This window comes from Podarcis erhardii, assembly GCF_964252035.2.
Source record: "Podarcis erhardii genome assembly, chromosome: 7".
Lineage (NCBI taxonomy): Eukaryota > Metazoa > Chordata > Lepidosauria > Squamata > Lacertidae > Podarcis > Podarcis erhardii.
In genome coordinates, this window is record NC_138511.1 from 34,752,088 (window position 1) to 34,813,035 (window position 60,948).

A 60,948-nucleotide genomic window follows, 5' to 3' on the forward strand; every position below is an offset into this window, starting at 1 on the left:
TACTGGTGTGGGAATTCACTTACCACCTAGAGGTAACACTAGTAAACAAAATGGAAATTATAAACGTATTGGTGTATAAATTTACAAAGTCCTGAGCAACTTAGGCTTAGGGTACCTCAGTCCGTCTCCCTAAACTCTTATATCCCAGCTCAGTCACAGAGATCATCTGCAGGAGTGGCGCTGGTGCCTCCCTAAGTTGGCGAGGCTCATTTGACAACAATGAGAAGTCCTTAGTGCCGTCGTCCTGTGACTGCCCTGCTGACAGAGTCTCAGCAGCCGCCTTCTGTGTTAACTTGTAAACACCTGCTGAAAACTTTTCTAATCCTTGGGTAGCTGCCCTCAGCCCCAGGACCCTGGCAGCAGACACCCCGACACCTACAGTTAAGTCATACATCAGGATGCGGAACATCTTTCGGCCAGAGGACCACATTCTCTTCTGGGCAACCTTTTGGAGGCCACATGGCAGTGAGCACCTTCTCTCAGTCCCACCAACATAGGAAGCACAGCTGGTGGCAAGAGAGAGACTTTTCTTCTCCCATATTGTTAGGGTTGCCATATTTCAAGAAGTAAAAATCCGGACGCAGTTGAGCTTTTTTTGGCCAACTCCCTCCCAGAAGAGGTCCCTCTTTGCTGTCCTTCCACTGGCAGGTTAAGACCTCCCTGTTAAGATGGATCCTTGACAACTGAGGTGCAGGTGTTGCCTATCACTGGGCTGCTGTCAGGGGAAACTGTATTAATTGCTGGTTCTAAATGTGTTGGGTTATGAGGTATTTTAACTATTGCTTTTCACTAGTTTGTTCTTATTAGTTTGTATTATATAATGTTTTTAAATTTCTTGGGAGAAAGGCAGTACAGATTAATATAATATAATATAATATAATATAATATAATATAATATAATATAATATAATATAATAAAATACAGTGGTACCAAGGGTTAAGTACTTAATTCATTCCAGAGGTCCGTTCTTCACCTGAAACTGTTCTTAACCTGAAGCACCACTTTAGCTAATGAGGCCTTCTGCTGCTGCCGCCATGCTGCCGGAGCCCGATTTCTGTTCTCATCCTGAAGCAAAGTTCTTAACCCGAGGTAATATTTCTGGGTTAGCGGAGTCTGTAACCTGAAGCATATGTAACCTGAAGCGTATGTAACCCGAGGTACCACTGTATAATATAATGAAACAAGCTTTTGCTTGTAGTACTGTGCAGAGAACAAAAGCATATGTTTGCAACAGCGGGCATGTGCCAACATGAAACTTGTCTGTTGAAAAGAAGAAATCGGTATGTGATAATTCCAAAACCTATAACTGCAAGAAAAATGAATGAACAAGTGACGTTACAGTGGATGGTATTCTTTACTGCATACTTCAATGACAAACTACAAGAGTGCTTCCTCCATTGGAGCCTGTGTATCTTTTTCTCTTCTCTTCTTGGAAAACAGATCACATGGTATATAGAGAAGTGCTGGGCACATTGCAGCCAAAGGTAAGTGTCTGGTGTTCCATTTTGTTTTTTGACAATTGATTCCAGTTGGTGAGATAAGCATATACTTACGTTGTTCTGGTTGAAATCTATTGGACCCTTCAGGTGCTCAACAGGCTGGTTTGCATGGGCTCCTTTTATCCAAACACGACAGTGCATTTTCCTTCCAAGCACCAGGTACAAGCTAAAGGCAGAAGCTGTACCCAGCTAGGCTGCTTAAATCCCACTGTAGTCAATGGAATTGAAGAAGCCCATCTGCTTATAGTATGACAGCCAAATAGATGAATTGTTCCTTTGAAAACCAGCCGGAATTTTTCAGCTGCCTAAGTGATACGTGGTGGTTCCGATCCAACAGAGACCGGTTGCCACAAGTTCCACTGAAATCCCTGGGACTTGAGTTAGTTGTAACTAACTTATTGCACTGATTTTGGTGGGGCTCAGTCACAACCTACCTTGGCTGAGTTGCAGCCATTGTGACTATGCAGTGATCAGGTCTACATCATTTGCCTTTAAAGGTTGTATGGAACATACAAGGTTTAACTGTTGTGGGATGCTAAGGGTGAATACCCTCTGGTGAGTCTGCCCTCTGAAAATGTACTGATCCAACACACCATGTTAACAGGTTTCCCTGCAGGTGGGCTATATTTTTGAATGAATTCCAAAATCAGCAGTCCAATGCCATGTGTATTTGCAAAGTCCTTCTTGCTCCCCTTATTTAGTTCTTAGTTTCAGCTGCCCCTGGTTCTATCAAGCTTCAGAGTTTGCCCTTAAATGTGGCCTTCAGTGAAGGTTAGCATATTTCTTTGTCGGCAAGATGTTAGATATCTATTCTGTTCTTCCTGTCCATATTAAGCCTTTTTTTCTGAAGTCCACAGAGAAAGCACCATTCAATATTTTCATGTCCTAGGATCCGACGTTGCTTGTAGCAGCTAGGAGTGATGCAAATGCGGAATTGGGTTTTTGAAGGAGCTCATCCGGTTTGCCAAACTCCACTATCTGAAAGTCATTGGGAAAGAAATTGAACAAATGTCAGGTGCGTTAGCAAATGTCAAGTATGAAGCAAGAATACAGTGCAGTTGGGGTCGTTTTTTTATGACTATCCTATCATGTGAAAATTGCCTTGGGGAAGGAGAATAGCAATGATGGGGGGAATACATAGTAATAGGGAAGAAAGGATTTTCTCAGTTCCGTTCCTTTATTGTGGGTTTGCTTTGCCCTGGTTTCCAGTTGTCTGTCGGAGGATTTCTAAAATTAATTGTGGAGTGTGCAGTTTGCCTACAGCTTTCAGTTCCTTTAGATCCTTTAGTTTAATGTGCCCCAGTCTACATTACTGATGAATACGTGGGTTGTTGTTGTTGTTTGTTTGTGTGTGTGTGTGTGTGTGTGTGTGTATACACACACACACACACACACACACACACACACACACATATTTACACTTAAAAAAAAAAATTGGTAGCATCATTTACCCCAAAGTAAGCACAAAGACTTACCATTCCTGAAAATAATCACATTGCCTTAGAAGGCTATTTCTTTGATGTGCTAAACTTGTATGTTTTTCTGCCATTAGACAATATGAAGCAACAGGCAGCAAGGTGTTAGAGCACAGAGCTATGCTGCCATGCCAGCCTCTGCCCTCAAGTTTGCTGGAGGAAAATATCCCATTGCCAGCATTGAAATGGGATGGGAGAGAAATTCCATTCAGCCTCTGCGAATGGAATGCTGTGAGTGGGGTGAGCACCATCTTACCCTTTGCCTCAAGAAGAAAAGTGTATTGGGCCATCCCAGCTCCCTCTGTGAGGTTTCAGGTGTCATGCTGATTTCCAAAGCTGAGCTAAAACCGTATTTGCTGCCACCAGGAGATTTACAATCTTCCTTGCATCATCTGCAATCGGTGCCTCCCATTTAAAATAACCCACTATATCAGTCCATGCTGCTTACGTGAAAGATTGTCCCTATTATATCCCACCAATAACATCAATTTTTTATATTAAAAAAATGTCCTTGCCCTCTTTGGACACTCAGGTTTTGCATAATTTGGGCCTGGTGCTTAGCAATAGACTTCCAGGGCAGGATGGCTGCTCCCCTGTGGCCACTGGAGAGGCAACAAGAGCAATGAAAGGGCAAGGGGGAGGACATGTTACGACACTGTTCCCCTGGGGCAGGGGTGCCTAATCTGTGCCCCCACCCCACCCGATATTGCTGGACTACAATTCCAGTCATCATCCCTGAACATTAGGAGGCCAGCAGTTAGCCACACCTCCCCTGGAGCACCCAACAGCCTTCTCCACCAAGAGATGCAAGAGCAAAGGTCCACTGATATCATCTGCCTTAGAAGAGCTATGAGACTCAAAGGCACTGAGACTCTTGCAAAAGCTTTAGAAACTATGTTTAGAAGATAGCTCAATCCAAAACCAATTTTATTGGTCCTCAGTAGGAGCTATGAAGCTTATTATCATTATCATTCTTGTCAGGTGTTGGTGTGGTTGCTCAAGAGCAAACAGGCAAGACTCTAACCTGTCTTTTCCGGGCTTTATAATTAGTACAAACTATTTACAGTGCAGAGCGTTGCAAGTCCATGTCTGCTCAGTCACCAGCAGAATCTGGGAGTGGGCGGTCTTTATACCTTTCCCAGCATAACAGTCCTGTGACCCCCATCCTTCTCCTCCCCTCTCTGCACCCAAACCTACTGCGCAGAGGGGGCACTGGCAAAGGAGGACTTGCCTCCCCTCCGCTTTGCTCAGGCTCAGTGTAGAGGCTCTCCCTAGCATCTTCTGGTCCCTGCACCCGCTCCCTACTGGAGGTGGGGCTTCCCTCCTCGCCAGAGGAACTGCTTTGCAAGATCTTCAGAGGCTCCCTGTAACACAACTGCCCTTCCACCTCTCGCCTCTGAGCTGATGGCAGTTCCCTGACAATTATCATTATCATTATTTACTTCTATGGCTACATACCTTCCCCTTATCCATCACCAACACACGGTCACACTCCTGGATGGTGTTCATACGATGAGCAATGGTCAAGACAGTGCAGTCAGCAAAAGCTTCCCGAATGGTCTGCTGAATCTGCACATCCGTCTCGGAATCGATGGATGCAGTTGCCTCGTCGAGAAGTATTATCTGCAGGAGTAATGATGTTTGCATTAACAATTTTAGAATATAGCCACACATACACCCCAGCAAGCATTGCAGAATGCTGGTAAGTGGGAACCATCACATTTTCCCAGGCAAAATGTCACAGGGCTAAATTTGCCATCGCTCTTCCCTAGGTGGGGCACACCTAGCCATGTGTAAATATTAGGCCATGTGCCAGATTTGGTCGAATCCCATTCAGATGTTCCAGAGGTCAGCCAGGGCTTCGAAAATCCCCCGATACATTTCATAGCAACAAAGAAAGAGTGACCATTGGGGGCGTGTTTCTAAGACAAATTTACATAAAACACCTCATAGAAAACCTGGAGTTGATAATAGTCATTCCAGGTTAGCGTTTCCCAAAGTGTGTTGTGCATTCTCCTGGGCATACACGAAAGGGTTTCAAAGGGCATAAGGCAGAATTTTTATTTTATTTTACTTGACCATAGTTGTTTTTAGCTACACATGGCAATTAAAAATAGTATTATTAGAAGCATCCCCAAATTACTTTTGCTTGAAAAGGGGCAGGGCAGTAAAACTGAACTCTTAAAAAGGGGATATGAGGTTATTGTAAGTCTGGGAAATGCTGCCCTAGGGCAGATAATCAGAAGTTGTTTCATATACGAGAAGAAATGGCAATATATGAAACAGGAACATATATTAGATAAAATGTGTAACGTAATGGAAAAATGTGTATTAGGTGAAAAGTATGGTGTTATGCCCTATATAAAAGGGATGGGTATAAAAACAACATGGAAGGGAATGTGGGAAGTCAAATTATAAGAGAAACGTATAAGAAATTTGAAGTTGAATAAAATAAAAGGAATTGTTTCATATACAATAAACATCCAAACACATTTCAGTCCAAAACAGCCTCTCTCAGTGGGTCTGCTAAGGTCTTCGTTCTCATATACCATTAAAAAGAAAATAAAAATTTGATGCCTTTCAGTTCAATTCTCCAGACATAAAATAATGATAGAAAGCCAGTGGTGTCTCTGCTTGGGAAACCAGATACTGCCCTTTAACAATGGTGGGAGTAACAAGCAATACACATCAACATTCCCAAATGGCAGAGAGACACTGCCATGGACACAGACTTCGCAATGACTCACAGACACCCGTTGGAAATGGGCAACCAATTACAGCTTCCCAGCACAGAACCACCCGGTGAAACTGATGTGGGGGTGTGGGAATTTCACACACCTTAAGGTGTGCGTCACTGAAATCTCAACAGGTGCACCTTTCCTCTCCCCTACATGACACACTTCACCTGCCAAAAGCAGACATTCTCCCTTCTGCATGTTTATTGTGTTATTATAGTTATTTAGGACTCAGCAGGCATAAAAGAGTCCTGACTCTCACGCTCCCTTTGCAATGTGTGTAAACAGGAGCTCAGTGCCAATGGCAGTTACGGCCTTCGTTGAGAAAGCAGAGACAGCTTTCATTTGGTTCTTCCTCTTCCAGAAGTGACTCTGCTGGCATCCCATTATACCTTGTTGCACCAGCGGGACAGATGAGACAAGAAGGCCCTCCCATTGGCCAGGGTGGAACCATGTGGCTCTCCCCCTCCCAGAATTTCTTCCCTGAACTCAGTCTGGCTGCAGTAGAGGAAGAATCCAGGTGCCATTTGGCTCTGCCCTGAACTGCCTACACCAACAGTCATCTTGCTTGGTCATTCTGCAACTTCATTCTGTAACAGAATGAAGTATGTGCCACCTGTGCTTGGGAAAGAGCCACACCTTGGTGGTAGAGCATTTGCCTTGCATGCAGAAGGTCCCAGGTTCAATCCCTGGCATCTCCAGGTAGATATGAAACCCTGGAGAGCTGCTGCCAGTCAGTGTAGACAACACTAGATAGACCAATGGACCAACTTGGTATACAGAAACTTCTGTTGTTCTGAACTGTGTTAGAGATATAAGGACTGGGACCCAGAAACAAGCCTAGAGGCAGTGCAGCTGGTGAACACTTAAACCAATACTGTCCATGGGTTCACGAAGAGTCAGACATGACTAAACGACTAAACAAGAACAACAAACCAATACTGGGATTCATTATTAACTAGGGCAGACAAATCCGAAATCTTTTCAAGAAGGGGGAAAGGGCAATGGGGTGTGCTAGTCATCTAAAGCAATAGCACCACCTTGCTTTTAGGGTAAGGATGTCTGCTCAGGTAGCAGCACCAATAGAGAAGGAAGCAGGACCCACCCACACCAGACCCTCTGAAACATTTGCAAATATTTGCAGTTGCTTTGACAAGTTCCGTGATGGTGGTGTGTCATCATGATGAACGTGAAATGTGCCCCAAATTTATTATTATAGCTCTTGAACTGTGCTATAATTTCAGCAGTTTGTCATATTAATGAGGCAACATAAATCAGCGCAGCAGCACAAATAAAGCGGGGTGGAAGTATCAACACAGCAGGGGAGGAATGAATGGGAAGAACATTTGAATGAGGTCCAATAACAGAAAGTTATTGAAATCGGCTCTGGGGGCTCTGGCAAGCTCAGGAACGGAATGTAAAAAAGAACCCTGGCTGGATCAGGTCGAAGGTCCGTCTAGGTTCAGCATCCTGTTTCTTGCAGATGCTTCTGGGAAGGCCACCAGCAGGATTTCAAAAGGAGCAGGTCTCTCTCACTCATCCCTGCAAGCAGCTCTGCTGTTAGAGGCAGTAAATGTCCCTGGGTACCATTTGTTGGTGGGACGCGGGTGGCGCTGTGGGTTCAACCACAGTGCCTAGGACTTGCTGATCAGAAGGTCAGTGGTTCGAATCCCCGCAACGGGGTGAGCTCCCGTTGCTCGGTCCCTGCTCCTGCCAACCTAGCAGTTCGAAAGCACGTCAAAGTGCAAGTAGATAAATAGGTTCCGCTCCGGCGGGAAGGTAAACGGTGTTTCTGTGCACTGCTCTGGTTCGCCAGAAGCGGCTTAGTCATGCTGGCCACATGACCCGGAAGCTGTACGCCGGCTCCCTCGGCCAATAAAGCGAGATAAGCACCGCAACCCCAGAGTCGGCCATGACTGGACCTAATGGTCAGGGGTCCCTTTACCTTTACCTTTACCATTTGTTGGGAATCACAAGAGTGCTGCTGTTCTCAGGTCCTGCTAGCAGGCTTCCCACTGAAAGCAAGAACTCAAGAAGAGCCCTGCTGGATCAGCCCAATGGCCCATCTAGTCCAACATCCTGTTCTCATGGTGGTCAGTGTCCCTGCGTTGCAGTATTGTCTACACTGACTTGGCAGGGGCTCTGCAGGGTTTCAGGTGGGAAGTCTCTCCCAGCCCTAACTGGAGATGCAATTGGGGATTGAACCTGCGACCTTCTGCATGCAAGGCAGATGCTCTACCATGGAGCTACAGCCCTTCCCTTTAGAAACGAAGGCAAAGAAGGAGAAATGCAGGAAGGAGGGCCGAGGGTGCCTTATGCATTCTGGAGCAGTTGATAAACAGCGACAGCTCTGGGAACTCACTTTTGAATTTCGGAGGAGCGCCCTCGCCATACAGAGCAGCTGCCGTTGCCCCACGGAGAAGTTCTCTCCATTTTCAACCACCCCTGCTTCTAACTTTCCCGGCAGTTTTGAAACCTAGGATACAAGAGAAACGCTGCCATGATTATACATTTTATTTTTTGTTGCACACACAACAACAACAGGGCGGGAAACCATCTTTGACACAACATCACTGATCCCTGTCAAGTATAAGGAGATGGATGTGCAAGAGGGAAGAGGCAAAAGCTGCTTGAACGTTTGATGGCGGCAGGCAAGGGTGAGAGAGAGGGGAAGCAACTGAAGGGCAGGCAGAACGACGGAGTGATGTGAATAAAAGATCTGGCATGGAGACATTTTGGGATGGCGACCAGATTCTGTCTTGAGCAAACAATCAGCGCACAATGGTGATTCTGGCCAGGTTCAAGGTTCTTGTGTTATTTTACAAGGCCCTTAACAACTTGGGTCCCGGGTGGCTCAGGGACCACCCGATCTCTTATATCCTTGCTCTATCATTGAGGTCTTTGGGGAAAATCACTGTTAGTGGTCCCCATGGCTCAGTTGCACGACTCGCACCCACAAGGAGCCATGTGTTCCGTCTGGTGGGACCAATTTTGCACAGCAGGCCCCTCTCTGTTGAACATCTGGCACTTACGGAATGAATACTTTATTATATTATTATTCCATCAGGCTTTTTAACTGAACTCTTGGATTCTGTAGTTTTAACTCATTTTAGCCCTGTTATGTTGGGTCTCTTGCACACAGCTTAGAAATGAATGTGGTATGCAAACTGTTGAAATAAATAAAGGAATTAATGAAAAAATGAGAAATCGTATTTCGCGCGTGCGCGCGTGTGTCTGTGTATCTGTAAAACTAACTACCAGCCAATAGATTGACTCTCTCCCTCCCTCCCCCCTACTCTAACCTCTCTTTCTGGTTTCAACATGATTTGCTTCCCAAAGGATGGAGAAAACCTGTGGTTCTCCAGATGCAGTTGAAGAACAACTTGGGGTGAAAATCTCTCTCTCTCTCTCTCTCTCTCTCTCTCTCTCTTGCACATTTACACATGAGTTTGCATTTTTTTTAAAAAGTGAAAGTCCTCATGGAAATCCATCAGCATTTAAGTGAGAATTTCTTCTAATATAGACAGTTTGTTTGCAATTTTGTCTAACACACAAATTTTTGTGTAGCACTTTCCTTTAATATAATGCATCTTTGTATGTATTTCCATGAATATATGTGCATTTATATACAACCTTTACCCCAGTGTTTTCATTTTTGTAAAATTTGCCTGGCTAGAAAATGGCCTTGCAAAATTCGGAGAAGTGTAGATTTTGAAGGACGGCTGTGTTCTGCTTCTTGTATTGTTTCAGAAAGTGCAAATTAAACCAGTTCATTTCTAAATGTAAACCAAATTGAACTCCTCCTCCATTCCTAACTACAGCTCCCATAATTGGTCAACATTGGCCATGCTGGCTGGGGCTGATGGGAACTGGAGTCCAACCACATCAGGTTTCCCCATCCCTGACCTGGACCCAGAAGATTATTGGCTGCTGAGTCAATATCCCAGCTTAACCTGTTTGGATTTCCCTCCTCTCACATGGAGCACTGGTGGCAAAGCAGAACAACAAATTGAAATCCTGTGGCACCTGGGCAAATGCTCAGAGCAGCTTGTGTAAACATTTATAGTTTTACAATTAAAATGAAGGTGGGGTGGCGGGGGAGCCGATTTTATTAGAGCTGCTCTAAGGCTTTGACAGGTGCTACTGCCTCCAAGCGGGGATGTGGGTGGAGCTGTGGGTTAAACCACAGAGCCTAGGATTTGCTGATCAGAAGGTCGGCAGTTCGAATCCCTGCGACGGGGAGAGCTCCCATTGCTCGGTCCCTGCTCCTGCCAACCTAGCAGTTCAAAAACACGTCAAAGTGCGAGTAGATAAATAGGTACCGCTCCGGCGGGAAGGTAAACGGTGTTTCCATGCGCTGCTCTGGTTCGCCAGAAGCAGCTTAATCATGCTGGCCACATGACCCGGAAGCTGTACGCCGGCTCCCTCGGCCAATAAAGCGAGATGAGCGCCACAACCCCAGCGTCGGTCACGACTGGACCTAATGGTCAGGGGTCTCTTTACCTTTACCTTACTGCCTCCAAGCAATTCTCTGCTCATCCCATGCTTCTGGTTGGAGGAGAAATTGCAGGTAACGTAAGCTGGGATACTTGGGCAAGTGCCCATAGTCCTGCTGACCCAGGAATTGATTGACTCTAGAGGATCTGTTCTATTCCACTTCTTTCTAAAGCTTCTAAATCTGCTAAATTCCCAATTTTTCTCCCTTTTCTGCTAAGATTCTGTTGGTCTTCTGCCTACTCGTTACCTGTCCGAGCTACTAGATCCCTGGCTTTTGAGCCTGACAGCCTTATGAACACTATGAGGTATACATCTCTTACTATGTACAAGGGAAAAAGTTGTCTTGCTGTAGTTTGTGTGGTCACCAGTAGGTGTAAATGGTGGGGGTGGGGCAGCCAGGGAGTTGGAAATAGGCAGAGTTGTCTCTTTGCAACATGGGGGCTGCATTTGTACAACTGAAGGCACAACCCCAACACACACACACACACATATTTGAGCTTTCTGAAACAATACAAGAACCAAAACACAGCCATGCTTCAAAATCTACACTTCTCCGAATTTTGCAATGCCATTCTCCAGCCATCAATTATTTCTGCCTTAAAAAAAAAATAAAAAGAGGAAAGGACAATTAAGAATGTAATTAGTGAACATTAATTGTTCAAATCTTAAATGGGACTGAATATTAGCCACATTATTCTCACTACTGTTTTGGTATCTTGTGATTAATGATGCATGGTTAACAGGGAATCAAAATTTTCCATATTGTCAGGGGCTCAGACGCTGAGGCACAGGGAAGATGGGAGATGGAGAGCGAGGGGGAGGAATCCGAAGGGAGCGTAGGAGGGGACAGTGGTCCGAGGGATTCCATGAGCCTCTCCAGCGAATCGGAAGATTCACAGAGGGGAGCGCCAGTGGCCAGGGGCAGGGGGTCCCAAGGGGAACGCCCCAGGAGCAAGGGGGCAGCAGGGACTCCCAGAGCAGTAGTTGGAAATCAGGACCAGCTTCCCCACCAGAGCAGAGTGGGGGGGAAGAGTCCCAGTCATCGGGGCCAGTGCTTTCCCCACCAGGGAGAGGAGACGAGGCAGAGCCTACCACGCCTCCCTCAGAGAGTCGGACAACGGAAGGGAGGTCAGATCCGGCCAGTGTCACGGAAGAGGGAAGCAGTGATAGAAGTAGTGTAACGGTTAGGAGAAAGGTCACTGGGTTGGCGCGAGAAGCAAGTTCAAATGTACAGGAGCGCGGGACAGCAGAGAGTGAGGATTGGGAACCGGGTCCTAAAGCACGCCGGAGGCAGGGGGAGGAGCTAAGCGACTCAGCGTTGGAAGAGTCCAGAAAGGGCAATGCCCCAGAGGGCAGGAGGACCCAGAGGAGAAGAGAGCAGCGCAGGAGGTGGAGCAGGGCTAGGATCTTAAACTGGTGTGGAAGGGGCGGAGACTCAGACGGGACTTCGCCGATCTAGAGTTTAGACGTAGTGCTGCACGCTCTGGCTTTGAAATGGAAATTAAACTTCAATAAAGACTTTTGTACATAACATCAGCCTGGCGTTGGTCCTCTGTGAGCTGGGACCTAGAGGCAGCTCTGACACATATGCTGTCATTTTACATCTGGCAATAATAGATTAGATTGGGAAAACAAAGAAATACAGATAGATAGATAGATAGATAGATAGATAGATAGATAGATAGATAGATATAACATACTGTGTTTTTCATAAATGTTCTGCTCAGAGCTTGCCAAATTTGATCGTCTGTGTGGTCTTGAAACGGATCTAAGTTGTACCTGTAAGGTAGGAATGAGAATGAAAGAAACACATTGACCCTGTGAAAGAAAACATTGCCTGCTGCTGCAGTTCTTGTGGACTAGACCCTTGGATTCATTCTTGTTGCACAGGTGAGACTGAGGACAAGAAAGATGGAGGGACATTGTTGCCATGTCCTGTTTGTCAGCTTCTGGAGATATCTGATTGTTTGGAACAGAATGCTGGACTAGATGTGCTTTGGTTTGTTTGAGAAAGACAACATCTATGCTCTTAAGAAGTTATCTGTGGGGTATATCAGCCTCATATAAACAGCATGCATAGCTCTAGTTAAGGCATGAAGGGATTAAGATCATAGAGTAAACTGTCCTGCCAGGCTTAGCTAGGTCACACACCCTCACCTTGGGAGGAAGGGTTACCTACCAAAACTTTGCTCTTTCTCTTTTCCACCATGAAAACAACCAGAATGGATGTCTGGGCTAATTACTCCAAGCCAGACCGTGTGGGTTTAGCAAGCCATCTTTGTGTTTTTATACAAATAATTTCGAAACATTTACCAATTTTGAAGCTAAGTTAAACTGCTGCTGCTGCTGTTTGTTGCTGCTGCTGTATGGAAAAGCACATGAATTTGACCTTTGAAGAGTTTGTAAGTAAACCATTTTTAACTTACCAAACAGTGTGGTTTCTTTTTATGCTAAAGGGAAGTGGGAGCTTTGGAATAAACTTAGAAAGGGATATTTTAAAGGTCTAACAGCCTATATTTCCACACTTTACTTTGCTGCATGTTTTGTGATTTTAAACCTTTGCTGGGACTTTCTCACCAACAAGTACTTGCCCCAAAACAGCATCTGGGCATCCAGGGAATTCTCATTCTACTATTTTAAACCAATTTATTAACCATAATACCAATATTATTGGTGTTAGCAAGGTCATTTAAATAACACCAATGGAGTCCAGAGAGAAAAGAAATCCTGATAACATTGTACTGCATGACCATTGTATAAGATCTCCTTATTTTCCTGGAAAAAATACTCTATTTCTCTCATCTTCCTCCATGTGTTTAACCCTTGACCGGCTCAATGAGACATTATACTTTTTACATGCAAATACATAGAGTTCTGAAACTGAAAAGGGGGTTTCCATTGCCTTACAGTGCAATCCTATGCATGTTGACTCAGAAGTAAGCTCCACCACGTCCAATGGCACTGCGATCTGAAAGCCATTTACTTGGGAATAAGTTGTACTTACTTCTGAATAAATGTATTTGGACTTGAACCCCTTTACATACAAACCATGGCATTGACTATTTTAATAATGACTGGCTTATGTGTCCTTATGTCTGAGGGGTTGGGTTTTTTGGGGGGGCTGGGTACTTCTTAGGATATTTGTTTGACTGTGTACAATGTTCTGTATGCATGCATTTTTCTTTCTGGTATACTATAGTTTAAAGGAAAGGAAACACAGCGATACCTTGGTTCTCAAATGCCTTGATAGTCAAACGCCTTGGTTCCCAAACGCAGAAAACCCAGAAGTGTTCCAGTTTTTGAATGTTTTTGGGAAGTCAAACATCCGGTGTGGCTTTCGGCTATTATTTCCAGGGTGCCTGCACCAATCAGAAGCTGCGCCTTGGTTTTCGAACATTTCCGAAGTCAAACAGACTTCAAGAACAGATTAAGTTTGGTGCTTTTGTTTTTGCTATTTATTTTGTGTTTTAGTTTTTGAGGCTTTTTTGGTTAATTTGTTTTTGTGACTGTGTGGAACCTGATTCAGCTACTGATTGATTGTGTGACTACGGAAATGGATTAAAGTCAAACATCCAAACAATGACTATCATCAGTGCAGGTAAGAATTTTTTAGATATTTTTTTATCATATTCAATACAGCCTTACTTATTTTATAGTACAGTACATTGATTATTGCTTTCATTTTATGGATCAATGGTCTTGTTACACAGTAAAACTCATGTTAAATTGCTGTTTTAGGGTTGTTTTTAAAAGTCTGGAATGGATTAATCCATTTTGCATTACTTTCTATGAGAAAGTGCACCTTGGTTTTGGAACGCTTTGGTTTTGGAACAGACTTCCGAAACGGATTAAGTTTGAGAACCAAGATACCACTGTAAAGAAAACATACATATATCTGCATGTTATCTGGGAAGCAGAGCTCACCCCATCAGGTCTCCTCTCCCTCAACAGACACCTGGAATCAGCCATTCCATCAGGATGCCTCACTGGGAGAGATCGGAAGCAGGAGGCTCATTCCATCAGCTTTACCAAAAGACCAGCTCCATCAGGAACCTTCTTCCCTTGAACTGTGCCAGCTGATCATTATACGAATTCATGCCTGAGTTTTGATTTTCCTCTTCCCTCCCTGTACATTTTCCTTTGTGTGTCTTTTTTTTTTTTTAAGATTGTAAGCCTGCAGGCAAGGATTGTCTTTTTTAAATTGCATATTAGCCACTCCAGGAGACTTTTTGGCTAAAAAGTGCGCTACAGATGCTCTAAATAAATAAATAAAATAATTCCATAAATTGGTTTTCCGTCCTAACTTCCAATGCAAAGTACATACACCGCAGAGATGCCACAGCAGCCACTTGGTGTTCGCAGGGTCTGCCTTTTGATTGTTTACCAGAAGTTCAGGTTCTGCATCACTGTACCTTCCCCCCCTTCCTCTACGACCCAAGCCAAGAACTTACTGGGTTACTTTATGTAAACTACTTTCTCTCAAACTCCGGTCTGCAGCAGAGGGCAAATCATGTTGATGCTCTTCCCCTTCCCTTACAGAGCGATTTTGAAACTACCACTAGTTGGTTAGCTTTCACTTTTGCAGCAAAGGTTAATTTGATAATCGTCACAACAGCTACCTTAGTGTACCTACAAACAGAACGGGATCTTGAGGAATGACAGACAACTTGGTCCTTAGAGACTCCAAACTAATAGTGAGGATATCAACATTGTCAATGAGGATGGTGCCAGCAGTTGGTTCCGCAAGTCTGAACAAGGCAACCCCTAAGGAAGATTTTCCTGAAAGAAGAATGCAGCAAAAAAAACCAAATACGTGGGTTTTCATCCTACTGAAAAAGTTCTAGATCAAGTGTGCAGGATGGTGATTTCTGAGGGTAAACCAGCATTTCCCTCCAGAAACCTGAAGATAAGCGAGGGGCTTGGTTGGAGAACCCTGGGATGAAGATTGCATTCCATCATGCAATGAGCTGAAATCACAATGGGATCCAAATGGAGTCTGATTGTCTCAGATTAAGCCAAGATATTTCCTGATTCTGGGTGGGAGGGAAATGATTTAATCCAAAGCAATCTGATGAGCCCAGAAGGGTTTACCCATCCTATCCATATTCTACAAACACACACACAAATCATTTTATACTTTCAATGCTTTTTTCCATTTCTTAAGCCCATTTGTAAGGAGTTATAGGATGATAGGCAGAATATTTATTTATCTGGTCCAGTTATTTGTCACTTTTCAGAACTAAGCCCCCGCAAAGCAACATAATGGAGAGAAATTTGGAGAAGTGCAAATTCCAAAAGGAGAGCTGTGTTTCTGCTTGCATATTGGTCTAGCGGAATGCAAATTGAGTAGGTTCACATTAAAATGTGAACCAAATTAATTTTCCCCCAGTCCATAACAGCACGCATAACCAACATACAGGAAATAGCTGGTTGTGTGGTTGATAGATTCCGTTTCATGCCACATCATATATAATGAGCAGTTTCAAAGAGTCTCTTACTCAAACTCTTAAAAGCCAAATATTCCACCACAGTACAACATCAGACCAAGAAATGGAACATGGGACTGAATTATGTAGATGAAGGGGTGGGACTATGCAGATAGGGACAATGACTTGGCTGGATGGTTGGTGGAGTTTCATGTTACATAATATATATTAAGCAGTTTTAAACAGTTTGTCTCTTGTTTGGGGTGCTACCTAATGAGAGTCCAACTCAAAGTAGACTCATTGAAGTCAGTGGACATGGCTCACTGAAATTTATAAATTTATAAATTTCAGTGGGTCTAATCTGAGTAAGACCCTTAGAATCTTAAGAAGCAAATATTCCATCGCAGTTGTTTCTCCAAAATCCCATCATAGAACACAGTATTGCACCAAGAAACAGAACTCAGAGTTTAGCTATGCAGATGAAGGGGTGGGACTATGCAAATAGGGACATGCTTCCTTCTCAGTGATTCCCACTGGATTTGATGGGATGGGATCAAGGGACTGCAGTCTGGGACATGGCTAAAAGGATGGGAAAACCCATCACAGATATTTGATCTGGTAGGGGATGGAAGCAAACAGATGGTGACTCTTAACATACCCATTTACTTGCATAATAAGCACTTATGGAAAACATTGCCACAGAGGCAATACTTTTGCCCTGTGCTGCTGATATGGTGGGTGGCCTGGCCTAGGTCGATCAGGACCCGATGCTCTATCTTGAGCATTTATGCAGAGTCAGGGAAATACAGAAGCCCTCCTTCCACCCACCCTCCCCAGCCACAAAATAAGCAAATAAATCAGCAGGACTGAACTAAAAGTAACGCACCAGAGCCCGTCCGGCCAACAATACCGACTTTTTCCTTGCCATGAATGTTCATGTTTAGGTCATGGAGCACCAAGGGGCTGTCTTCTCGATATTTCATCTGGTAGTTCTTGAAGGTAATTTCACCCTGATCAGGCCAGTTTGGGGGAGGGACAGCAACTGCCTTGCCCTCTGCTGCTTCAGGAACACATTTCTGGAAGAAAGCAGGGCAGGGGGCTGGTGGGATTCATCCGCTATCATGACAACTTGGGTCACGGACTGGGCTTTTTTTAAAGAGGTGCAATGAGTAACTGAGCTGTGATAATGAGGGGTTGCGTTTGTGTTTACGTGGAAGTCAATACACACTGGAAATAATGGTTCTCAAGGGCTGTGGTGATTGTTGAGAATGTCACTTCTGATCTGACTTCCCTCTCCGCATCCCTCATAACGCTGCGCTGCATTGGTAGGTCAAACTAACGTGGGCCTACCTACAATTTGCACTATACACTTAAAGCAGCACCATGCCACTTTAATAATAATAATAATAATAATAATATAATTTATTATTTATACCTCGCCCATCTGGCTGGGTTTCCCCAGCCACTCTGGGCAGCTTCCAACAAAAGATTAAAAATACATTAAAACATCAGTCATTAAAAACTTTATACAGTAGTGGCTCACCCCCACAATGATCCTGGGACCTAGAGTGCTGGCACCTCATTTTCCTCACAGAGCTACAATTCTGAGTAGTTTAACAGCCAAGCTTCTTCCCATGATACTCTGGGAACTGTAGCTCTGAGAGGGGAATACCTTTTACCTTTACCTAGGGGCCTCCTAACAACTCACAGCACCCTTAACAAACTACACTACCCAGGATTCTTTGGGGGCTGTTCCATGTGGTATCAGACTGCTTTAGTACAGATAGGGCCTAGCTAGAATTGCTTTAAATACTCTCGCCAGGGGCCCTTCTTACCGTGATATATTCCATAATTTGCTCGACATGTGTAAATCGAGCTTCTGTCTCCGATCCCGTTCTCACACACACTTGCAGAAGTCCACTCAACTATGAAGGAGGTGAAGAAAGGAAGGGGGAAGGTCAGGAAGCTGTGCTGGGGGGTATTTAGCTATCTGTGCGCCAAACAGAAAAGCAGAAACATTTCAGTTCTATTCATTGCAATCGCTGCAGGATATACCAGACTGTTATTCTCCCACACGGGAACCCGGGAAGCTGCTGGAGTCAGCGCCAGTTTTGAATGATCAGGTGAGCTCCACCGCCCCACCACACTGTTGCTGCTGCTTCCCGGGAAGCATTGGGTGTGAGGTTGGTGTGGTGCGAATGCACTTGTGGAGCCAATTTGGTGCTCCCACTGGTGTGTCTGCACCTCACCGCCTTTCCTGTACTGGCAGTAGCATGACCAACCAGCGGTTAGGTGAGTGCCACCACCACACTGCCTGCTATTGCCTCCATGGAAAGAGTTACCCCTGCCTCTTGACCTCCCTCGTCCCATTTTCCTACTTCAGCTTCTACCTCTGATGCCACAGACTCTCCCCCCCGACCACTCACTAAGCCCTGCTACCTCTTCAGCTTCCGACAACTCCTCCTTGTCTTCTCCTTCCCCTCCCTCTGACCACTCATCGTTGTCCCACCACCAATTCCCAGGCTCTGGGCCTTCTTCCCCTGTGGGGGTTCCCCAGTTGGCTCCTCCCACCATTCTTCTGTGTCCAACTGGTCTATGGCATATGGGATCAGTTTCCGTACACCCATGTACAGTCCACGTCTTCAGCGCCTGCATGGGCTGGGTGTCGAGAGCACCTTCTCCGACCTTCCAATCATAGGAATGTAGGAACAGCAACACAGCATTCCCAAGCAATAGGTCCTGGTGCAGTGGACTCACATTTGCTCATGTGAGCACCTCAAAACAGCAGAGTAACAGAAGCAAATCTGTGGAGGTTTTGTTGCATACCTAATTTATTTCTTCTAATTAAACAAATAAAAGAACATAACTGCTATGTACTGAGTTGAATAGGATCCAGAATGCAGCAGTCTGATTGGTCCTAGAACAATAGGATTAGTCCACAGGAACCACCCAATCCAGCTCAAGGTAGAAGTGAATACACAACCTGATTGGCCTACAGGAAAATCCTGGAATTAGCCAATCACGTGGGGCCCATTGTGTAAATAATGTATATAATAATGTATATAAAGCCGACATTCTGGGGGAAATTCTATTCCTCCTCACCACTATGAGCTGAATAAAGAGCATGAAATCCACTCTTGACTCCGAGTATATTTCAATAACAAACATGTACGAGAGAAACAGCTCTCTCATACTGCCATCTTGTCTCTAGACAGATCAAAGAAAAAGCCACACAGTACTAGGGGCGGAAGTCTGGAAGAGTAGCTTCTGCCCCCTAAAACAAACATGATCCGGTGATCCTTGCAATGGGAGGAATGATAATACTGACAATCAGCTCCTATCAGTTCATTCCCAAATAGGTGTGTTTACCCATCATCTCACAACCTGTTGCTTATCCAAATTTGGCTCTACAGCCAGTGGTGGAGCTAACCGCCCGGACACCCAGAGCGGTGAACATGCCATGCACCCAGGGGGCAGGGCAAGCTGCTGAGGGGGGCGACCAGCACAGCAATCGGCACACGGGGGGTGATTCGGCGGTTGGCATCCAGGGGAATGATTGGCACCCAGGGGGGCAGCATGGTGATCCGCCCAGGGGGGATTTTTTCACACACCGCTCAGGGATGACACCCGGGGTGTGTCGCCCCACCGCCCCCCTTCCTACGCCCCTGTCTACAGCTTCTGGGATGCCCCCTCTTCATTCATGGATGGCTACTGGGTGAAGCAAAGTTCAGGAAATATTCAAAGCGAAAAGCAGGCTAAGGAAAAGAGAGTGAGTCACAGGCCCGGCAGCAGCACTCTCGAACAATGAACCCCTGAGGCCATTTCAGAACTAGTTAACAACTGCCCATGGAGAATGACTAACTACAGGGCTAGAAATATATATATATATCGTTCACAATTTGACTTGAGGGGCCTATGCTCTGCTGGCAGGTCTGCTGACTCCCAGGAAAGAGCTGTCCTTTCGGAAAGTGAGTTGAATAAAGGGATTTGCAATTTAGCATGACCAAAATAAAAATAAAAATGCCTCACACTTTAGGGAAAACAGCACCAATTTAAGCTGCCTTTTCCCCCTATGTGCTAACGTGCATAAAGCATAGACATGAGCGACACATCATTAATCCTGCGATAATAACAGATGGCTCCTTGCATTCACTGTATAGAAGCTTAAATGTCAGGAACAGAGTTTCTGAGTCAGGATGAGGAAAGGTTAAGCCAACAAATACAGGCAACCATTTGTTGCGTCTGAGAGATCCATTACAACTGGAAATGTATTTCCATCACTAGTCTGAGAGTGTAAAGGTTAAGGATGCAGAAAAGGGGTGGGGGAGCATATGATGAGTGTTTCGCGATAAGGATGCTTAAGACGACTTAAGAAAATAACATATTGATCGCCATGTAAGATGAAAATCACAAAAGAAAGATCCTACTGCATTTCTTTGCCCCAAGGAAAGGTTTTGTAGCACCTGGAAAAAAAAGAAAATAAATGGAAGGTCACTGACTTCAGGCATTCCAAGGACCCTCCATTCCTGAGGGTCAGTTCACACAAATTTCTGGAGGGTTGTGGAAGATGGATCCCCACCTTGGCTGTTTTCCAGACTACTCAGATGATTCCGTAAGAATCAATCACTTGGGTCAGGCGATCACTTCTGACACCGATCTCACTTGCTCCAGGAATAACCACATCAGTCACTCAACTGTTGTGACTGCTTCTATGGATGCCACAAATTTTGGACCACTGACATCATGTGAGGAAGGGCGGCAGTTCGGTGACCGAACACATGCTTTGCACTTAGAAGGTCCCAGGTTCAGATCCTGGCATCTCCGGTTCAGAGAGGATCAGGTGGCAGGTGATGCAAAGGACCTCTGTTTGAGTCTCTGAAGAACTGCTGCCAGTGAGAGTAAAACAACACTGGACTAGATGAACCAATGGTGTGCCTTAGTAAGAAGGTTTTTTATCTACAGATAGTGGTGGCTGATTCCTCTTGGGACTGGTAGGGGGAGTGGAAGGGAGACCAACAGTAGGTGGAGCCAGAGAAGCCTATAACAGGCAAAGCCAACTATAGGCAACAACCAATTTACAGTACATGCGTCCACTTGTGTGGTGTAGTGGTTAAGAGCGGTCGACTCGTAATCTGGTGAACCGGGTTCGATTCCCCGCTCCTCTGCATGCAGCTGCTGGGTGACCTTGGGCCAGTCACACTTCTCTAAAGTCTCTCAGCCCCACTCACCTCACAGAGTGTTTGTTGTGGGGGAGGAAGGGAAAGGAGAATGTTAGCCGCTTTGAGACTCCTTAGGGTTGTGATAAAGCGGGATATCAAATCCAAACTTTTCTTCTCTTCTTATCGTGCTGAATCCGGAAGCTTTTCAAATGGCAGAAACGGCATTAAAAGAGCTAGACAGGGCAAAAAAAGGAGCAGAAACAGCCCCTAGAAATCCCACAAGCCTTTGCAAGTGCAATTCCAGGAGCTCTTACACTTACTGTTGAGGACTGTGGAGAGTTGGAGTTTGGTCAAGGAAATTCAGAAGGAGTCATTGTGGTGGAATTTGGCAGTTTGACAACTGGTAAATGCTGCTGGTTTTCCCAAGGGTTTTCCCAAGGGTTTCCAGAGTTTTAGAGGGTGTTTGCAGGCTTTTCTAATGGTGTTTCAAATATAAGAGATCTCATGTAAACGTGCGGTGCCTCGGAACGTAACCTCTGTGTAAATTGGGAGTTGCCTGTAATTCTGGTTTCATCCATGTCCTCCTCCAAGTTCTACAAAGGCAATGCAGAGATTGAGGAGAAGGAAGCTGCGGCCGTGGTGTGGCTGGAAGAAGGAGGCAGGCATGAGGGGGCTAGCCAAGAGGAGAGTGGTGGGGCAGTGTCCCATTTGCCCCAATGGGCCAATCTCCACCATCTTCAGATTTGCATCTTCCCATGCATGGACTCAGGTCCACTTCACCATTTTATTTGGCCGGGTGGACACCATAGAAAGTGAAACAGTGACACGTTTCAAAGTACTGGAGGGCAAACAGTAAGCAGGCATGTGGCAGGATCCTCAATTGTCTGCAGCTCCTTCAGCGTGGATCTCCTGTGTGTTTTTGCTAACACATGCCTCCTTTTCACACTTTTAACAGCTGCCGAAAACTCCAGAAAATGCACAGAGGCACAAACTGCCCCATGTACCATGGCAAAAGAATACCACAAATCTGTACATTTTGGAAGAGCAACAAACTAGCTCCCCCAAAACAATGTGTTTAGCATTTCAATCCGTGCTTGACATTAGCAAGAAGGGGTTAGATTGCAAAGCTAACTCAACCAGATGTATTTGAAGGATGCACTTTGCATATCGGGGACCCAACAGCTGGGCTTACAAATACAGCAAGAAAATATGTTCTGTGCCTATTAAAGCGGTACAGTTGGAGGGCAGGTTCTTTCATGGTTGTTTACCACTTGGGCCTCTGTTTGCATTTATTTAAAGGCAAAGCTTTCTAATGCACACTTTCCAGAGCAATGCATAAACCGAAACACAACTATCCCTTCTCCAAAAATTTTAGCACAGTTGTCCAGCCAAGGAACATGTGAGGAAATGTATACACTAGGGCATAGTGTGCAAAAAGTACACACTATCTGCACTTTCTGGAGACAATTGGTGACACTTTGTTCCAAAAGGCTTTCCCAGCTAGATAAATGGGTCTTTGCCACGAGTGTCTACTTGTTAGGGTTTCGGTCTTGTTTTAAATTTATTTGATGTTTTAAGATGCTTTTTTAATAATCTTGTGGGCAAATTGGCTCAAGACAGTTGTTTAGAAGCCAATTAAATCGATGATAATAAAACAAACAAATAAACTAGTGGAAAAATACATAAAACATGCTATGGTAGAGGGAAATTGGTTTGGAAAACTGTGTACATTAGGTGAAAAACACATACAGAAATGTTTATGTTAAGAGGAGAAATTTGAATTAAAATGTTGATGAATATTCACGAGGACTTTTTTTAAAAAAATAATAATTGCAAACTAATGGGGAAACATGGAGAACTGAACTCAAGGTTGGAAAAAGGAGAAACTGAAACAGACAGGATCCTTCCCACCCTACCCCAGTGGTGCATTGGGCCACTTCAGGTCTGATTTGGAGTGTGTCGGAATGAAGCTTGAGCTATCCGGGCGATTCACTTACCTGGATAGTGTAAGACAAGGCCAAGCCTTTTTCTGCAGCGCTGATGGAAGAAGGGCTGAGGACGACAAAGAGGGCGACGATCAAAGTCATGACAGTCATGAGCATGTCTGTCCTCAACGCAAACCACCGCAGCGCATAGTTGAACAGCATGAAGTGGCTGGAGCTCTCGTCGTTCAGCTTTCTAAAACTGGAACCAAAACCAAGGATAGTACTTAGCAAGTTGGCCCGAGTTTGGATCTGTTTTTAGTCTACTGCTTTTTGGCTTTTCGGAAGCCTGAAATCGTTGTCGTCGGTTCTTCTTTTCAGTAATTTTGTTATTTTAGCTTTTTTGTAAACTGCTTTGAGGTTCTTAAGAAAACAGTAATCAAGCAGTATATGAATTTTATGAAATAAAAGCTTTCTCTAGTCAGTTCATACAGAACATGAGCACAATAGCATACAACCATTGGGATTAGTAGCACTTGAGGGTCTTAACTTCTATTATTTTTTTCTTATCCTTTCCCCCTGTGTGTGTGTGTGTGTGTGTGAGAGGGAGAGAGAGAGAGAGAGAGAGAGAGAGAGAGAGCGCACACAAAGGGCAAACTGTGTTTTGCAAACCAACTTCAACGCCTGGCTTAAACATAGGAGGAGCCATGCTGGATCTGGAAACTAGGATGGTTAAGTGCCCTCCTTCTGCTGGTAGACTCCAGGTTACAAGGGAACTGGAAGAAGACTCATGGACAGGTTGAATAATTGCGATTTAAAAACCAGGTCTTGACAATAGCTTCATGCTTTGCGTGGGTGGGGAGGGTTATAAAGGGTGCAAATGAGGTTATCACTTGGCTGCACATGTAACAATTTTCTTCGAGACAATGCTAAGAATTTGTGACGTAATCTGGAAAGCTTCCCCACAGCTTGTCATTTCCCGCAAATGAAAAGCCACGGGACGCCAGTGCTTATGGAGCGGCTTCATCTATGGCCCGGCAGGTGGGAAAGATGCAGGATTGGTGGTCAAGAGAAGAAGAGTGACACAGCTTGATCTGCCCCATCTGAGGGACCGAGACAGAAAGAATGTGACTTTGGGGCCAGGCAACTTACCGAATGCTGTAGTTCTCCTTCTTATTGTATGCGTGGATTGTGCTAAGGCCTGGGACAGTGGACATGATCATGGAAAGCCATGGAGACTTGCTCATGTTTTCAAATCGCTTGAGCTCTCGGATGGTGCTCTGGAAAACCCTGCAGCAAAATGCAGGTAAGATTGCACAGAGTTAGATCCTGGCTTTGGAAGGGGACTTGGAATCCCTTCCTACTGAATATTCCTAATGAGTATTCTGGATTTGCAGACTTGAAGCAGTTGGCCACCACCCCACCCCCAAGAGAAGTCTTACAGTGCAACCTCAGACCTGTCTCAGAAGTATGTCCCACAGAGGGCTCATCCACACTTGGGCTTGACCCTGTGTTTTGAACATATTGTGTACCAACTGATTTCTCTGGGTTTGAGAACTTTTCTTCTTGTTCCATATCGGAGCCTTGCGGAAATCCAATCTTACCCACTAAATCAGATCCTGTCAGATATGCAGAAAGAGAGATTCTGCTTAACTGAGATTCAGTTCACCGGGATTTTCGCAAGGCATCGCCGCGGAACAACGAGAGAAGTTCTTGGAACCAGGGGAATTGAATTAGTAAACAATACAATCAAAATACAGGTCAAGCCAAAGTGTGGATGAGCCATGGGTTCCATGGGGATTTCTCCAGGAAAGTGGGTGTAGGACTGTAGACTTAGGCCAGACCTATTTTAATTATCTGTAAGATAATTATCTGTAGGATAATGAATTTATCCTGTACATAAGGTCTCTGGGCGGGTTAGGAAAGCATTGTGCATTTGTGAAAACAAGGGAAATGATTCCAAAGGGAAGCAGCACACAATGGGTTATAGAAAGCAGACTGAGGTGGGTCTTTGAAGCATACCTGAACTGCAAGAAGCTAAGCAAATAAAGTGGAAGCTACAGAATGGAGATCCTAGAGGCACCTTTGTGGGGAGGGACTTCTACAATTCAGAGGATGCATCTCTCAGGCTATCATTCCTCACTGTGGGTGGCAGGAATGCCAAGAGAGCTGACTGCTGACCTCAGCACTGAAAAAGTTCAATTACAGTGGTATCTTGGTTCTCAAACTTAATCCGTTATGGAAGCCCATTCCAAAACCAAAGCATTCCAAAACCAAGGCATGCTTTCCCATATTTTTTTTATATAATATTTTATTAAGTTTTACAAAGAAGAAAAATTAACACACCAACAAAAAATCCACAGATATCACAAAGAAAAACAAGAGAAAGAAAAAAAAGAAAAAAAAGCAAACACATAAAAAACAAATTTAGCATAAAAAACTCTCTTTCAGGTTTGTACCCTTCAAAACCTTATTTCCCTTACTTCCACCCGCCTCCCTTTCTTGTATTCCACTTAACAATTAATTCAGCAAGACCATTCGTTATTCATTTTCGTCCTTTATCCCTCCCTTTTACTCTTGTTTATCTTAATCACTAGAACCCCTTCGTTTCATTTTCAATGTCCTCAACATTCATATATTTTACAATGTTTTTGTAGGTAGACTTTAAACTTCTTCCAATCCTCTTCCACCTACTCTTCTCCTTGATCTCGGATTCTGCCGGTCATTTCTGCCAATTCCATGTAGTCTATTACTTGCATCTGCCAATCTTCCAGGGTGGGTAGATCTTGCGTCTTCCAGTGCTTTGTGATAAGTATTCTTGCTGCTGCTGTAGCATACATAAAAAAAGTTCTATCCTTCTTTGGCACCAGTTGGCTGACCATACCCAGGAGAAAGGCCTCTGGTTTCTTCAAGAAGGTATACTTGAATACCTTTTTCAGTTCATTATAGATCATTTCCCAGTACGCCTTAACCCTTGGGCACGTCCACCAAAGGTGAAAGAATGTTCCTTCAGTTTCTTTACATTTCCAACATTTGTTATCGGGCAAATGATAGATTTTTGCAAGCTTGACTGGGGTCATGTACCACCTATATATCATTTTCATAATATTCTCTCTTAAGGCCACTCTTTCCCATAGAAAGTAATGCAAAATGAATTAATCTGTTCCAGACTTTTAAACACAACCCCTAAAACAGCAATTTAACATCAGTTTTGCTACCTAACGAGACCACTGATCCATAAAATGAAAGCAATAATCAATGTACTGTGCTGTAAAATAAATAAGACAGTATTGTAGATGATAAAAAATAATATTTTTTTTCCTTACCTGCACTGATGATAGGCATTGTTTGGATGAGGGGCTTTTATCCATTTCCACAGTCACACAATCACCCAATCAGTAGCAGAACTGGGTTCCACACAGTCACAAAAACAAATTAACTGAAAAAGCCTCAAAAACAAAAACGCAAAATAAAAAACAAAAGTGCCAGACTTAATCCTTTCCGGAAGTCCATTTGACTTCCGAAATGTTTGAAAACCAAGGCACAGCTTCTGATTGGTGCAGTGCCCCAGAAACAATAGCCGACAGCTGCATTGGACGTTCAGCTACCGAAGAAAAGTTCACAAATGTGAACACTTACTTCAGGGTTTTCGGCGTTTGAGAACCAAGGTGTTTGAGAACCAAGGTACCACTGTAGTTGGGATAAAGGGGATATCTGGGGGATTAGAGCAGCCCAAAATGGAATCTGTCCCTTAGAGACTGTGTTCTGGAAAGTCTTCTGGGGGGACTACAAACTGACAGGAGGGGAGGGTAGAATTAGAGACCAGTGGGTCCCCTTAACTTGCAAGGGGCAGAATGAACACACCGATCAAATACACCCTGCAGGGTTGTTGTTATGTTCAAAAGAAATTCTGGGGTAGGAAAAACAACCACATACCGGGGGGGGGGGGACGTCCAACTTACTGGAAGAGTAGAATGAAAAGAATCATTAGGACAGCGATTCCAATTAGGAGGTAAGGAAACACAATGGCGACGATGACAATGATGGAGAGGACCATGAAAAGCTGCTGCAGAAACATTTCGGCATGAAACGGAAGCCGCACGTCCAGTTCGTCCATATCTTTAGAGAAGCGGTTCATTACTCTGCCAGTGGGCGTCGTATCAAAGAAACTCATTGGGCTCCATAAGATCTGCGGATAAAAGGGGAGGGTGCGGTAAAATGACAACAACAAATTGGGATGGCAGACATGTCTTTTGTGGCACTCGGTGTTTGGGATCACAGATCTGTGCCAGCTTAATGTGAGCTGTGGTGTGAATACAGCATTGGGCTGTTGTTTTCGTTTGGCGGCTGGGGTGGTGGTAGTGGTGGGGTCTTGTTTGTAAATCAAACTTGAAAGGACAAGCACCAGTCGTGGTTTCATTTCTCACCACAGCCCCCACAGCTGTTATGGAGAAAAAACAAAGCGTGCACATGAGAATCACAGCACTGCAATTGCAATAGTGGGGATGTAAAACAATTCTGTTCAGAACGGGAATGGTTTCAAAATGGGAGGAATCCCTGCCGTACTAAAATGTAAAATGGCAGAGCAACCCATGGTGGGAGCTCGTGCAGTCCAAGCATGACCAGGCGCTTCAGCAAACTGCACTAGGGTGCAGGGGAAACCAGGGGGCAGGTGAGGTCCTCTAAGATTCTCTACCTGGCCCTGAAACTCTCACCAAGTCTCTCCTCTCCCAGGCAACTCTCTCCACTGAACGTAGGAGCAGAAGAAGAGCCTGTTTGATCAGACCAAGGGCCCATCTAGTCCAGCATCCATTTCTTCTAGTGGCCAACTAGATGCCCTATTGGAAGAGTTTGGATTTGATATCCCGCTTTATCACTACCCGAAGGAGTCTCAAGGCGGCTAACATTCTCTTTTCCCTTCCTCCCCCACAACAAACACTCTGTGAGGTGAGTGGGGCCGAGAGACTTCAGAGAAGTGTGACTAGCCCAAGGTGACCCAGCAGCTGCATGTGGGAGAGCAGAGACGCAAACCCGGTTCCCCAGATTACGAATCTACCACTCTTAACCACTGCACCACACTGGCTCTCTGGAAACTTGCAAGCAGGACAGGAGCACAAGAGCACTCTCCCCTCCTGCGGTTTTCACCAACTGGTATTCAGAAGAAGGACTGCCTCTGTTCAAGTAGCTTTATTGGTTGTTTGCCCAGGCCCAGCATTAATGGTCATTATAGTCAAGTAACTGATGGGGTCCACGGATAGCTCAACAGAGTGCCTAGATGCCACCATTCTGTTTAGCTAAAACATGTGCCCAACACCTCTCTATTTATGGTACCCGCCTTCCTTCTCCCTCTTGGTTTCCCAGTGATCATCCCAAGGAGTTATCACAGATGTCTCTATCTTCCATTCTCAATACTTCCAAAATCCAGGCCTGCCATTTGCCACCTAGTTGTCGATTTTTCTCCGCTTTTGGGTTGCATGCTAAAATGCGGTGCTGTTCTGAAAGCACACCTTTCATAATTTCTAGGTAAAAAGAGTGACCCGTGACTTTCTGACAGCACATAATTGGACGATAAAAATCAAGCCAGCTTGTTAAATATGCAACAATCCTGTTTGCCAGCTGGAGATTTGCGATACCTTGTGAAACATGGTGTCGTGTAGTCTCGATGACGCCCGCAATGTTGTCTTAGTGAAAACAAAGCCTTTGATGAAGCTCAGGATAATCATGGAAACGATGCTCATTCCATAGATGAGTTGGTAGAAGCTGTAGTTTGCCTTTAAGGAATGGATTTTCAAAGAAAACTATAATTGAGATCAGATTACTTTTCTCTCTCTGAAATAATGACAAATTGAGACACAAGAACATGGGGCAATTATCAGGACTTTATAATGAGATAAAACTCCATCGGGAAAGTTAGTGATTTCGATGAACAGAACAAAACCCAACTGTTTTGCAGTAAACATTTAAAATATATGGCAGAGTAGGAACTCTGCTTACCGATATAACTCTCTTCGTATTCTTTGTGTGAACTTGGGCGGCACTTCCATTAAATATACATTCCTATTTCTATGTGTAGTTTGAGATCGGACCAGTTCAGACATAATGTCTATATAATAGTTTAGCACAACAAGAACAAACTTGGGCTCACCCACTTCCTCTGCAGCATAGCCACAGGGAGGACTTTGAAAACTTCCATTTTCATTTTAGATTAACCACAGGTTGTCCGAACCCAACAGGCCATGATGAATCATAGCTGTGATTTGCTTAAACAAAGCCACTCCAAGCCACAGTTTAAGAAGCTGACTTGTTTCAAGAAACTGTAGCTAAGATGAACCGCAGTTTCTGCTTTGGGTGTAACACTAGCCTGTAGATAATTTAAAGTGGGAGACAAGGGTTCAAATCCCTGCAAGCCATGAAGCCGACTGGATGACTTGGGGCCTATCACTGCCTCTTAGCCTAACCAACCTCACAGAGTTGTTGTGAGGACAAAACAGGGAGGAGAACTGTTTTTGCCACCTTGTGCTTTTTGAAGGAAAGATGGGCTTTATATGTAATAGATAAATGTATACAAATAAAACATATTATAACGATGAAAGGTGTGCTTACCCGTAAGCCCTGCCTTAACCAGTAACTCAACCACCAGTTGCTGAAGGCTGAACAACCGATCATCAGAACAAAGAGAAGCACAATGAAGAACCACAGGATGAATCCTAAGAAGGGACCATCGGGCCAGGTTAGTAAACAGGGAATGGGTGAACACAATGCACTGATGAGTGCCCATTTAGGGCTGAAATCAGATAGGCATTTTCCTTAGGTGCAAAGTCCCACGAACATCAGTGAAACTTGAAAAATGCATGGGAATTTGCTGCACATTTCCTTAAAAAAGGGACAGGAGGAGCTGGTGCCCATTGAGACTGGTGGAGGGGAAGGCAGGGCGACCCAGGGTTAAGTGGAGCCAGGGCCCACGACAGGCAGAACTAGTTTCATGCTAGCTCTGTCCCCCAGATGTGTAAAACCATTTAAAGCATCCATGTCTACTTAAAGGCCAGCACACACTCACGCACAAAAACACAACATAAACTCAGACATTCTAAAACCAGACCACAGCACCGCTTCTTAATCTCGGTTTATAATTAGTCACTGAAAGCCATAGCGAAAAAAGAATAATGGATCTTTAAGGCTCATTTGATGATACTGGGGGTACAGGGCTTGCCAGCTTTCACACCGAATTTCACAGCTGTGCAGCAACCATCAAGAGGGGGTTTATTCCATGTGTCTGCCAACCTAATTGTCTTCACGTGGTAATTCTGTCTTCCAGGGAACCTTGGGAACTGTAGTTCTCTAGGAGAGGAAGGGGTGGCTATGGATCATCAACAGATCATGTATTGCACTCTTATCAACTATAGTTCCCAGGATTCTTGGGGAGGGGGACATAGAAGTCTGTACCAATTTGTACAGGAGATATTCTCAATAGCCTCTGAGCATGTGCTGAGTACATTGCCCTCAATGCTTAGTAGTTAGGGTGCCAGTCCCAACATATACATAAAATCAAGAGTGGATTTTCTGGGCAGGGTTGATTCCTGAGTAGTTCCCCATTTACATATTTACATACTATAAGAGGTTCCATTTTAGCAGAAATCTACAATAACAAAATAAGGGTTTTCTTTGGGGGGAAAGAAGCTTGTTGCAGGATATACCTCCAGATGCCTTAATGTAAGCGTGGTAGGTTTTCCATCTAACAGAGCCTTCTTGCTTCTCCTCTTTCTGAACGAGTTGATTTGCAGGAGCTGGAGCGGAAACCATCGAGCATTTATTCACGCTGTAATGTTATCCAGCACTGACAAATCTCATGCATTTTAAGTAAAATTGGACGTCACTCGAGTCTATCAACTAAAATAAACATTTGAGGCTTCACAGGAGCCTCAGCGAAATGCTCTCTCACTGCCAGGTTCCCCCAGATGAAACCATATGGTAAATGCTACCTCTGTTTTCCTAATGGCTGTCGAATGAATTGGAATCCGTGACTGGAATTAAAAAGCAAAAGGGCATTGATTTGACGGGAAAGTGATCAATATTCCCCAGCCTTTGAATGCAAAACCTTATTGATGTGCTTGTTCTCCTTTCTGATCAAATATAAAGCTCCCCCCCCCCAAAAAAAGGAAAAATGAAAACATTCAGCAAAGGGACCAGTTTCTTTTGATCTTTTTATTTTTAGCAAATCATCTTTATTGGTTTCTTTTAATTTACATTCGTAGAATCACATTATAACATCTCAGTTCTCCTATGGCTAAGCATGTATTTCTAAATAATAATAAAGAAAACAACAAAAAATTGCACTTACCGGTAATTGCTTGATTCATTCATATTCCTTTTATATTTGACTTCCCTCCCCTTCTTATTTGGGTCCTCTGTTTCACTTATTTGAATGCCTCTCTTAACATGTCTATGAGTTTGTTTTCCTGTTTTTCCACTATATTTTAGTATTTTTTTTCTTACAGAAGTAATTCTAAACCAGCCAAAATTTCAATTGCCCCATAATAGTCTTTCAAATATTATTTGAATATGTTCCAATCTTTTTAAAATTTTCATTTTGTTGGATCTCTTATCTGCCCAGTCAACATGTCCATCTCCGCGTACTCCATTAATTTGGTCAACCAATCTTTTTTGGTCGGTAAACATTCCCTTTTCCAGTTCTGTGCAATGACAACCCTTGCTGCGGTGGTGGCGTACATGAATACTTTCTTTAAAGCTTTTGGAATCTCATTTCCCACAATCCCTAATAGAAATGCTTCTGGTTTGGGGGGGGGGTGAGAGAGATTTTAAACATTCTTTTTAATTCATTAAAGGCAAGTCTGCTTGGTGTTAGATACCATCTATAGAAAACCTTCATATAGTTTTCCTTAATTGTATAACAGACTGTGAACTTAAGGTATTCCTTTCATAATTTTGCCCATTCTGACAGCTGTATATTGCATCCACTAGGTCCACTGCCAACTCTGCCATAACTGCCTTCACCTCCTCATCCTTTACCGACCACTCTAATAAGATTTTATACATTTTAGATAGGGTTTTCTGGTTGTTATACAATAGATCTTGCTCAAATCTTGAACACTCCTTCCCGAAACCCCTCTTTTTCTCTTGTTTAAATAACTCATATACTTGGTGGCATTCTAGCCAGCTTGACACCTTATTTTTTATCTCGTCAAAGTTCTTAAGTTTCAATTGGTTATCTTCCTCACACAGGATTTCCTTTTATGTTGCCCAATCGTTTGTCATGTTGACCTTTTTTTACACTCATGGCCTCCATGGGTGACAACCACCATAGTGTTTTTTGCTCCAAGATACCCTTATTTTTTTACCCAGCTATTTTTCCCAAAAAAAGGAAAAAGGAAAACATTCAGCAAAGGGACCACTTTCTCTTTTTCACTCCAGCATGGTTTTGTTACAAAGCTGTTCGTGTGAAACAGGGACATCGCTGTCAATTAATTTTTTTCATTCTGAAGTTTTTACAGTGTTCCCATAACTTTTGTTCAGCTCGAAAAGCATCTTCAGCACACTTTTTGTCTGAGAATGTTTTAGAGGAGGAAATACATTGAGTATAAGAGATGAGCCATATTTTCCAATCTCTCCATGCAGTAAAAGTAGGAGGGTGGAGAATCAAGGACACAGGCTGAACATTCAACAGAAGGACTTGCCTTACACCAAGCCAGATCATTTGCCTGTGTAGCCCAAGATTTGCTGTAGGCTTACAGTTTGTAGTTAATATATATATATATATAAAATAAAAACAATTGTCCAGTAGCACATACCTGAAGAAGTGTGCATGCACACGAAAGCTTATACAGTGGTACCTCAGGTTACATACGCTTCAGGTTACATAGGCTTCAGGTTACAGACTCCGTTAACCCAGAAATAGTGCTTCAGGTTAAGAACTTTGCTTCAGGATGAGAACAGAAATTGTGCTCCGGCAGCATGGCGGCAGCAGGAGGCCCCATTAGCTAAAGTGGTGCTTCAGGTTAAGAACAGTTTTGGGTTAAGAACGGACCTCCGGAATGAATTACATACTTAACCTGAGGTACCATTGTACCAAGAACAAACTTAGTTGGTCTCTAAGGTGCTACTGGACAATTTTCTTATTTTTTTATATAGTTCAACTGCGTCAGACCAACACAGCTACCTACCCGAATCTAGAAGCTTGTAGTTAAGGAAGAGAAGCAATCACCACAACCCTTAGTTCAGGCAACACAATAGGCCAGAACTTTGCTTAACTCCCATCCCTAAATGATTAAGGTCTCAAACATCAGATAGACCACCCCATTCTCTGCATACCCTCTTGGGTGTTAACATCAGCAGAGGGAGCTCTCTCCACTGCCCTCAGGGGACAGGCAACCTGGGAAAGGGCATTCTCTGTGGCAAGTCCTAGGTTGTGAAATTCCATGTCCACAGAGGTGCACCTGGAACCTTCATTATACAGTTGCAGTTATATGCTAAAGGCACACCTCTTCACCCCGACCTTTGACAGCAGTAGCGTGTGTGTGTGTGTGTGTGTGTGTGTGTGTGTGTGGACCCACCCTATTCCCGAGACTGCAATTGGTTTTAAACTGTTTTCAGCCCTGAATTTCAAATGGCTGCTGCCTGCTCTGGAATGTTATGGTGAAGGGCAGGAAACAAATCCAGTTAACCTGGGATAGCTCAGTTGGTAGAGCATGAGACTCTTAATCTCAGGGTTATGGGTTCAAGTCCCATGCTGGGCAAAAAAATTCCTGCATTGTGGGGGGTTGGACTAGATGACCTTCGTGGTTCCTTCCAACTCTGTGATTTTGTGTGATTCTGTAACAATAATGAGGAGGAGCAGGAAGAGAAGGATCCTGCACTGAACTTAAAAGTCCAGGGCAAAGCAAAGCAGGTACATGCTCCTTTCTGAAATCTGTGGCATGGAAAAAAATGGTCAGTATAATGCAGCTTCCTACATGCCACGCACAGGGCCAGATTCTGTAGTGATGTGGCCTTCGCGTGTACAGCACACATGTAGCCATCTATGTAAACTGAACCCTGGCAGTTCCAGACCCCTTGAAAGCTTTTGGGTGCATAGGAACCACCCCCCCCCCAGCTCAAGCCCCCATCCCAAGCATTACAGCGATACCCATTTAAATTTCTAATCGATTTAAACCAATTAGCAAGAGATTGCACAAAGTACCTGTGTCTCTTCTCACTTTGTGGTCGCTCCTGGATTCCTGGCTCGGCTCGTCAGAAATGTGAAAAGCTGGGGGGATGCGAGAGAACTGTCAGGCGAGCAGTCAAAGCCATTTCGAAAAGAAGATTACGATACTAAATGATCTCACCAGGATTTTCGGTTCCTATGTAAGAGATTTCGGGGACGTCCTCCTGATCCTCCTCCACACATACATCCACCGTGTCTGAATTTAGCTGAATGTTGGAAGATTCAAGACAGGCAAAGGGAAGCACACAGAAGTTTAACTATGGAACTCGCTCCCACAGTAGGCAGTGATGGCCAACAGTGTGGGTGACTTTTAAAGGAGATTAGACAAGTCCATGGAGGAGAAGACTATCAATGGCTACGGGACATGGTTGTTAACTCCCTCCCCAGGGAAATCAGACAGTCCACACACATGCATTCAGGAAACATATTATTATTATTATTATTATTATTATTATTATTATTATTAATAATTATTATATTGTCTAGGCTTTTGGACAATAGTCTCCTGGAGTTCTTATATGACTCATTTTGTTGTCTGCAGGGCATTATGGTGCATTAAACTGTTTTTGTGTTGTTGTTTTATTATGACGAGCTGCCCTCCCCTGAGGAAGGCCCGATTTTGAAATAATAAATGATGGCTCTATCAGGGATGGGGAAAACTCAGGCACAGGTACCAAACGTTCCCCTCTCCCAACAGGTCACTCTATCTGGTGCTTCAGACTCCCCCCAGGCCACCCCCTTCACTTGCCCTGCTTTGCATCTCAAATCTAAATCTATATTCCTGGCTAGAAATGTGTTCTTGAATGATAATCGTGCCTCTTGCTTCCCTGCATGGAAGATAGAGAGGGGTGTGTGTGTGTGTGTGTGTGTGTGTGTGTGTGTGTGTAAGAAAGAGGGAGACCTTTGAAATGTAACTATACAAAAAGTAAGTCACATCCATTGCTCTGTGTTTTTCCCCCACCAGACCTCATCCACCACTAGCATTGGCCCTTGGAAGATTCCCCCATGGGAATGTGGCCCCAGGCTGAACAAAGGCCCCCCACTCTTATTCTAGCTGTTAAGTATATAAGGAAGAAGAGTCATAACAACATACAAAGAGCCAGCTGGATCAGGTGAAAGCCCAGTGTTCTGTTCTCACAGCAGCCATTCGCATGCCCCAATGGGAAGCCTATGAGCAGGACCCCAGCTTTCTGTGGTTTCCGGCAACAGGTATTCAGAAGGCCTGCTGTCTCTGACCACAGAAGCAGAGCATAGCCATCATGGTTAGTTTCTCTGGGCAGCCCTGTCCTCCCTTCCTGAGTCCTTTAAAGGCCCAGCAAACCCAGTCTCTGGTTACTGACAGACATCAGCAAGATGGCCCCTGTAAAAATCTGGCACACAACCGCTTCCTCTTGTTGTTTGTCCTGGCATGTCAGCGTTGAGGACTGGAACCCACCGGTGTTTCCTCCAAGTGCAGGTTTTCAATGAGATGAGCGTAACGTCCCTGCGCATCCATCAGCGCTGCGTGGGTACCACTCTCGCATATTCTTCCGCCTTCGAGCAATATGATTTCATCACAAAATTCTAAGTACTGGAGTGCGTGTGTGTGTGTGTTTAAAGGCAATGGGGAGTCGGGGGGGGGGAGAGAGAAAGAAAATTGATTAAGCGGGAAATGAGCTGAAGGGAAAACGCACTGCAAAATGCATTTTCAGAATAAAGACAAGTTTCAGTTTGTAGTTCGGAAAACATCAAATGTTCTGCCGCCGTGCACCCTTGTTGAGGATAATAATTATAGTTTATAGAAAAAATGCTACATTCTGCGCACCAGGCAAAGCAAGGAAGAGAGCGCGTCCCGATTCTCCCTCCCTCCCAAAGTTGTTAGAGACGTGTAAAGACTGCAATGCTTCAGGAACAATAAAGGTAGAAAAGTACTTTGAGTTTGGTGCAAACTGCAAGGAGACAGCAGGCTGTAGCTGGGTTCTGCCTAGGGATGAATGAACCTGTCAGTTTTGGTTTCCCTCCATTTCTCGTTTTTCCGGTATTCAATTCATTTCTCCACATTCCTGCACCCGTTTGCACTATCCAAATCATGAAAATTCAGCAGCCATTATTCTTTAAAATGCTATGATACTGCTTTAAATGTAGAGTGCAGATGGGGGCCATACTATCAACAATGCAGATGATGAGGCAATATTGTCTACTTGCACCTGAGGCTAGTTTAGGGCACACTCCTCAATTTTGAGGCCCCAGAAGCTGCAACTCCCATCATCCCCAGTATGCTCAGCCAATGATCTGGAATAAATGCAAGTTGTGGTCCAACCAGAGACTGGACACATGTAGCACACAGCACTGTCCCTTCAGCACTTTCGCTCCTCAGCATGTGCCACCTGTGATGTCTGCCTCACTCTTCCTAATGTTAGGGCCGGCCCTGTTCCCACACCTGTCTGAAGCAGATGAACTGAAGGGGGGAAGTCTAAGGGTGTGTTTAGCTTGAACTGCACACATATTATGTGCGCAGAATGGCTCCATCTATGTCGAGCAACAGCAAATTTCCAGCATCGCTGAGAAGAAATACCTTTCCTTCTCTTCTGAATTTTATTTTATTTATTTTTTTAAAAGCTGAACCCCTTAAGCTTTGAGCTGTGGCTCTTGTGCCCCCTGCTGGCGTATTGTTGTTATTTCATAACAATGAAACAACGAAACAGAGCATCTCCCTTGCATGCAGAAGGTCCCGGGTTCGATCCCCGGCGTCTCTAGGTAGGGCTGGGAGACAACCTTGCCTGAAACCCCAGAGAGATGTTGGCAGTCAGTGTGGAAACGACTGAGCTAGATGGACCAATGGCCTACCTCTTATAAGGCAGCTTCCAGCTGCTGGGTCTGTCCTATGTAAGACTTAAAAACAAATTCATATGCTAAGCTATTGAAACCCATTCCCTTCCATTTCCATTACCTGCAGTTGGTGAGTAACGAGGAGGATAGTCTTCCCTCGGAGCGCTTCTTTGATACATGCTTCAAAAATATACTTGCCAACATGTGCATCAACCGCTGACAAGGGATCATCCAATAAGTAAATATCTCTGTTGGCGTACACAGCACGAGCTAAGCTGATTCTCTGCTTCTGGCCTCCGGAAAGGTTGAGCCCTCTTTCCCCTATCTTTAAAAGGGAAGAATTGCCATATTCAGTATATATACAATGTGTTGTATGCAATCAGGGGTGCCAACCTGAATAAAATATGGAGGGGCAGGTAAGGTCCCCCCCAGGCATAATCAATCACAAGATGTGACACATAAAAACACCATTTGATGGCAATGCCCATTATCGGGGGGGGGGGGGCGCTGGCTCCCTCAAATATTTTATTGAGAGGGGGCTGAAGGGACATCAGCCCCTAGGAGTTGGCTCCTATGTATCCAACGTAGTGCTAAGTTAAAGTCCCTTAGCAGCATCCTTATTCCGCTAGAAACTGTTTTGCACCCACGGAACTCTGTTGCACAAGGGAATGCATAAGCAAGCTGGTTACTTTGTTGCACAATGGAATGCACAGGGTGTTGTGCAACGTGCTTCCATGAGAGCAACTGCTGCAATGGGTTCCTCTGTTGCACAACATTAAAACCATTCTGCCTGCTAACGCAAGAGCAAGCTTGCCAAACCAGTCCATTTTGCCTAGGTAGTGGCTTTGGCCGACTAGTTAAGCACCGCAATCAGCATAACCAAATAAGTTGCTCTGTGCTATAGAACAAATGGATGTGCCTTCCTCTCTCCCCGCCCCTTACAGCAGCTGGGTAGGAGAACAGCAGCTAGAGTGGTCTGTGTGAGCTGAGCTGGACGCAGGCTGGAAGCTGGAGACACAGAGACATGTTTGCTCTGTGCTAGAAGAAACCTGCGACTAATGGAGAAGCAAGGTCTGGTGGGGTATTATTGCTGTGACCCCCTTCATCTTATGCAGAGGTTGCATAGATGTGTGTCCTAACACCAGCACAGTCTCAACTAACCTTCATTCCAAGGAAACTGGACCCTGGATAAGCACGGGAACCCCTGGAGACTTTCACGGCTTGGAGAATGGGGTGATGTGCAACTATATAAATACACATTCTTATACCTCTACATTTCTGCAGTCAATAGCAGCTCAGATGGAAGAGGAGATCTATTTATAGGGGGATGTCTATAAAGGGAGTTTGCATGTGTGCTTCTCCAGATTATTCTTCTGGGGATATGTCCCGTGGCAGACACTTGGACAGATCTGCAGACACACACTCCAATGAGGCACCTGGTGTCTTTTTCAAATATCTGCCACGGCAGTACAGAAATAGCTCAAATACAATTGAGATTACACATAATAATAATCCCAGGAAGAGAGCGCCCTTAATATAAATTTACTCTGACGAGGTGGCCTGTGGGGGACACAGTGCCAAAATCTATTATTGTAGTGTTTCTATCCTCCCCACCCCCGACCCCCTTCCCTAAATATGGACCTGCTTTCATTTTAATCAGTCACAGGGAAAAACAGAGCAAACCAGATGGAAATGAAATAGGAAGACCCTGGGATTTTTGTTTGCTGCTTTTGTGGCTCTTTTGAAAATTAGGTGAGGTGCTTAAAAAATAAAACAGATCCAGACAGAGCTTCCCTATTCTGCTCCCATTAAACTGTCTGAGACAAAACATGCAAAGGGTGTCTTGGCCCCAAGACAAATTAGAGTCTCATCTTCAATCACAAGGCTGCCTTGAAAGGTGGGAAGAAAGGGACCCACCCACACCGTGGGTTGCTAGCTAACAAGTCTTAGAACAGGTTATGGTATTAGGGGGATTTTTAGTTTGCAGAATAAGGTAAGTGGAAGCATGAAAAAAAAATATAAAATTAAGCATGGCATGGAGAAAGTGAGTAGAGAAGTGGTTGGTTCCCCTACCCATAATACTAGGAGGGCATAAGGAAAGAAGATGAATGCAGGAAAATTCAAGACAAATAAAAGGAAGTGTTCCTTCATGCAACACATAGTTAAACTGAAGAAATGTGCATGCACGTGAAAGCTTATTATACCCAGAACAAACTTAGCTGGTCTCTAAGGTGCTACTGGACAATTTTTTATTTTTTTTATTTCGATTGCGTCAGACCAATACGGCTACCTACCTGAAAATAGTTAAACTATGGAACTTGCTCCCACAGGAGGCACAGATGGGTACCAAATTGGATGACTCTAAAAAGAGGACTAAACTACCGTATATACTTGAGTATAAGCCGAGGCACCTAATTTTACCACAAAAAACTGGGAAAACCTATTGACTCAAGTATAAGCCGGTTCACCACACCACAAACCTGGTGGCGGCGGCAGCGGCGGAGGAAGAACAAGCAGCCCAAAAGGGCTGCTTTCAAGCTGCTTGTTCCTCCCCCACTGCTGCCGACAGCGGCAAAGGTGGAGGAGGAGGAGGAGGAGGAAGGAGCAGCCCAAAAGGACCCTTACTCGAGTATAAGACGGGGGGGGGACTTTTTCAGCATAAAAAATGTGCTGAAAAAGTCGGCTTATACTTGAGTATATATGGTAATTCATGGAGAACAAGGCTACCAATGGCTATGCTCTGCTTCCACAACTGGATGCAGTAATGCATCTGCATACTAGTTGCTGGAAACCACAGGAGGGGAAAGTGCTCTTGCTCTCAGCTCCTGCTTGCGGGTTTCCCACAGGCATCTGGCTGGCCACTGTGAAAACAGGATGCTGGACTAGACAGGCCATTGGCCTGATCCAGTAGGGAATCTTCTTATATTCTTATGTCCTGGTGGTCATGTCACACAGGCTGAGCAACATGTCACAAGTGGTGACTGACCATTTTGGGCCTACGGGCCAATTTGCAAACCAGAGAAACTGTTGTGGGAAAACACACAGAGAGAGCAACCTATTCTACTGGCTACAACAAAATGCTTCATTCAACAGCAGGAGTGGACTAGAGAATGCCTCTGCAGGCAGATGTGTGCCACGGTTGCCACCCTGGCACTCCCCATAAGGGACGTCTAATCCACATAGCAATTTATTGTACATGTCAGGAAGTGTACACTGAGGCTAGATTGATTGTTGCCCTTGTGTGCTTTCATGCACCTCCCCATCCCCCAGCCCCAGCCCGTGAAATCAAAAGGGACTTGGCAAGATTAATTTGACAATGCCTTGACGGATAGGGTAAGAATAGGAAAGCTGTTTCACTATGAATTAAAGCCCTTACAGGAGGGCATTTGTCAGAAAATGGCGCCTGATAGCATGCACTGAATGGCCAAGTTAAATGCAGCTTGTATTGAGACACTTACTTCGGTCATATCTCCGTATGGAAGAAGGTCCATATCTGACTTCAGGCTGCAGACTTCAATGGCATATTTGTACCTTTAAAAAAAATGGAGCATTCAGACTCTTGCAAATCACTATTTCTTTTGAAGTGAGAGAACCTGTGCTAGTTTTGTAGATATGAATTAAGTATATACTAATACATAAAAATCACTAATAGCACGCTGGCTTTCAGTTCGCTCCCAGGCAAAATTCAAAGTGGAACTAACATAATGTTGGGAGTCACCTTAGGTCAATTTAGCTCCATAATGTCTATATGGAGTGGTAGGGGCTCTCCAGGATTTCAGACAGGAGACATTCCCAAGCTTACCTGGAGATGCCAGGGCTTGAACCTGGGACCTTCTGTATGCAAGGCAGATGCCTTACCACTGAGCTATGGCTCTTCCTCTGGTTTTTACCTGCACTGCTCTAAGTAGTATGGGATCAGGATAGTTAAAGGACCACCACCTCCCATTTGCTCTGCTCACCTGTTTCCCACAGCATCAGAAGTCCTGCCAAGCACCCTGCCCCTTGCAGAGGCCGAAATGGTCAGGGTGGCACCCCAATTGTGGAACCAGACCTTGACCCATCTCTTCAACTTTAGATGAACTGTAAATTGTCTAGCTTTTAGCTTGGTTTGAAGTCTGTCTCCCTCGCTGCTATTCTGCTCTGGGTTTCATCGCATAAAATAGATTAAGGCTATCCTAACCCTGTCTGCTCAGAAGTATGCTGGATTCAATGGGACATGCTCTGAGGTCAGTGGGGTTAGAATCGCAGCAGTAAGCAACACTTGCTGCTGGGCACTTGCTGAGACAACAACTTGCAAAGTTAGCTCAGCAGAAACCTAGGAGCTCTCCAAGGTGCTGAAGGTGCTCTGGGTGCCTGGAACTCCTGAAGTCAATGCTGGGTGAAATGTGGCCATCGATAGTGGGGTGAGGAAGAAAAGTTGCCTCCCCCTGGGCTAGATGGACGGGTGTCACTCACCACAAGGCAGTTTGCTCCATTTATAAAGCTGGCTTTAATTAATCTCCCCAAATTAAAAAGCAATATGCATAGACTGAAATGACACTAATTAGTGATGCCATGTCTCATTAGCTGCTGTTTTTGATTTCTGAGGGATGCCTCTGTTGGTGAGCCAGTGGCAGATTTAAAACATTCAGAGTTTGTTACGAATCGTTATTATTATTATTTCCCTCTTGTTCTACACTTTCAAAGCACAACCCGTGGCAGTTGGAATTTGACACACACCACATGACAATACAAACTGGGGGTAATAATTGAAACATGAGGACCGTTATGTCGGATCGCTGGCAAGAGAAGCACCCAGCTGAGAAGACAAACCAAACTAAGAACTATAGAAGCAGTCTTTCTCTGGTATGAACACACAAACCCCACACTTCCCCAAGATCCACTAACATGTGAGGTGGAATTCTCCCCCTGAGTTTAAGAGCTTGTGAGGTAATTGGCCTTCCAGGATGCTTCTGAGGTCAATTCCCGACCACCAGTCACAAAATTTCCACAGAGGCCTCCTTCAGGCCTGCTGCCTGTTCTGAACAAAGGAAAGGTGCAAAGACTTTCTCTCCATGGACGATGGCAACAGTGGCTGAGGTAGGTACCTTTACCACATTTTGATGACTGGTGTATCCACCCCATTCTGTGGCTCTGCCTCTCCTTTCGCTCTTTTAGACAGGGAAGCCATTTTATGTCATGCCACACATGGGGCAGCCACTTCCTCAAAATTCCAAATGAGCCCATGGGTTGCAAAAGAAATTGTGACCCCCTGGCTGACAAAGTCAGGTTGACCTTTCTAAGGGTGGGTGCCTCTCCCTGCTCCTTGGGAGAAGAAGATCCCAAAATAAACATGTGGCCACCTAGAATGAGCTGCGACGCACCATAAGATCGCAGCCTTATAGTTATTTAACCTGTATTGCTCCTTAGTAATGTGTTGGGTAGAAACCTGCCTGCACACTTCACATAAAATGACCAGAGAAAGCTAATGTTTAGGAAGGAACCTGCAATGTTTCTGAGGCAGGTGCACACACACACACACACACACACACACACATGGTGACAACCTCATTATCCTCTTGTCTAATTTAATATTTACTTCTGCTCATTGTATGCTTCTCCAAAAAGAACGTTGTCTCTGACGGTCCCGTGAAATATCCATGCCTGCTGAGACACGTATGCCAAAGTCCCACCCACCGCGACAGTCCCCTCATGGAGGTACATCTGAAAAAAGCAGAGTGCATAATTATTTTATCAGTTAAAAACGTTCTGTCTTGCTTACCCCCCCCCCCTTTTTTAAACAGAACCAGCTCAAAATGGATTACACGAAGTTAAAATTACGTATCATTGAAGAATAGATGGTTACAATAGATTCAGCGCAAATGTCATTAAAATAAAAAATCCCAGCTCAGGCTACAAAAATAAGTTTCAGACTTTAAACCAAGGGTGGAGAACCTCAGGCCCCTTCCTGGCCTTTCTCTCTGACCCTTGAGACTCTTCCTAGCCACACCTATTCCCCCCAGGTCATACCCCTCTTTGGCCCCGCTTCCCACCCTCCTTGATAGTTTTTGCAGGGCTAAAATGCATCCTTGAATTCTGATAACGCTCCTTGACTGCCCAGCTGGAGGACAGACGGGCGCATGTGTGGCTGCAGCAACTAACCTGCTGTGCAAAACTAAAATTCATATTTATTGTTCCACCCACTTTGGCTTCTGATCCTGCCCACCACTGGAATGTGGCCCTCAGAAGATTTCCTGGGAGAGCCCTTGGGCTGAAAAAAGGGGGGTCCCCACCTTGGCAATAAACCTAGGAACAGGATCAAGCAATTCAGGATAAGAACAGGGTGATCTTCTGCATCCTATGCACCAGCTGAGCCGAGTGGCATTTGCCTGCAAGTAAGTGCCCATACGACTGCAAACTTGAGAGAATGTCTTGCAAAAACTGCCTGATGTCTACAGCACATGCTACCCACCCTGAAAAGCACAGCTTCAGAGGACACTGCTGCACTGCTGGTGTTTAGGCTGGATCCTCCTAATCACTCCATTACAGAAAATCAAATGCATAGAGAGGTGCCCTGATTACATCTAATTGAAATTGAGTGCTAAGTGAGTGACACAGATTTTGTAATAGTGGCGGAGAGCAGCTTCAAGAGCACATTAGCTGCCTGCTTCCTTTTCTTCCGCTTGCTCCTAATTCAGTGGCATGCATTTCTGAATTTCCATATTTTATAGGCAATCCTTCCCCTCCAGGGCAGAAGTGGGGGGCGTGTGGCCCTCCAGGTGCCAAAGGACCACAATCCCCCCCCCCTCCATGAGCAAAGCTAGCTGGGGCTCACGGGAGTTGGAATCCAGCAACATTTGGAGGACAGCACATTCCCCACCGCCAGTCTAGAGAAACGTAAGCAGTGTTTACTAAATAAAGAAGATGCTGCAAACATTTGTAATAAGGAAAATGGACATTAGAGAACTAGCACGATTACATTATCTGATGTTATAAAGCATCACCATGTGCTCTGCGTTCACCTGGAGAGCTCAGTGCAGTTTGGGGCTGCATTTGGGGACAGGCTAAAATGTTAAGCGAAACAGAAGTGGATTGTTAGTTTTGGTGGGCAAGGCATGCAGGAGGAAGGGAGGAGCTTGTCTGCTAGCCATAGCTATTAATAGATATGTCGGCCATTCTCCCAGAATGGACCAGGAGAGCTTGACCACAGCTGTTCAGGCACTGGTAGCTCCAAGATTGGATTACTGCAAGGCACTGTATTGTAGGGCTTCCCATTGTGCCTAACCTGGAAGCTGCAGTTAGTGCAGAATGCGGCAGCTAGACTGCTGACTTGGAGCGGCCGCCGAGATCATATAACACTGGTCCTGAAAGACCTACATTGCCTCCCAGTATGTTTCCGAGCACAATTCAAAGTGTTGGTGCTGACCTTTCAAGCCCTAAACAGCCCAGTATACCTGAAGGAGCATCTGCACCACCATTCTTCGGCCCAGACACTGAGGTCCAGCGCCAAGGGCCTTCTGGTGGTTCCCTCACTGTGAGAAGCAAGGTTACAGGGAGCCAGGCAGAAGGCCTTCTTGGTAGTGGTGCCCACCCTGTGGAACAGCCTCCCATCAGATGTCACCTGAAGGCAGCCCTGTTTAGGGAAGTTTTTAATGTTTGATGTTTTATTGTGATTTTAATATTCTGTTGGAGCCACCCAGAGTGGCTGGGGAAACCCAGCCAGATGGGTGGAGTATTAATAATAATAATAATAATAATAATAATAATAATAATATAAAAATAATACAATGTTGTAGCATGGTTGCTGACATGTAACACTTCTCTCAGAGATCTGCACTGGTTGTTACCAACTTACTCCCTATGCGCCCATTCAGCCACTCCAATCTGCGAAACTTGCACTGTTACAGGTACCATGAGATTCTTGTTCTTCACTTGTAACAAATCAATATTTTAGTGTGGCAACACCTACACTTTGGAACTCCCTGCCCATTGACAGAGGCTGAGTGGAGTTTTGAACCCTGATCTCCCGGGTCCTAGGCTGACACTTTAGACACTGCACAACACATGCTTGATGCCTGTATTTTGCAAGTGCTGAGGTTGATATTCTTATTCGACCATTACAACCATAGAATAATTTAATACAGAAAAATGTACAACATTACAAGTAACTCCACTAGATAGTGTGCGTTTTCTGCAAAATGTTTAAAAGGTAGCATACCTGCCCCAATATCGCTGACATGATCGAGCTCTTTCCACTTCCAACATGTCCGCAAATCCCTAAAACCTTGCCCTACAAATAAAATTTATTTTGAAACAGATCTATTCATAGCAATTGTGCATTTTTCCCAACTGGTATGCTACATGAACATGCATAGAGTGATTGCTTAACTCTTAACCGTAGCACATAGAAGTCAGAAAGAAATGTTAGAAAAGATTTATTAGAAATAGAATGAATTACCCCAGTTACGTGCATATCTATCACCAGTGCTTTTTTCTTAAAAAAATGTTTAGGGGTACTCTCATTTTGACTCAAGAAAATCACCATTTTATAGTTCAAATCTGGGAAAATAAACACAGTAAACGGATAAAAGTACAAAGATTCACAAAATTTTTAGGGGTATGTGTACCCCTGCGTCCTCCCAGAAAAAAAGCACTGGCTATCACTGGCTACTTTACTTCATCTAGACCAGGCATCCCCAAACTCGACCCTCCAGATGTTTTTGGGACTACAACTCCCATCATCCCTAGCTAACAGGACCAGTGGTCAGGGATGATGGGAATTATAGTCCCAAAACGTCTGGAGGGCTGAGTTTGGAGATGCCTGATCTAGGCCCTATCTGTACTATATATTTAAAGCAGCATTATACCATTTTAAATACTCATGGATTTCCCAAAGGATTCTGAGACATGCTATTTTCTGTATCATGGATAACATTGGCCCATTAAGTTCTGACATCCATCAAAACTAGACTTTCAGAGAAAGGCCCATCAGTAACATTGCCGTGTCTAAAACTTTACGCACAAATTGTGTGTAAGAGCTTAGAAATCTGTGCTTTGTTTACTTCCTGTGAGAAACAATTCTTTTGGTTCTTGTTTTCTGTTTTCCTTGGGAGAAGTATGACTGTTCAAAGGGATGCAATAGATATACAGTGCAGATGAGACTTTAATCTCCCTCTGATCTCAATTTTTACCGTTCCCTCACCCAACCATGGGCCATAGCCAACTAAGTTTTAATCAGAGTAGACCCACTGAAATTAATCTACCTAAGTTAGTCATGCCCATCAATTTCAATGGGTCTGCTTTGAGTAAAGATAGCACTGGATATAACCTGTGTTCTGTGCATGTATCTGCAACTCGGGGTAACATTTCATACATCTGACAAACACCAGCCCACAAAAGCTTATGCCATAGAAACATGTACCAGTCTTCAAGGTGCCACACGGCTCTTCCTTGCTGGACTTAACACAGCTACTATTCTGCAAATTATCATCCAGGTATACCTACTTTCTTCACCATAAAACTGATGTTGGACAGGACATTGCTACTACTGCACTCCTTCCCAGAACTTGATATCTGAGAGTGAGACGTGGCGACTCCAGTCGTGGATTGGGGCTTGCGTGCACTTTTCACTTTCAGGACATTCTCCTTATTACTTCTAGCGCTGCTTTCACTAGGCAAATTCACCCAGGACAAAGTGGCATTTTTCAGGACGACAGCATTCTGGGGGTCCTCCAGTGCCATCACATAGGCAGGAGGAGTTTTGGTGAGCAGAATTTTCTAAAGGAAAAAAAGGAGAGAGGCAGGGTCAAGGTTGGCACCCAATAAAGTAATGCACAAAATTAACTCCTTATGTGAATGTGGCAGAGGTATGCTTGGAGTAAAATGGGATGTCCAGAAGCTGCATGTTTAGTCACTGGATTAATAAACTCTGGGAACTAGCTTGAATGTCAGAACTAACATAATTTTTTTAAAAGAAGAAAAAGATCAAGAGCAAAGGGCTATGAACAGAGTAAAATTACTTGTACAGTTTCCTGCAATTTCCCCAGTGTAATAATAGATTAAAGTGCATATTGCTACAGCAAAAGTGTGGTCCAGTACAGGAACCTCAGCCTAGGCCATTGTTTCTCATGCTCCTGCTGAACAAACCTAAAACATTTGTGTTGTTGTTGTTTTACCTCCATTCTTTTAATAGCGACATTTGCTTCCGCAAAGGCTTTCACAGAAAACGGCAGAATGGCAAGTGAAAACCTCATGACGTTAAACATAGCAATCATGCTGAAGGCCTGAAAAGGGAAAGTTAAAAGTTAAAAGGCAGCTGGTATCATGGCAGACTGGGACTTTAAACCTCATTCCCTGCAGTCCTAGCCCAACATTCCAACCGCTACACCATCTCGATAATGGCAACATGGACTAAAGCTGCCAGGTTGCAATATGAATTTTGATGCTGCACTGAATTTCTCTGATGGAGGCTTGGGAGACAGTTTCCCCTGTCCCCACTCCTTCTCCAGCTCTTTTGCCATATAGAACATAAGGAGCTGCATTATACTTATCATCAAAGTGCTCGTTCGTCTAGCTTAGTATTGTTTACAGTGACTAGTAGCAGCTCTCATAGGAACATAGGAAGTTGCCTACTGAGTCAGACCGTTTGGTCCATCTAGCTTTGTCTACACTGAGCAGCAGTGGCTCGCCAGTATTTCAGACAGAGGAAGTTCCCAGCACAACCTGGAGATGCCAGGGATTGGATCTGAGACATTCTGTATATGCTGTAAGCTGCCCAGAATGGCTGCAGAAATCTAGCCAGATGGGCATGGTATTCTTAATAATAACAATAATAATAATTCTGCATACAAACCAGGTGCCTACCACTGATCTATGGCCCTTCTCAATTTGCTGTGGAAGGAGGTAAACCAGGAATCCAGCTCATCAGCACAGGTATGCAGACAAAAGGACCAACTCCAAATACTGGTTTTGACCTATACAGCCTTGCATAACACAGGACCCCAATACCCCCAAGGTTTCAAAGGGCTGCCTTTCCAGGTATGAGCCTACCCAAACCCTACAATGAGCATCCGATGTCCTTCTCTATGTGCCCCCCTCTAAGAGGTTTCCAGCTAACCTCTTAGAATGTGGGGGGGGGGTTATATTTTTTAAAAAAGGCATTCGATCAAGTGGACTACTGGAGGAGGGATGGAGTGATCTTTCTCATCTCTACCCCCCATGCTTGTTTTGTGTGCAGGTTGTGGATGGAGAGACTTTTCTTCTTTCACAGCTAGCATGGAAACAAAGCAGGCTGGTAGACAAGGGATGGAGTGATCTATTCTTCCTCCACTGACCTTCTTACTCTCACCTCCAAAGAATGCTATGCACTCACCATCACAGAATGTCTGGTCATTCATGGTGAACTACATGGTGAACAGGTGAGTAACCACAAACAAAGCTGGAATAATGTTAGTTTGACCCTAAGTTTTAGGGTGCCAGAAAAGTAATGTCAACAACATCAGGGTCAAAATATGAAACTGACAAAATGATCATTGACAAAATGTAAATTGGGGCTAAGCCTTACATCAGAGGCTGTTAGCTCTTGCTTCAGAAGAATGTGGAAGGTGAATGTCAAGACAATCGCCGTGGTGGACACGATTGGAGTTAGGGCAGAATTCACGCTCTGTACATATCCGGCTTTTTCCAGGATTATCCTTTCCTTTTTTCTGGTGCCTGGGGAGGGCAAAATACATATATCAAGCTGTTATGATTTTAGCAAAGTGGTAAACCACAGAACCTTCTAGGCTAGGAATGCCACTACCAAGATGAGCTACCGCACTGCAAGCAAATGACAAGACCCCACTGATTTTGGAGGCAGTGGTAACACTTCAGCTAACAGAGCTAGGTTGAATGGGGAGGTTTAAACCCCTTTTCCAATCCTAGGTGCCCTCATGGGGAAGCAGATCACTCCTTCCCCAGTCATCAGATTGAAAATCATATTTTGAAATGTATTTATCGGCATTTATTTTATCAAAAACATATAATTTGATAACATATAAGAAATACAGTAGAGAGAACTGAACGAAAAGCAAACCTATGGAAAAGGTACAAATTCAGGCTGCCACATTCACAGTCCCTGGGAAGAATAATTATTGGGATTGGAGGCTTGTGACCTGTCCTTTTTAAAGCTTTGTTCTGTCTTTAGGTATCAGGATGTTCTCCTTGGGGATCCTATATTCTCCCTTGAAGCCAAAGAGCTACTAATAATTCCAAACAGTGGCATATTTCACTGTGAGACATCTGAACATTGGCTGTCATCATTTGTATATAATGCCCCTCCCATGCTGACCTGCATGGATCAGCTGAGAAGGAGGGCTGTGTGCTTGTATGTGCCACATGGCAGGTGTGCAGTGGCGACATCCACTTTTGGCCACACCACCTGTTCTAGACAATGGAATGCAATTTTGCAAATTGTAATCTCAGATGACCACTGAAACAAAGACAATTGCAGGTAACGATCCACTTAAGGAACTCAGCTGAGATGCAAAAGAACTCTTCCCCCGCCGTGCCCCATACCTTTGATGGTATTCGCAAAAGATTTCTCCCAAGCATACATTTTAATCAGCTTGATGCATGTTAAAATCTCAGACATTACTCGCACACGCTTATCCGTCTTCAGAATGGCGGCTCTTCGGAATACAGATGTTATCTTAGCTATGAGCATCTACAGCAAATAGGCAAAATGTGAAGAGAGCAAACAATTTAAGAGACAAATACTGATGGGCCTGTTTAAAAAACAAACAAACAAAAAAGCCCTTTCAGTGTTGGGGAAGGTCCAAGTAGCTCAATGGTAGAGCATACACTTTGCCCTCAGAAGGTGCCTCTCCCCCTACTCATGAAAGTAGCCCGGTAGCACCCCTAAAGGGCAGTGGGATTACGTGGGCAGGGACAAAGATGCAAGAGGGGGGCAGGGGGCACTGGGGGTTTAAACTACTATCAGACTTTGGAAAGCTAGTATAACTGGAACAAGTTCATCAGTTTTGTTGAATCGATTAAACTAAATACAGTGGTACCTCGGGTTACAGACACTTCAGGTTACATATTTTCAGGTTGCACACCGCGCCAAACCCGGAAGTACCGGAACGGGTTACTTCCGGGTTTCGGCGCTCATGCATGCGCAGAACCGCTAAATTGACTTTTGCACATGTGCATAAGTGCCGAATCATGACCCGCGCATGCACAGATGCAGCGCTGCGGGTTGCAAACACTGCGGGTTGCAAACTTGCCTCCCTCACAGATCATGTTCGCTACCCGAGGTTCCACAGTGGTATTAACTGGATTTTGAATAAATGTGCAATTGATTGTTACTGTTATGAACTTTATTGTGCCATTGTCTTTCTTAGTGTGCCATGCTAACCACTATTCTGAATAATGTTTTTCGTAGGGCTGAGTAGGGCGTACAGAGGAATGGGTTTATGGAACCAAGGGGGCTACGGACTGAAAAAAAAAAATGGGAACCTCTGGCTTAGAGAACACATCAGTCAGAAAATTCTTGTTCAACTTCCTAACCCTCAAGGAGAACATGATAGATGCAGGAAATGCCTAACTTCGCCCGGGTACTAATAAGTTCTGTGTCATCCAGTGAATAGACTATGGGCCCTTCCAAACAAGATGCATTCAGGGCTCGTGATGATATGGGGACCATTACACACGATCTTGCTTTCAGCCCTGTTTGTGCCTGAAAAAGTTTTGAGAAGGACATACCGCTTCATATCCACTCCTGTAGCTTCCTGCTGAAATCCTGTGACATTTCATACTGCTAATGTTCCAGGTTGTGCTGTACGAATGTTGTACTATAGCACAAGGGTGATGCCCCAGGCAGCAGTAACGTGATAATATTGGGGAAGCATCACAGAACAACTAATAAAGGGGAGTGGTGTGCGGACGCCCAGGGATAAATCTACCACTATTATTGCATCAGGGGCCATATTGACACACTAGGCATTTAAAGCACCACTTTAAATGGCCGTGGCTTATCCTAAAGGATTCTGGGAGCTGTCATTTGTTAAGGGTGCTGAGAGTTGTTAGGAGACCCCTCTACTCCCCTCCCAGAGCTGCTGTTCCCAGATTGGTTTAACTATGCATCCTCTTCTCAGGGAACTCTGGGAAATGGTGACTCTAAGAGGGGAAGAGAGGAGTTCTCCTAACAACTCTCAGCACCCGCAACAAACTTCAGCTCCCAGGATTCTTTGGAGGAAGTCATGACTGTTTAAAGCAGGACTAGAGTGCTTTAAATGTATGGTGTGAATGAGGCCAATGACATGTTGCACAATATACCCACCAAAAATGCCCACCCATCTAGAGGTTCTCTAGGGACCTTTTTTCTAAAACAGTTATTGACAAAAACTTACTTCGCCAAACCTTTATAAGGCATTACAAATATAGGCCATCCTAAAACATTCATATATAAAATTTTCAAATATATACAGATAAACAGCTATGTAAAAAAATATGTAATAACGAGGATTTTCATTGGAGTTTTTTCCCACTAAATAATGCCATGATTATGTAGGAAATGACTGTGTTACCTGTACAGGTATGAATATAATATAAAGAAGCAGCCCTAGGAGTGCCGTGGGACCAAGGATGATGCAGGAATAGATTGTGCCGATGGTCATCAGCAGAGGTACAGCAAGTGGCAGGGGACAAACTAAAGCAGCATCAAATATTCGATAGCCGTCATTGCTTAGCAAATTGATCATCTGAAAGATACAAAGGAACCAAGAGTGATGCTGTGACCAACTAGTCAGAATGAGGGAGAAATTCAGTTTGGTTTACATTTAAAGATGAACCTACTAAATTTGTACTTTCTTAAACAATGTGTGAGCCATCCTTGAAGTTTCCACTTTTCTGAATTTTGCAATGCAGTTCTCCTGTACGTGTAATGTGTAACAAAATGCATATACTAGAGTGATGTGCACAGACATCTCACATTAATAAAAATAAAAATATACAAAAAATACATTATCTTGAGGAAATGGCGTGCAAAAATGTGTGCTATTAGTTTAAACTGCTTACATCTGTTAAGATAAATTTGCACTAATATGTCAAATTTTCATGAGGGCGTTAAAAAAATTAGAAGAGTGTTGTGGAAATGCAGACTGGAAAAATGAGAAACTCAGAGAATCAAAGTCGACAGGTTTGTCTGTCTCTAGTCAGAAGTGATCTTGTAATCAAAGGTTTTCAATTCATTGTCAAGGCATGTATAACACACGAATCGGCTGATGTGTAACCACCTGGTTTATAATGCCAGCCTCCTGTTCTGGATCTTCCTGAAGGCCTACCTAGTCCAGCATTCTGCTGCCCAGCAGAACTAAACAGAAGTCTGCAAGTAGCACAGGAGGGCAATGGCCCTCTCCTACTGTTTTCCCCCATCAATTGCTGACTCTAGACCTGGAGGAAGCATCTGGCCATCATGACTTGCAGTCATTCATAGGCTTATCCAGTGACAGGGGCGCCAACTTGGGCCCCAGGCTATACTGTATTGGCCCGAATATTAGCTGCATCCCTCATTGTAACCTACCTCGTGGGGTTGTTGTGAGGATTCAAAAAATGGGAAGAAAATAACCATGTGCACCACCTTCAGCTCCTTGGAGGAAAGGTGAGCTACAGAAAAAATATAGCCAACTTACTTCGCTGACAGAGATGCGTGCCAAAGTCTTAAATGACAGCAGCTTCTCAAATGTCAGGGTCGACACGGCAACTTTTAATCGGATAGCAGTGCGGTAGTTGATGGCCCAAGCCATTGACCAGAAGAAGACTTTGGAAAACTCTGTGATGAAAAGGGCTATGCAGAGGCCAATCCCATGGATGACGTCCCAGGAGTCGTCTTCACTGTGCGCCAGGATGTTGTGGATGATCACTGTCTGCAAAAGAGTTTCTCAGTTACTTTTCAGGGTGGGGAGATAATCTGCCACATGGAAGGTATGCTGGCTGAGGATGATGGGAGAAGCAGTTCAAACACATCTGGAGAGAGCCAGGTTGGCGAATGCCACCCGACAATCCCCCCACCCACCTTCGAAAGACACATTTCAACCGTGTTTATAAATTGTATTTCCATGCTACTCACCGGGCCCAAAGCACCAATAATAACTGAAATGATGTTAGCCGATATGTCTACCAGAATCCGGGTCCTTTGAAATTTAAACACCACTCTGCGTAAGGAAGCTTTATTGGGACCGACTTTGGCCAGCTCTTCTTCCCAAAGGTGTTGCAATCTGTCAAAGGCAAAGAACCGCACTACACATTTCTTCCACTCGCAAGCTGGTTGGAAGAGACCCACTTCTTATTGCTAGTTACAAAGTCAGTGCTGAACAGATGACCTTTGCAATTCTGTGGGAGAAATTCCTTGCAACGAGCCACTCCTAGTCTTCAGTTGGCAACCAACACCACTGGGCAGCTGCTGGGGCCCCAGGGGGCCAGACCCATCAGATCCAGACACCCTACCCTGGGTGCCTGGCTTCCTGGCTGGCTCTCAGACATCACCCTGGTCACCTCTGGGCAGTGGCGTAGAAAGGTCAGGTGGTACCCAGCACAGATTTTTTTTTTTGTCAGCCCCCCATTGAAATTCCCCCTCCCTCCCTCCACCCCTCATCAAAGAAAGCTTTCTCCCCCTTCCTCCCTTGGGTGGTGTCACCAGTTACCTTAATTTAGATAAACATCTCTCTAACAGCCATAGATAGACCTTAATGAAATTTATCTTAATCCTTATTGAAAGCTCTAACTGTGCTAGTTGTCATCATTACATACTGTGGTCAAATAGTTCCACAAGTTAAAATGATTTATAGATGGTGCATTACAACAAGTAAATCAGCAAAGATGTATGGTCAGAATCAGGTACACGTTGGAAATGTAAAGAAACAAAAGGTACATTTTATCATATGCAGTGGACTTGTAGAATAGCTAAGGGATTTGGGGAGATGATACATAATGAGATGAAAAAATATATATTTAAGAGGCCTCTCCCCTCTCCCAAAAAACCCCCAACCCAGAAGCTTTTCTCCTAGGGATAATTGGACCAGATGTACCAAAGAATCAAAGGAATTTGTTTCTGTATGCTCCTACTGCAGTGAGAGTACTAGATGCCCCCAAATGGTGGGTGGATGCAGTACCTATAAAAGAGGGGTGGCGGTGGTTGAAATTTATAGACTATGCTGAATTAGTTAACTTAACTAGTAAAATCAGAGAACAAGATGAGACAACTTTCAAGGAGAATTGGGAAATGTTTGTAGGTTATAATAATATTACAGTATTGTAAAGATAGCGAAAATGAATAGGGGGGAATGTTAAAACTCTAGTAGGTTTGGTGTAAGCTCAGCAGTAAAAGTTATTCTGAGAATAAATTGGAGGAACAAAGGTATAGATTAATTATAATATGCAGCAGCAATAGATAATTTTGAGGAAACTATGAAAGGGAAGTCAATTACTAAGGGAACGTATATTGGAAAATGTTTGACTACAGTAATTGTATTTTATTTTTGGGAAATTTAATTTTAAAAAAGGTCCACAAGTTAGTTACCCTGAGCATGTTAAAAGTGCTGCTGCTAGCTAAAAACAAATTCCACACATTTAATGGGCTTCCAGGTATGCAGGCACACATTTTAAAGTGAAATGCCACTTACAGCTCACCTTCATCTCTCCAAAGTCACATTTACACTGTAAGCTCCTCAGGAGCCGAGACTTTTGCCTTGCTGGTGTTTTTTCTGTGCACATTTGGGGCCGCAATGTCACACCAACAACAATAAAACTTTTTCTGTGTCTGTGTGTATGTCTGTGTGTGTTTGGGGTTGCTGCCAATGTGTGTGTGTGTTTAGCGATTGAGGCAAGAGCCGTGCTGAGGGAGACGCTGCCCCGCAGAAGCGCCGAAGACCCCTGACTGCATTCTTCGCCTCTTCCTCTGTCTTCTTAACCAGCAGGAAGGATAGTGGCACCGGCTTCTGTATTGCCGGGGTGAGGGAGGGAGCGAGGGATGGATGGAGGAGTGTCACCGGGCTGCTTTTCCCTCAGAGAGGCGCCCCTTCCCTCTCGTGCTTCTGAGGGGTGCGGCGTGAGAAGCCGCCCCATGGCCGAAGGTAACGGCTCTGTGCCAGGTGGGGACTTGGCGGAAGGTGAGCACCAGAGAGGCATGTGACGTGCACCCGGGGGCAGGGCAATCAGCCCATGGGCCGATAACAGCACGGTGGTGCGATCCTCTCGACGAGGGGGGGGGGTGTGATCGCGGCATGGCAGTGCGATCCTCCCAGTGGGGAGCCAATTGTAGCTAAGAACTGCTTATTACACTCAAGTTCTCGAGAGCAGAGATGAGCGTGAGGACATGCAAATGATCGTTCCCTCACACAGAAAAAGCTCTTACATTTACAGTGGTACCTCTGGTTGTGAACGGGATCTGTTCCAGAGGCCCGTTCGCAACATGAAAAGAGCGCAACCTGCAGCAGTGCGTCTGTGCATGCATGGGTTGCGATTTGGTGCTTCTGCATATGCGTGTGGCGTCATTTTGCATTTCCGCACATGCGCGAGTGGCGAAACCCAGAAGGAACCCTTTCCAGTACTTCCGGGTCACTGCAGGACGTAACCTGAAAGAACGTAACGTGAAGCAAACGTAACGTGAGGTATGACTGTACTGGTGTGTCAAAACCCTGCTACCTTTTAGTGTTTGGTTCTGAGCTATCAAGGGGAGAGAGAGGAGGCAGGGAGTCCATGCTGAGTTTGTGCTTGAATCCTCGGAGCATGAGGTACGAGAGCCAAGAAAATGTCGCAAATGAGAGCAGCCCCGCGTTGTCTATTGGATTCACAGCTGACCTGCCCGGGAGAGGGGAGAGAGTAAAATAAAACAAAATCTATTGCATTGCTAGCAAGCTGCCTTCTGCTGCATCAAGCAGTTTGTCCATCCAAGCTCACAAACTCTCATGGGTTTTCTCCTAACATCTGAGTGGTTCGCAAATTTTCCAGGGTCACAGCCCCTTGCTTCCATAAACTTAGTGCCCTCTACTCTATGAACTGCATCATTCAGAACAGTAACAATTGCACATTTATTCAAAATCCATTTAAAACTAATCAGTTAAATTAATTTGACAAAGTTGATGAAGTTGATCTAGTGATACCAGAAACTTCATTATTTATATATATATATATATATATATATATATATATATATATATATGTCAGGGGTTCAGGAGCAGAGACACAGGAGAAGGAGCAAATGGAGAGTGAGGAGGAGGAATACGAGGGGGGTGTAGGCAGTGACAGTGGTCAGAGAGATTCCACGAGTCTCTCCAGCGAATCGGAAGATTCACAGAGAGGAGCGCCGATGGCCAGGGCAAGGGGGGTGCCAAGGGGGAAACCCCAGAAGGAAGGGGCCAGCGGGGACTCCCTGAGCAGCAGTTGGAAATCAGGACCAGCGTCCCCACCAGAGCGTAGTGGGGGGGAGGAGTCCCAGGCATCGGGACCAGTCTTCTCACCACCAGAGGGAGGAGATGAGTCAGGATTGGCCACGCCCCCATCGGAGAGCGGGGAAACGGTCAAGAGGAAAGTCACCGGCTGGGCGCGCGCGCCAAGTTCAAATGTACAGGCAAGCGGCACAGCAAGTAGCCCGGATAGGGAGCCAGGTCCTAAAGCCCGCCGGAAGGAAGGGCAAGACTCAGGGGGGTCAGCGTCAGAAGAGTCCAGGAGGGAGGAAACCCCAGGGGGCAGAAGGACCCAGAGGAGGAAGGAACAGCGCAGGAGGTGGAGCCGGGCTAGGATCCTAAACTGGTGCGGAAGGGGCAGTGACTCAGAGGGGACTTCGCCGATCTAGAGTCTAGACGTAGGGTTGCACGCTCTGGCTTTAAAATGGAAATTATACTTCAATAAAGACTTTTGTACATAATATCAGCCTGGCGTTGGTCCTCTGTGAGCTGGGACCTAGAGGCAGCCCTGACAATACGAAAGCATATATATATATATATATATAAAACACATTCTTAACTAATGAAAACATAAAGGTAAAGGAAATTTGAAGCACAAACTATTTTTATATAGCTACATACCAAATATGTACAAACCTTCACCTGACGCACATGTCCCATAACTAATTCATAAGGAAATCAATAGCTATTATCAATAATTGGCTAAATGCAAATAAATGTGGCCAAAGGGAAGAAGCTCTGAAAACGATAAGATTAGTTAAAGTTTCTGCTTTTTAATGCGGGAAGTCACACCCCAATTGAAGGTCCCCAAAAGAATTGGGTGTAATAGTCTGCTCTTCTTATTTGCTATCCTTTCGTTGCTTACGTAGATCATTCCACTGTTCACATGTACGTATATTCTTCTGTCCTGTATGTTTCTCCCCTGTATTTCCATTTGCAAATATGCTTGTTAGCGCAGACCCAGATCATGAAAAACCAAGGGTGGAGAAGGTGTGGCCCTCCAGATGTTGTTGGACTACAATTCCCATCATCCTTGACCATTGGCTGAGGCTGGTGGGAGTTGAAGTGCAAGAAACATATTGAGGGCCACCATCTTCTGCAAATGGCTTTTTTATACATACCCATGTGTTATTTATAATTCATTTATTTCTTGACTTTGGCAGAACTTGGAATGGTATATCTAGAGCGCCAAGCACTGACCAGATCTGGACTTGCTAGCTTCAGGAAGTTTCTGGTTTTATCACAGAAAGAAGGGGTATAAACGTCAATGGAATAAAATAGGACTTCTTTTGTTCAATATCATGGTAACATTGCGTTAAACAGAGAGAGTCATAAACAGAATCTTTTCAAAAGGTCTGTCTCTCATCAATCAGTGTTAAGGAGAGGCCTTAACATTTCAACAGATGGAGTATTTTTGTAGCCCAGCAATTCACAAAAGAAATTCACCTTTCTAAATAAATAAATCAATAAAATAAGGTGCACAGTTTTATGCCGACCCACAAGTTTGGGGTTTGTTTATTTATTTATTTATTTATTTTTGCTGGCCTTTTTCAGCAAAGAACGAGAGGGTGCAAATGCTATTCAAAGCAATCTTTGTTAAGCTGTTTGCATTCCAGTTATGGGAAGGGATGTAGCTCAGTGGTAGTGCATCTGCCTTGCTTGCAGAAACCCCCCGCCCCCGCCTCGGTTCAATCCCCAGCATCTCCAGGTAAGGCCTGAAATCCTGGAGAGTTGCTGCCGGTCTGTGTTGACAGTACTGAGCTTGATGGACTCAATGGTCTGACTCGTTAGGCAGCACCCTAATGCCACACAACTTGCCTTGCTTTCAGGCGGATGGGGATCATGGTTTCCAAACTTGGAGAATATTTCTGGTGGAAGGACTTTTTAGCAGTGACTGTGTTGAACCCGGGACTCAAGGAAGACTCCGACACGTACACCTTGCCCGCTTGCAGATCCCATGGCTCATCGCTTACGGTCAGACTTCTCTTCAAAGTAAAAAGAGAGGAAGAGAGAGAGGGGCTATTACTTTAACGACAAGAAAGAAAAAAGTTGTTCAACAGTGGAACAGGCTGCTTCTGAAGCAGTGGACCATCCATCATTAGGAGGTGACTAAGGTCGATGGCCATAAAGGAGGTTGATCGCTGAAGAATTGATGCTTTTGAATTATGGTGCTCTTGAGAGTCCCATGGAATGCAAGAAGATCAAACCTATCCATTCTGAAGGAAATCAGCCCTGAGTGTTCACTGGAAGGACAGATCCTGAAGCTGAGGCTCCAGTACTTTGGCCACCTCATGAGAAGAGAAGACTCCCTGGAAAAGACCCTGATGTTGGGAAAGATAGAGGGCACAAGGAGAAGGGACAAGAGAGGACGAGGTGGTTGGCCAGTGTTCTCGAAGCCACTAACAGGAATTTGACCAAACTGCGGGAGGCAGTGGAAGACAGGAGTGCCTGGTGTGCTCTGGTCCATGGGGTCACGAAGAGTCACGAAGAGTCGGACACGACTAAACAACAACAACAAGGTCAATGGCCACCTATCAGGGATGGTGTATGTAACACTGGGTTTCCTGTGCCTTCAGGGATCATACCACATGGCCTTCCAACTTTAGCTTTTATTTTTTGAAAACTTAGTTGACTTTCCTATCATTGGAGCAAGAGAGGTCTCTGTTTGCCATTGCTGCGGGGCAAGATACCCACAACTATCAATGCCGAGAGCCCATCTGCAATAAACCATTTTCATTCAGGTGGTAGAAAGAGTAAGGATCCCAAACTGACAGGGCACCATTTACTGGCTCTGCTCGGCTATGATACTTTCCTCCGAAAGAGTGTGGAAGTCAGATGCCCAGGTGTTGACAGACTGGCTGGGGCCACAAGGCTCTCACTGTTGCTTACCTGGAAAGGGAGTGACAAAGGGAGTGAGAAAGCTGTGGGAGATCAACATAGCACAAACATAGTGGTGACCAGGAGCACCAGACTGGCTCAGCTCCTGCATTTGCACTGCACCATCCTCTCCATCGCCTCACCTTGCCCCCTACCAGGAAGAAACAGTTACCCACCTGTTGGGAAGCCAGCATAGCAGCTCCATCCTAACCACCTTACTGCTTCTGCTCTTTGGGATAGTATAATTAGAATCATAGCATCATAGAGTTGGAAGGGACCCAAAGCATCATCTAATCCAGGCTTCCTCAACCTCGGCCCTCCAGATGTTTTTGGCCTACAACTCCCATGAACCCTAGCTAGGACCAGTGGTCAGGGATGATGGGAACTGTAGTCTCAAAACATCTGGAGGTCTCCTTCTCATATCTTCTCAAAAAAAAATCTGCTTCTTGTGTATCTGTCAATCTGAATCTTTTATCTTTATAATAGAAGGTAATTCCTTCGGGGAACTCCCATCTATATTGTATATTGTTTCTCTGTAAGCTTGCTCCATCTTTCATGTGACAGCCATTTCAGATAGTTGAATCCCGGGGCTGAAGGACCATCCATGGCCCCCTGTGTGTGGCCCTTCAGATGCCATTTTCACAAAGGGGGTGGAGCTTAGGAGAGGTGGACTGGAGGTAGTGCGTAGCTGAAGTATGGAACTCGCTCTGACAGCAGGTAGTGACCAATTCATGAAGGAGAGGGCTATCCATGGCTACCAGCCATGATGGCTATTGCTCTGCCTCCATGTTGTGCTGAAAACCACAAGAGGGGAGAGGGCTCTTGTGCTCAGGTCCTGCTTGTGGGTTCCTCAAAGCCACCTGGTTGGCCACTTTGAGAATAGGATGCTGGACTAGATGGACCATTGGCCTGATCCAGCAGGCTTTTCTTAGGTTCCCAGCAGTCAAACCTCCCCAGTCAATTCTCCCCTGCAAATACCTCCCATCTCTGAACTGATTTTTCCTCCTGGTGGGCTCTGAAATAAAAGTGTGTCCATTCAGGAGAAACTATACAATTATTTGGAGGGACTTGAAACAGAAAACTATTGGGCAGGCTACTCTCTGCTTAAGCCACCCTCCTGCAAATGTTTCACAAAGCGGGGAACCCCATTTCCCACCCTTGTAATCTCTAGCTTTGCCCTTGGATATGGTGGGTTCAGCACTTATCTCTTTTCTTGCCCTGCCATCTTCTCTTCAAGGTGACTTTTCTTGGTGCTCTAATATGGCTTTCCCTCCGTCCCTCTTCTCACTTGCTTGCCATGTTAGTTCGCTTCCATCTGGAAGGAAGCTTTTGTCTCGGTCATTCTGCTCAGACCAGCTCCTCCCTTTCCAACTGCCCTGCTCAACGGTCACTCTGAACCTGCACGGAACATTCCGACATCCATGCAAAGTTCCTTCTGCAGTGCTGATTCCTGTTAAAGAAATACCAACCCAAACATTCTGTCTGGGGGGTGGGGTAGATGAAAAGTCAGAAATGTCTACTGAGATGCTCTGTGTTAGTCTAACATAAGAACCACTGGCTGGATCAGGCCAAGAGCCCATCTAGTCCAGCATCCTGTTGTCACAGTGGCCAACCAAGTGCCTGGGGAAACCCAAAAGCAAGACCTGAGCCCTCTCCCCTCCTGTGGTTTTCAGCAACGGATATTCAGAATCATTGTTGCCTCTCACCAGAGAGGCAGAGCATCGTCATCATGGTTAGCAGCCATCTATAACCCTCCCCTCTGTGAATTTGACTAACCCTCTTTTAGCCTTTTCAACACTGGCTCTGGCCTGGTGGAACACTCTGTCTCATGAGACCAGGGCCCTGCAGGATCTGATTTCTTTCCTGTAAGACAGAGTTGTTCAGCCTGGCTTTTGGCTTGGAATTAACTT

General features: G+C 44.7%; 1 protein-coding gene across 4 annotated transcripts; it reads right to left on the bottom strand.

Moving 5' to 3' along the window:
* Positions 1 to 1,336: 1,336 nt before the first annotated feature.
* Positions 1,337 to 58,323, bottom strand: LOC309346424 (ATP-binding cassette sub-family C member 12-like). 4 transcript variants are annotated; one of them, XM_081870156.1, is made up of 29 exons: positions 57,980 to 58,320; positions 55,401 to 55,556; positions 52,828 to 52,975; positions 52,391 to 52,624; positions 51,287 to 51,460; positions 49,275 to 49,422; positions 48,283 to 48,431; positions 46,895 to 47,002; positions 46,224 to 46,496; positions 44,938 to 45,009; positions 42,319 to 42,443; positions 40,199 to 40,271; positions 36,862 to 37,065; positions 35,368 to 35,502; positions 34,054 to 34,138; positions 33,909 to 33,974; positions 30,409 to 30,498; positions 29,318 to 29,421; positions 28,348 to 28,485; positions 26,677 to 26,903; positions 23,867 to 24,004; positions 22,790 to 22,976; positions 17,469 to 17,558; positions 16,520 to 16,709; positions 14,827 to 14,986; positions 11,908 to 11,986; positions 8,073 to 8,186; positions 4,434 to 4,598; positions 1,337 to 2,478 (listed from the first exon to the last, which is right to left on the bottom strand). In XM_081870156.1, the coding sequence occupies exons 1-29, from the start codon at positions 58,003 to 58,005 to the stop codon at positions 2,386 to 2,388; spliced, it is 3,951 nt and encodes a 1,316-aa protein (XP_081726282.1). In that variant the 5' UTR covers positions 58,006 to 58,320; the 3' UTR covers positions 1,337 to 2,385. The 4 variants fall into 4 exon arrangements, 2 of the variants coding, with proteins under 2 accessions (XP_081726282.1, XP_081726283.1); XM_081870157.1 differs by lacking the exon at positions 46,895 to 47,002 and having other exon boundaries at positions 57,980 to 58,321; XR_014158632.1 differs by lacking the exon at positions 1,337 to 2,478 and having other exon boundaries at positions 4,459 to 4,598; positions 14,841 to 14,986; positions 57,980 to 58,323.
* Positions 58,324 to 60,948: the final 2,625 nt, after the last annotated feature.

Coding starts and splice junctions, on each gene's coding strand:
- LOC309346424 (XM_081870156.1), bottom strand. CDS start 58,005: ATGATCCCCATCCGCCTGAAAGCAAG. Junction 40,272..42,318: donor GAAGCATACAATGAGCAGAA/GTAAATATTAAA, acceptor TTTTTTTTAAAG/GTACAAATATGCCATTGAAG. Junction 35,503..36,861: donor TCGTTACTCACCAACTGCAG/GTAATGGAAATG, acceptor CACGCACTCCAG/TACTTAGAATTTTGTGATGA.